The sequence below is a fragment of the Copadichromis virginalis genome, linkage group LG23 (genome assembly GCF_057382275.1).
Source record: "Copadichromis virginalis isolate Kocher_CV1m ecotype Utaka linkage group LG23, C_Virginalis_male_GT1.1, whole genome shotgun sequence".
NCBI lineage: Eukaryota > Metazoa > Chordata > Actinopteri > Cichliformes > Cichlidae > Copadichromis > Copadichromis virginalis.
This window is the reverse complement of record NC_140639.1, coordinates 42,035,173-42,107,261: the sequence shown is the minus strand read 5'-3', so window position 1 is coordinate 42,107,261 and position 72,089 is coordinate 42,035,173. Positions and strand designations below refer to the sequence as shown.

At 42.4% G+C, this 72,089-nt stretch overlaps 1 protein-coding gene and 1 long non-coding RNA gene across 2 annotated transcripts; both read left to right on the top strand.

Annotated features, from left to right (window-relative positions):
* The first annotated feature begins 10,037 nt into the window (after nt 1-10,037).
* LOC146681658 (uncharacterized) lies at nt 10,038-11,616 on the top strand. Its single transcript, XR_014918230.1, has 2 exons — nt 10,038-10,183; nt 10,688-11,616. It is a non-coding gene; the product is annotated as an uncharacterized LOC146681658 (long non-coding RNA).
* Nucleotides 11,617-14,105: 2,489 nt separating this feature from the next.
* Nucleotides 14,106-70,242, top strand: LOC146681657 (uncharacterized). Its single transcript, XM_085448791.1, has 4 exons — nt 14,106-15,156; nt 18,744-18,878; nt 18,959-19,098; nt 69,788-70,242. The coding sequence occupies exons 1-4, from the start codon at nt 14,246-14,248 to the stop codon at nt 70,240-70,242; spliced, it is 1,641 nt and encodes a 546-aa protein (XP_085304917.1). The 5' UTR covers nt 14,106-14,245.
* Nucleotides 70,243-72,089: the final 1,847 nt, after the last annotated feature.

Sequence of the window (72,089 nt, the reverse complement as noted above, 5' to 3'; positions counted from 1 at the left end):
ATATCTATCTCCAGCACACTCATGCATCCTGCCTTTTGCTTTTTCTCCTGAGAAGACCACTTTTTTGCTCTGATTGGTGTGCTGCAGCAGAAACTTGAAGCAGGGTGTCAGGTACTACGAGCTCTTCATTAGACACAGCACTTTCACAGCCATACCCAGCACCATGTAATAGAATTTATAGAGTGCTAGTTGAATTACGCTTTCCTCTCCAAAAGGTCCCAGCTGAATGAGAGGGGCGAGAGATACTGAGACTATCCAAAGCCATCAACTGTGTGCTGTAAATTGATTTCAGGTTTTTAAATTAGCAGACGCTGAGCCGAGGTGCTGCTATTTCGTTTGGAATCTCAAGTTGGGAAACTCATTGAGATTGTCATATGCTATTAGTGAATGCCTAGCTGAATGCACGAAAACCACTCTTGACAGGCAGTGTCTAAGCTGACATCATGTTCGAGCCGATTGGATTTAGGCAAATAATAGACCTATTTTTAATCTGCATAATCACATAATTTGCTAGCTTTGAGTAACGAAAAATACTTGAGTGAGATTTCTGCCCAAGGGGCAAAACTACTTTATATGTATACATATGTTTATATTAAAAAAATATAACTATATTCTACTCTATTAACTCTTTTCAGAATTCTTTATCATTCTTAAAGGTGCAACCTTTCAGAGGAAATGCGAGCATATTGCTAGTAGCACTAGCAGTGTTGGGTGTGTGGGTGGCTTGTCATGCTAATGCCATCATTGTTGAACACATTTAACCACATGTGGCAAAAGTCTACAGAAGAAGATGAATACACATACATATTTTTGATAACTGACTGTCCTTGAACTGATTCTGATATGACTATTAACTTAACCTTTTTAAGGTTAAGTTATCATCTTCAATGCTAGTGGGTAGTAGTAGTAGCAGTGCAACACTTCTCAGGCTTAAATACGGCCAAAAAGGCCAACAAGTCAGTGTTCTGGTGTTTCAACCATGTAGTCCCTTATGGCTACCAAACACTGCCTTCAGTGACGGATAGCTTCCAAAAGAGCTCATGGAAAAACAAATGTTTTACCTGAAGAAGTTTTGACTTAGATAGCCCTAGTCTGTACATTGTAGTTTGGTTCTGTTTCTCTACTATCACCTCTTTATTTTCCAATTGCTTGTACCTGAGAAATTGTTCAACTAAACTTTAGGCAATATCAGAAAATATTAACACAGGAATGTGAGCAGAATTGCACCTACTTGCAAAAACTACTTGGTAAATTCAATTGAAAGTATAATCTTTGATTGTTAAGGCAAATTTGTACGTGAGCCTTGGAGTGAGTACTATAGGGAGATTAGTAGAAAGTATTATTTGTATTAGGCAGCTGCTCTATGCCTATCTAACATTAACATGAATTTTATTATATACCCCTTCCTCTGTGAAGGTGGGACATCCCTGGCTGATGAAGATTTATCTTCACACATCTCTTAGAAATGTAAAAATCTAATAGATATTTATGGTTGGTCTCTTTTTAATCTAAGAGGAGTAGAAACATCTGCGACAAATTATGGTTGAATAAGAATTTCAATTTGTCATACACATGAGCACAGGCAGTAAAAAAGATCTGTTGCTTGGAATAAGGTAGGGTGTAAAGCCATTTGGCAGTGTTCACGTAGTACTCTATGGTATGTGACCATTGAAAGAATAACGATTGTATTTCATTACATATCACAAATTGGCTTCATTTATTAAAGGAGTAAATGCAACTTCTTATAAACACTGATAACTAAGACTCCAGCTAGCAGGATTTGGTTCATAGCCACTGCTTTTCATTTGACATCCTGAGCATATATCTTTCATGCTAATGGATGTGATGCTGCTAAGCAGCTACATCCAATCTTTCATCCCATGATCTGAGAAAAAGCTCATATGCAAGGTTGATGATAATTCTCAGTTAAAAAAATCATCTCACCACATTATACTATCATTAGTTCCACTATGATAGCTATTTCAGTGTAATAAGCATGTGGCTGCTTTCAAAACAAGACAAACAAACAGCAAGTGCTGCTTCAAATAATGCCTGAGAACACATCAAACCTTTTAATTCAACATGAAGTTACATAAGGTACATCCAACCTCTCAAGAATAGGAAGGCCAAGGTCTGTCAGCCCCATTATTAAAACACAGATTGCTTCCTTTCCATAATAGGAATCTCACACATTCACTAGCGAAGCATATAAATGTGTGTTAGGCTTGGCACTAGGTCAGAAAGAATTAGTTTCATTTGCATTATTCATCGACCTAGGAGTATGCATCTATCAAGGCTTGGGTGACTTGCTGTTTATAAATATTACCTGTTAAGATATACACACGGTATTTATTGAGGCAATTTGCTCTTGGAGCAGTTTGATTATTCACAACAGTGCATACACACCCCAGAATCTTGGCATACTGACAGCAACCAGATGAACTAATAATTGGTTGATTTCTGAACGGTTGGTGAAGTTTGTTGGAGGGAAAGAGCTGACTCAATTAAGAGACAGCCACCTCAGTCTTACTAGGACAACAACTAAACAGTGCTACGATGAATGGCACTCTGCCATTGAATAGACTGGTATGCTGTATCAAATGCAGCATACATGGTTAATCAATACAGTGCAGTTTACTTTCCAATAACCCCATCATTTAGGGTTGATTACTGTGATCAGGACTAATGAAGCAAACTAGAGTAACTCCATCCATATGAGGACAAAATGGATGGGTTATCAGCTGTGCGGTGCGACTCTTATTGTGGCTCTGAGGTTTACCGGTCTTTGTAGAGTTGGCCTAATGAATCAATACTACAGTATATAAAAAGATATTATATGGCTTCATCATTATTGGCATCATTACTGCAAAATGTACAGCACCAGAAAATCAGCCACTGCACGTGTTTAAACCATACAGTATTCTCCCACAGACTTTGAATATTTTTTTAAAATCAAGTGCATTTAGTCTATTTAAATGTTCCAGAGCGGTGTTCCAGATATAAAAAGGACACTCATGCAATTGATATCTCACTTTAAAAAGTTTCTAGACAAAGTAGCTGTAACTTTAATCTTTGCAGAGGCCAACCTCAAAACCTATGGTTTTATATTTAAAGACCTCCCCTCTACCCTTAATTACGTATAGGTGTCAGTATATAACAAGTGGTCTGACAGTGTTAGAATAGTTTTTGGATTTCTCCAATGGTAGCTGCATAGACAGAGAGCACCCTCACTAATTTCTGATAAACACACAGTCAATTTGTTCTATAAGCTGACCTGATATATGACTGCTCACTCAAGAAAATAGTTTAAGGGTTAATCCAAGCAGGCTTGGGTAAAGAGTTGTCGTATAATGTGATTTCTGCTGTAATCAACTGAAATGGAAAGGTACCTATATGTTGTTTTCCTTGTCTTACGGCCAACTCAAAGTGTTTCAGACAATAAGCAACAGCAATTTATTCTATGGATTATCAGTACACCTACTGACCAACTGAGTTCACATGCATGTGTTTGGACTGTGGGAAGAAAGCCACACAGGAACAACATCAACCTCCACACACAAATGAAGGCCCCAGCCAATGGGGATTCAAACTAGGAACATGATTGTTATGAGGAGACAGTACTAATCACTGCTCCACCATGCTGCTCAATTAATCTTTCCAAAGCCTTCAACCACCAAACAGTGTTTACATATTCAAATACGGTTGTATTAGATGTGGATTACCTACATTTCTACAATCTGTCCTCAAGTTTCTCTAAAATTAAGCAAAGCAAGAAAAATAAATACTGATGAACATCACTGAGGTGATAGCATGATGCCGACTAAGAGAGAATGCCATATAAACATATTTATTCATTAAATCTGCCATATTTTTGTAACCATGACAATAATAGAATAATGGAAGGAACATTATGTACTAATAATTTGAGAAATATCTATGGCCATCCACTACTTGTCTTACCTCATGTATTGCTGGGGATCCAAGTATATCCAGTGCCAACTGAGGTCATCTAGATATGCACTTATCATATTCTGGCTAAAAGTTATCTGTTAATTGTATTTCCCCTACAGTAAGTGCTGCCTGTGTACTCTGTGTGTAAGGCCTTGATTTTATAATAGAGAAGGACATGACCAGCTGGAGACACCATGGCTGACTGGTCATTCCTTTTATACTTTTAAAAAGTCTAGTTGAAGTCTGCCATGTGGACGCATGCAGAGTTGTGATTCGCGCCATGTTGCGTACTTGTGCAGTTAAAAAAAAACTGATAGGAATGCAGATGTCTGCAGGAATCATCAAGCTCACTTTCTGATGATGACATTTAGCAAACTTGCAAATGCATAGTTTAAGGGAGAGGGGTATGCACACACCATTTGATTGACTACTTTTGCTAAGACATTAACAGTATCACATTTGGAAGACTTATGCTTATGTTTCTTTTTAGTCACCATGTATTTATACACCACTTTGCAGTTAATAATAATTATTAATCTCTGGCTCGCTTCCACACCATGTCTTTTGCTATGTCTTCCTCCCCTCACCCCCAGCCAGTCATGGCAGATGGCTGTCTTTAGCCTGGCTCTGCCAGAGGTTTCTTCCTGTTAAAAGGGAGTTTTTCCTTCCCACTGTTGCCAAGCGCTTGTTCAAAGGGGGCTGCTTGATTGTTGGGGTTTCTCTCTGTACTCGTAGGGTTTTACCTTACAATATAAAGCACCCTGAATCTTTGATTTGGCGCTATATAAATAAAATTGTATTGAACTGAAATGAAATGAATTGGATGTTTAACTATGATCTAAATGCCAGCGCTTACTACGAACTAAGCCTAAGCCGTATTCTAACTTTAACCCTAAGACAATGTCTTAAAATCGGAACGTGTTTGTGAAGGGATGTTAAAAAAAGTGCTTTTTCAAGCTGAGATTCCTCTGTGTGGCTGGTAAATAACCAGAGAACCTTTTTCTATATAGCTGACTGAACACATCTATTATTATAGCAATTAAACACCTTTGTTTTGCTGTCTGAAATGGTGTATGAAATTCTGAACCAGCAGTACATGCCAGAAAAAGTTTGAGAACCTTTGGATTAAAGTGACTTCTCAGCTATAAAGTTTGGCTGTTGCCTCTTTCAAGGACATTACACTCAAAATCCAACTTCTCTGTGGGGCTTTTAATTGTTTCCTCCTCAAACAGGTCTCAGCATCTGGAATGTTTGTTTCTTTTATCCTTTCCAAAACAGTCAGCTCCATACTGTACCGCAAGACAGATTGCATCAGAGTCTCCATATTAGCAGGAAGAACAATAGTGTATAGGGGAAGGTGGGATGGTAATGAGTTCCGGATCACCAACCACATAAACAATACCCTTAACAGATGGGCGCCAACAAGTACCAGCTGCAGAGGCAGTGGAGTGAGGAAGAGACTTGTCGTTTGAGAGGACTAAATAAAACCCACTTCTGCTGGGTTTGGTCTTGCAAGGGACAGTTTCAGCAGTGACATCCTTTGAGGGAAGCCAACCTGTGGCCGCTGACGCAGAGAGCCAGGTGGAAAGAGAGCGACTGCAGACAGTGTTGTGCCCCCGCGAGGATGGCAGCTCCACTTTGATCCAATGCATGATTCATCACGGTCTGACTTGACCAAGGACGGCCAAGGAGCTTCCATAGAAAAACTTTTCATCACATTTCAAAAAGTACAGACTCGGTATATATATATATATATATATATATATATATATATATATATATATATATATATATATATATATGTATATACATATATATATATATATATATATAAATGCTAAAGCTGGAGGGCTTATCAGGGATTTCTTAGGGAGGTTTGGTTGAATATGTTAAAGAGGGTAATAAGGCATCACTGATACAGTTTTGTCAACATTATGAACCCCAGTATTGGCATCATTTTAAAAAGGAGTGGCACAGTATACAAGTGAGTGAGAAAAAAACAAAACATAATGCATTATTAAAGTGTGGTACCACAACCCCAAGTCTCTTTACTCTTTTGAAGGCATAGAACCTCATTATTCTTCAAATATTTTCCTTCGTTTCGTGTTTCCATAATGTCCGTTAGTGGAGTCTCTTGACCTCTTAAACAAGTTCTGAATGTCCTGTTTAGGGTGAGGTTCACATTTAGGGTTGTTACATATTTGGGAAAGCCTATAAAAAATTTTTTTAAGGCAAAGTCCATGTAGCCATAATTTGAAAGGCGACATAGTTCCTAGTTTCTCATAATATGACTATTTAGCATGTGGCTAAAATGCAACCTAACCCCAAGTTATGAATATACCTTAACTCTAACAGTAATGTTGGCCATCACACAGAAAGAAATTAGTTTTGGTTGCATCATAAGGGACTGTGGAATATCAGTGACTTACATACATATTTAGTGACTTACAGTGATGACAAGCAAAACAACCATTACTGAGGCAACTTGGTTGAGTACCAATTAAAATGCTACTGGATTATTGGATGTCCAGTATAATGGCCAACAGTCAGCCATAAAGGAATGAAAAATGAGGGAATAACTTGGAGGAGGCTTGACACATGAGCTCAGTATGTCTCATAGGTGTTAAGCCATGGATGGGTGGCATGTTTATCGTAGACAGAATCTCACTCACATCTCATCACATACTGAAACTTGTTCACAACCCCCTGCCGTCACTTTTTCAAGCTGTGGGTACAGACGAAGGAGAAGCAGGGTTCTGCAGTGGATGCCATGCCACTGTGGCAAAATATTTTTTGGTGGTCTTGTCGCTGTTATGGGAAAGAAAGTACAGGAGAAGAATTGCATGTTGACCTCTATGGGGCAGCTGACATTGTGAAAAACATGTTTTACCACAAAGTATATCTTTTATAAGCTTAACTAAGAAGTTCTGAAATGGAAAAGTGAAAAATAAAAATTCAAAAGGCAAGTTTTGCCATTTGGTTTAATGTCTGGAGACGTGTGCCTCTGCCACTCTTCCTGTTTCATTATGTGAAGAGTTCAAGTTGTTTTCTTTCTATTTGTCTCTAGTTGCCCATTATGCTGGAATCAGTAAATGTCTAGTGTCAACATTTTCAGCCAACAACAAACTCAAAGAGTTTTTGATTTATTTGACAATTTCAAGAGATAAACAACAAACACAGGGTGGAAAAAAAGTCTACAATCAGTGACGGAACTATGTATTTGTGTGCAAGCGTTTGTGAGTTACCCTAAAGATTACAAAATTGATTCACTTGTTTGCTCAAAGCAAAAGAAATGCCTTTTCAGATGAATCCAAGTGAAAAACCTGCTCTGTCAAACCTTTTGTCACCGCTATGAGTCATTTAGTATCATTGGATGTAGTCTCTGCTGTATCTGCTTCATTGTGTTCCATTATCTCAACCCTCCTGGTGACCTTCAGACAAGGTGAGTGCAACATTTGGACTTGATCGTGAGGCTTTACATAATTATTCCTATCCATTTTGTGAGTGATTGAAAATGCATTTGGCTGATATATACTTTTTAGGTATGACATAAACAGCCAGCAGCATAAACAGAAAAAAGTGCCAGACACACAGATTGCAAAAGTCCCTCTGATTAGGGTGGCAGATTAGTTTCAATAAACCATCATTAAAAATAATACCCACTGGCTTTCAAACGCTTCGAAGAAAAAGCCTGTGCAGCAAACATAAACGGCAGGGGTATAGCCTTGTGTTGATACGTTGCTCGTTTTTAATCTGTGCCTATGCCCACCTGCACGATGAAGCATTTGGACAGAGACAAACACACACTATGAAATACTTAAGTGTGTCTTTGCGTTATATTTGTGTTTTTGTGTGCATATGTGTTTGCTTGGAGCACTGTGGAGTATTGTTGCTAGGTGTGACTTGGCAGTTTTCAGCCTCAGCCCCCTGGATATGAAGCACACAACTCTTGTCACTTGGGTGAGGTTATTATATGCACAAACTGAGTTTGTAAGAAAAGCTTTTTATACATAAATAATGCCACAGTTGTGTATGGACATACTGTATTAGATATGACCCATTTGTCTACTCCTTGATCTGTTTGACGTCAGAGAGAAGATGCTGTTCCCAAAAAAACACGACATTTGATGCAGTGTTTAAAGAGGCGAACCACAAGTTCAAAGTAACACATCTGTTGTCGTGTCCTGATCATTGAACTTGAATGGCTCACCTATGATTTCAAAGGCAATGGGCGTATTTTCAATTTTAACAGTGACTTCTAAAACATGCAACTTTAGAAAACACCAGCAAATAGAAAAATGCTGCAAAAAGCACACAAAAGACAACAGAAACAGAGAAATCCTTATCGTCTCAGTTGTGTTTTATTCAACTTCCGTTGTGATAGTGTGCTTTTGCAGAGTTTTTCTAGTTCCTGGTATTTTCTTAATTTGCGGCGCATTTAACCTCTCAGGCACACCGTACATTTCAATCTGATAATTAAAAAAAAAAACATTAGGGGGTGTCTTCAGAAGCTTTGCACATTTAAAGGCAGTTCCAACTAGAACCAATTTCTGTTTGGAGAAGTAAAGACAATCAAATACAATCAAATGAAAGTTGGGTTAAAGGCCTTAAAGGGAAGAGAGCTAAAACAGCTTGTTTAGGACACAGAACTGACTGCTGGATAAAAGGTCCAGTAATTGGTTTTATTTTGTTTTTTTTTTTTTTGAAAAGAGACAAGCAAATCTTCTCTATTAGAGTTGAAGAATCACTGTATTATTACCGCTTTACTTGAATTCTAGTTTTAGAGTGGTACATTTTCCTTATATAAGCTGTAACAGACAAAACCAGCATTGGTGCTGCCATTAATATCTCAGCTATAAAAAAAATGTGTATTTACACATTTATATATATTTCACTTTTACATGCAATAAATTTTCCCTATAACATAAGCATATTCAGAAATGAAGAGCATAGCTTAATTTCAGAACAACGTTAGTTGTGCATACATTTAAAAAGAAGTACACTCCTACAACTGTTTACGGGGTGATTTTTTTGTTCCCCCATCACTGCACATTTTAATAACCATGGTTCTTTGGTAAAGATCAAGCTGAGCTGGGAAAATAAAAATAAATATGTAATTAGGATTGAATTAAGCCAAAACACATGCTTGTTCCCAGCAGGAAGCTACGGTGGCCCCTAGAGACAAAGCACGTACAAACTCCAAAACACTTACAAAATCCAAAACACGTGCAAAATCCAAAACACATGCAAGCTCCAAAACACTTACAAAATAAAAAACACATGCAAAAGACAAAACACGTACAAAATACAAAAAACATGCAAAATCCAAAACACGTACAAAATACAAAACACGTGCAAACTCCAAAACACTTACAAAATAAAAAACACATGCAAAAGACAAAACACGTACAAAATACAAAACACGTGCAAACTCCAAAGCACTTACAAAATACAAAACACGTGCAAACTCCAAAACACGTACAAAATACAAAACACATGCAAACTCCAAAACACGTACAAAATAAATAACACATGCAAAATACAAAACACGTACAAAATACAAAACACGTACAATATACAAAACACGTGCAAAATACAAAACACGTGCAAACTCCAAAACACTTACAAAATACAAAACACATGCAAAATACAAAACACGTACAAAATACAAAACACGTGCAAAATACAAAACGCGTGCAAAATACAAAACACGTACAAAATACAAAACACGTGCAAACTCCAAAACACATGCAAAATACAAAACACATGCAAAATACAAAACACGTGCAAAATACAAAACACATGCAAAATACAAAACACGTGCAAAATACAAAACACGTGCAAACCCCAAAACACGCGCAAACTCCAAAACACATGCAAAATCCAAAACACAACGGAAGTGCTCCAGGACGCTAGGGGCAGTGTTGAGCTTTTGTTACCTAGTAACTACACAAGCCAGGAAGTACCAATGACCGGATTTGGGGTCTGCAGCCTTAAAGGCCGCATTTTAAGGCCGATTATGTCACAGCGACACGACAAAGACTGTCCCAATTCAAAGGCTGCTCGAAATGCGGCCTTCAAATGCGTCCTTAATTTCCCTGAATTTTAAGGATGGGTCTGTGTAGCCTTCATGGCCCAACATATCCCAGACTTCATAGCGCGGCGGTGGTTTGGATAATTTTGCCGAAAAAAAACGGCGGAAGCGGAGCGGACGAAGAGTAAACTTCCAGAAGTAAGTACTGAATATTATGTCACTTATTTATGCGCAAATGTTTTTATAATGAAGAACATTAAAACATTACTCTTGGCAACATGTCGGGAAAGTTATGTGACATTAGCGACGTTTGTACTAACTTGGTTTTAAAGCCTTCACTTCAAAATATTCGCCGTTCAATAGCTGACTTTAATCTTACAGAGAATGTGATGATTTTATGCGTAATTAAAGTCAGTCATGTCAGTCAGCTGACGGTTCACTCCTTAAGCTGAAAGAAAGATGCTTTAATCACAGGAGTCACACATGTGTCCACTGTACCATCTGGGAACTCTTCTTGTTTAGCACTCGTAATGACACAAACACTAAATCCTCCTTCTCTGGTGCTGTTTTGTAGCAGTGTGTACACCTGAGACTGTCACCTGTCTGTCTGTCCTGCACTCTCTCTCTGTTTCTTTCTCTCTGATTGTGGAATAAAAGTATGAACATGTATTTATAAGTCACACTTGTGTTTGAATCCTGCAGCTTATCACACATTTGATTTCTATGTGTGACACCTGCAAGTGTCCAGAGTGAGGACAGACTGAGGGACCCACTGCATTACATCATCTGTGAGGCTTTGCACCCCTGATGATCCACCAGGACAATCTCAGCAGTATGTGAGGAAGAGGAGGAGGAAGAGCCAGCAGCAGCTGACAGATGGAGAGAATAGACAGACTGTTCCCTGTTTGTGAAGGACTGCTAGAAAAGTTTAACATAACTAATTGTCTGTCCTGAATCAGTCTTATTAGGTAATGTTCAAATAATTTTATCATTCCAGTGTTTCCAGTGTGGGAGAAAGTACTCAGGGCCTTCAAGTTACGTACTATGAAAGGCAGCAACAAGTTTAATGTTCAGAAACCTAAAGTCTGTATCAGCAGCAGAATGGAACTAAAAATAAATGTTTGTTTCAGTTCTATGAAGCTTTGAGTATTTTGGATCAGTAGCACTGCTGTGTTTGTTGCATCATATTGCTGTAATTGTTTATATGCTTTATATATTCTGAGGTAAGTTGATCTATAGTGTTACATCATATTCTATAAGGATGTTATGTGTTTGTATACTTTCTGCCCAGTTTGACCCATTTAGCAGACGTCAGCCTGTTTAAAGCTCTGATATCTATTCTGTATGACTTAAAGCAGTTATGACATGGTCTGATTTTCTCACCCAATAAAGGAATATTTAATACATCAGTCTACTCTTCATTTTATCAGAAACATATATATACTATTATATATTGTACATATATTTATTAGTTTCAGATGTAGCCATTCTTGTATTTTGCTTGTTTACATTATTGTATTTTGCACAACTCTGTTGCTTGTGAAGCTCGCACACAAGAATTTCACTCACATGTGCTGTACCAATGTACCTGCACATGTGATGTGACAATAAAAGTGATTTGATTTGAAACAGCTCACAGCTTGTACATTTTCTTTTTACACATGTATGTAAGCATTTGAGCCAAATTTAGTAATGCCAACATACTGAAGGAACAACATTTGTCTCTTATATATGATACACCTATATATGCACTGTCAATATACATTTTGAACCAGCTGCAGATGTCAGAGTAACAACTGACTGACCCCCACATAAAGTGCGTTACAGTAGTCCACAGGGGAAGAAATAAAAGCATGGATCACGGTTTCAAAGTGCTGCCTAGAAAGAAACGATTTCACTCTTGCCAGTCGCCTTAAATGATAAAAATGGACTGGTCCAACTTAAAACCAAGGGCAGTAACAACAGGTTTAAAATAAACCTCCAGGGGTTCCAAATGAAAAGAAGAGGACTCACAGGGGCCACTGGGTCCAAACACCAACAAATCTGTTTTCTTTTCATTCAAATTTAAAAAGTTTAGAGCCAACCAAGCTTTAATGTCATCTAGGCATGTCAAGAGAGGTTTTATTCAGATGCCATCCTTCGGCTTCAGTGGCAAATAAATTTGGCAGTCATTCCTATATACTTGTCTTTGAGTGAAGATTTAAGGTGGTAAGACATGTAAATAACTGCAACTTGAATCTGTACTGAAGCTCAGTATTTGACAAAGAGTTCATGTTCACTGCTGTAATACCTAATAATGACTAATATAATAACCATAATATTGGCCATATTATATTTACATTACCAAAGTGATATGACTTTAGTCTCATGAACAACATTAGCTAATTGTTATTTACTAGCTAATCTTAAATGACTGTTCAGTACAGAAATGAAGCCCAAAAATCATGTTTTACTGTCCTGTGGTCTCAGCCTCAGATACTTATCAAATCACACAAAGCTCTTGTAGAAACAAACAAACAAATGAAAAAAAATATGTTCTCCTTCATTTCTGTCAAAAAAAGTTGTATGACACGTTTCCAGCTGTTAGTATCATAGTTGCTAGGCAACCTGGGAAGCGCAACGGAGACTAGAGCCCATGTGTTTGCAACAAACTTGCCGTTTATTTTACAAATCGAGCTCAACACTGCCCCTAGCGTCCTGGAGCACTTCCGTTGTGATTTGGAGTTTGCATGTGTTTTGAATTTTGTACGTGTTTTGGATTTTGCACGTGTTTTGGATTTTGCATGTGTTTTGAATTTTGTACGTGTTTTGGATTTTGCACGTGTTTTGGAGTTTGCACGTGTTTTGAATTTTGTATGTGTTTTTGATTTTGCATGTGTTTTGGATTTTGTATGTGTTTTGGAGTTTGCATGTGTTTTGAATTTTGTACATGTTTTGGATTTTGCACGTGTTTTGGATTTTGCACGTGTTTTGGATTTTGTACGTGTTTTGGATTTTGTACGTGTTTTGGATTTTGCATGTGTTTTGAATTTTGTACGTGTTTTGGATTTTGCACGTGTTTTGGAGTTTGCACGTGTTTTGAATTTTGTATGTGTTTTGGATTTTGCATGTGTTTTGGATTTTGTATGTGTTTTGGAGTTTGCATGTGTTTTGAATTTTGTACATGTTTTGGATTTTGCACGTGTTTTGGATTTTGTATGTGTTTTGGAGTTTGCACGTGTTTTGAATTTTGTACGTGTTTTGGATTTTGCACGTGTTTTGAATTTTGTACGTGTTTTGGATTTTGCACGTGTTTTGGATTTTGTACGTGTTTTGGATTTTGCATGTGTTTTGGATTTTGTACGTGTTTTGGATTTTGTATGTGTTTTGAATTTTGTACGTGTTTTGAATTTTGTACGTGTTTTGGAGTTTGCACGTGTTTTGGAGTTTGCACGTGTTTTGGATTTTGCACGTGTTTTGGATTTTGTACGTGTTTTGGATTTTGTATGTGTTTTGGAGCTTGTACGTGTCTTGGATTTTGTACGTGTTTTGGATTTTGCATGTGTTTTGGAGTTTGCATGTGTTTTGGATTTTGTATGTGTTGAGGAGTGTCATGGTCCGCGGCCCGGCGTCCGGGGTGCTGCTGGGATGTCCACGCCCACGAGCGTGGCTGCTAACCCCACACCTGCATCCCATCCCAGGCGATCACCAGGTGGACTATTTAATCCTGCCCTACCTGCTGCTCCACGCCAGTCCGTAGTCGCCTCTCAGCGGTAACGTACGCCTGCGGAAAAGAACTCGTATGACAAACTCTCCATCGGACCTAACACTGTTTTTCTTTCCCTGTGTACCCAGATCACAACTCGGCGTGTTTTTTGAGCCACCTGCCTGTCCACCTGTCCGCCTGAGATTCGGTTCACATTCAGCTTCGCCGTCTCGACCCCTTTTGGAGCTCCACCCCCCTCTGGTTCTCTCGGCCCGGCTATCACCGTGAGACGCACACTCCACCTTCCCTCGTATGCTGCCTTTTTTCCCCACCCCAGTAATCTGTCTCTCTTTTTGTTTTACAGCCTCTCACAGCCCCGCTCTCGGCGTTCCCTGTGCGGTCCCTCGGTTTCATCTGGTTTCACCCGTTGTTTTTCTGGCTACCCTCACGGGACACCTTTAGTTTCAATAAAAAAAATTACTTTCTTTATTCGCTCATTCCCTAGTGTGTGTGTTCTGCTACTGGGTCCTGCCTGCGCTCGGAACTTCGGTTCATGACAGTACGGACTGGCCAGTATGGACCCAGCAGATCCACTCCGCTCCGCTATTAATAAACAGGGCGCTATCCTCGGTCGCCACGATCAGCAGCTCCAGTCTCTCCAAGACCGTTGTCAAGAGCTCAGTGACACTCAGAATAAATTACAAACTAGGCCGTCCGACCCCGTGCACCGCGGCGTGTCGCCTCCGCCGCTGGAACCCTTCCACGGGGAGCTAGACCTGTGTGGGGGGTTCCTTTTCCAGTGCTCCTTGTTTTTCAGTCGCACGCCTGATGCGTTCCCCACGGATACTGCTAAGATCTCCCACTTCGTGGGATTGTTACGGGGGCGTGCTCTAGCATGGGCTGAAGCCTACTTAAGTTCTCACCCCATTCGTGATTGCGAGTACGATGACTTCCTGGAGGAGTTCCAGGCTACGTTTTCCCCTCCGGTATCGGAGGACGATGCCGCGCAGAAGTTGCTGGGGCTCCGTCAAGGGCGGCGCAGTATTGCGGAGTACCTAGTTGAATTCCGTACTCGAGCGGTCGCCGTGGGTTGGCCCGATTCGGCTCTTCGTGGGGTTTTTTTACGGTCGTTAAATGACCAGATGAAGGACCAACTGGCTTTTCACGAGGAGACCAGATCCTTTGATGAATTGGCCTCCCTCTCCCGTAGGATTGACAGACGCTTGCGGGAGAGGGATGCCGAGCGGCGGTCTAAGCCTATGGGCTCCGTATTGCGCCCCGGGTTTCGCGTTTCTCCGCCCCCGCCCCCAGCTGCGTGTGCGCGCTCTCCGTCGCCGCCCCCGCCTGAACCCATGCAGATCGGACGCTCTCGGCTTTCTCCGGAGGAGAGGGAACGCCGATTTCGGGCTGGAGAATGTCTGTACTGTGGGAGGCCCGGTCACCGCATCGCTGTTTGCCCGGTCCGCCCAAACGACCCGGCCCACCGGTGAGTCCGGGGATACGGGTGGGCAGCACTCTAAGCACTACTAGACCCCGATTGTTACTGTCCGTTACTATCGTGACTTCTAATCAGACTTTTACATGCCCCGCGTTAGTGGACTCCGGGGCGGAACAGAACCTTATGGATGAGAAGCTGGCTAAGAGGCTAGCTGTGTCTCTTACTCCACTCGAACCGCCCATCCCTGCGTCTACATTAAACAACCAAGTGTTTGCATACATAACTCACCAAACCGCGCCTGTACGGTTAATCACATCAGGTAACCACCAAGAGCAGCTGTCCTTTTTCACTTTTCCTGCTCCTGACACCCCGCTTATCCTAGGCTACCCCTGGTTACAGAGACATAACCCACACATAGATTGGGCCGGAAAAAGTATCGCGAGCTGGAGTGTGTTTTGTCTGGCGAACTGCCTGAGGTCAGCCGTTCCCTCCGCCTCAACGGAACGGAGGCCCGCCCCGCCACCCGCGCCGGACCTCTCTTCCGTGCCCCCCGATTATCACGATCTCCAGCAGGTGTTCAGTAAAGATGAGGCGCTCTCACTCCCGCCTCACCGTCCATATGACTGTGCTATCGATCTGCTCCCGGGAGCTTCGCTGCCCTCTAGCAGATTATACAACCTGTCTCGCCCCGAAAGAGAAACCATGGAGAATTACATCCAGGAGTCGCTAACTGCAGGACGTATTAGGCCGTCATCCTCTCCCGTGGCTGCAGGTTTTTTCTTCGTGGGAAAGAAAGACGGGACGCTCCGCCCGTGCATCGATTACAGGGGGCTGAATGACGTCACCGTCAAAAACAAATATCCCCTCCCACTCATTAGTTCTATTTTTAGCTCACTCCAGGGAGCTACGGTCTTCACCAAACTAGATCTGCGGAACGCCTACCACCTGGTACGGATACGTGAAGGCGACGAGTGGAAGACCGCCTTCAATACCCCACTAGGGCATTTTGAATATCTAGTGATGCCGTTCGGGTTAACGAACGCCCCGGCGGTTTTTCAAGCCCTAGTCAACGACGTGTTACGGGATTTCCTGAACGTGTTTGTTTTTGTTTACCTGGATGATATTTTGATTTTCTCCAAGACGCTCGAGGACCATCGCATCCATGTGAGGAGCGTGCTACAACGGCTGCTCGAAAATAGACTGTACGTAAAAGCGGAAAAGTGTGAGTTCCACGCCTCATCCATCTCCTTCTTGGGCTACATCCTCGCTGGTGGGCAGGTGAAGACCGACCCGGTGAAGATCAAAGCCATATTGGAATGGCCGGTTCCGGAGACACGAAAGAAGCTTCAGAGCTTCTTGGGGTTTGCGAATTTTTATCGCCGTTTCATTCGAAACTACAGCCAGGTGGCCGCGCCTCTCACCCAACTCACCTCACCCAAGGCGTCTTTCACATGGTCCCCTGAGGCCCACGCAGCCTTCGCTAAATTGAAGCGATTATTCACATCCACACCCATTCTAACCCATCCTGACTCTTCTAAACAGTTTGTTGTTGAGGTCGACGCATCTGACGCGGGAGTCGGGGCGGTTCTTTCCCAGCGGTCTGGGCCCCTGAACAAACTCCGGCCGTGCGCCTTTTTCTCACGCCGACTCACCCCCGCAGAAAGGAATTACGACATCGGCGACAGGGAACTCCTAGCGGTAAAACTCGCATTGGAGGAATGGCGTCACTGGCTGGAGGGGACCGAACAGCCCTTCGTTATATGGACGGATCATAAAAATCTACTGTACCTTAGAACCGCCAAGAGGTTAAATCCCCGTCAAGCTCGCTGGTCCCTATTCTTCGCCCGTTTCAACTTCACACTCTCCTATCGTCCCGGGTCACGAAACATCAAACCCGATGCGCTCTCCCGTCTGTATTCCCCCGACAGCGAGGCGCCCCCCCCCGCCACCATCCTGCCTGCCTCCTGCGTGGTGGGTGCTCTCACCTGGGAGATTGAGGAGACCATTCGTCAAGCGCTCCCAGGGGACCCTGACCCAGGGACCGGACCGCCGGGACGGCGCTTCGTTCCCGCCGCCGCCCGGGGAGCGGTCATCCACTGGATCCACACAGCACGATTCGCGTGCCACCCGGGCGTGAGCAGAACGGCGCGCCTCCTCAGCAGACACTTCTGGTGGAAATCGCTACTACGGGACGTGAAGGACTACGTGTCTGCCTGTGCCGTCTGCGCTCGTAATAAACCATCCACGAAACATCCCATGGGCCAGCTCCACCCACTCACTACTCCCCACCGGCCCTGGTCTCACATCTCGCTCGACTTTGTTACCGGTCTCCCCACCTCTTCTGGAAAATGTGTCATCCTCACCGTTGTGGATCGGTTTTCTAAGGCCGCCCACTTCGTCCCGCTAGCCAAGCTGCCCTCGGCTGCTGAGACTGCCCAAGCGTTAGTCACGGAAGTCTTCAGGCTCCACGGAATTCCCCTGGACATTGTCTCCGATCGCGGTCCCCAGTTCACCTCACAAGTGTGGAGGACCTTCTGCTCCATTCTCGGCGCCAAGGTCAGTTTGAGTTCCGGTTTCCACCCGCAATCCAATGGGCAAACTGAACGCCTTAATCAGGAGCTGGAGACTATGCTGAGATGCGTAGCCAGTCAAAACCCCTCCTCCTGGGTTACTTACCTGCCCTGGGTGGAGTACGCCCACAATACTCACACCTCGTCCTCCACCGGCTTCTCTCCTTTCGAAGCGTCCCTCGGGTATCAGCCTCCGCTCTTCCCGGAAGAGGACCTGTCCCTCTCCGTCCCGTCGGCCCCTCATCACCTCCGGCGCTGCCAACGTGTGTGGCGCTGCGCTCGCCGCGCCCTCCTGCGCGCAAAGGAACGACAGGCGCACTACGCCGATCGTCGCCGCACCCCAGCCCCTGACTACCAGCCGGGACAGAAGGTTTGGTTGGCTGCTGGGAACATCCCGCTCCGGGGCACGTCCCGCAAACTGGCTCCCCGTTTCATCGGGCCGTACGAAGTGGACCGAGTCATCAACCCGGTGGCAGTCAGGCTCCGGCTTCCGGCCTCTCGGCGTGTGCATCCCACGTTCCATGTATCTCAACTTAAGCCGGTCCGCCTCAGCCCCCTGTGCCCTCCTTCCGAGCCCCCTCCTCCCGCCCGGCTCGTCGGCGGCCATCCGGCCTATGCGGTCTGGCGGATCCTGGATGCGCGCCGGCGCGGGCGCGGCTGGCAGTATCTTGTGGATTGGGAGGGATACGGCCCCGAGGACCGCCTCTGGGTCCCGCGTTCCTTCATTCTGGACCCTCGTCTCATCTCTGCTTTCCGTGCTTCTCTCCGCAGGCGGGGTCCCGGCCGGCCGCCTGGGGGCGACCCTTGAGGGGGGGGTACTGTCATGGTCCGCGGCCCGGCGTCCGGGGTGCTGCTGGGATGTCCACGCCCACGAGCGTGGCTGCTAACCCCACACCTGCATCCCATCCCAGGCGATCACCAGGTGGACTATTTAATCCTGCCCTACCTGCTGCTCCACGCCAGTCCGTAGTCGCCTCTCAGCGGTAACGTACGCCTGCGGAAAAGAACTCGTATGACAAACTCTCCATCGGACCTAACACTGTTTTTCTTTCCCTGTGTACCCAGATCACAACTCGGCGTGTTTTTTGAGCCACCTGCCTGTCCACCTGTCCGCCTGAGATTCGGTTCACATTCAGCTTCGCCGTCTCGACCCCTTTTGGAGCTCCACCCCCCTCTGGTTCTCTCGGCCCGGCTATCACCGTGAGACGCACACTCCACCTTCCCTCGTATGCTGCCTTTTTTCCGCACCCCAGTAATCTGTCTCTCTTTTTGTTTTACAGCCTCTCACAGCCCCGCTCTCGGCGTTCCCTGTGCGGTCCCTCGGTTTCATCTGGTTTCACCCGTTGTTTTTCTGGCTACCCTCACGGGACACCTTTAGTTTCAATAAAAAAAATTACTTTCTTTATTCGCTCATTCCCTAGTGTGTGTGTTCTGCTACTGGGTCCTGCCTGCGCTCGGAACTTCGGTTCATGACAAGGAGTTTGTGCGTGCTATTTGGAATTTGTAAGTGTTTTGGAGTTTATACATGCTTTGTCTCTAGGGGCCACCGTAGGAAGCGAATGCTGGACACATTCACAATCTCGCACCTGCAAGTCAAAGAACACCTACGGACTTTGGCTGGTGTATAGCATAAATGTAGAAGTAGGTGTGCATTTGTGTGCGAGGATGTGAGAGCGTGTTGTTAGTGCCAGCATGGATTCAAACTGCCACAGCTCCAACATGCTGGAACAGATCACTGCCTAATGTTAATAATTCAAAGTAGAATTTAATTAAAGTTAATTATTTAAGGTGGTAAGAAATGTGTACCAGCATACGTTGTAGATCCTATATTTAAGTCATCTGTCAGTGCTTTGCTTTTTCTATAAAAACCTAGTATAGATCAAGCGGAAATACACTCAACAAAAATATAAACGCAACACCTTTGTTACTGCTCCCATTCCCCATGGGATGGACGTAGAGACCTAAAATTCATTCCAGATACACAATATAACCATCCCTCCCAAACAGTGGTCACAAATCAGTCCAAATGTGTGGTAGTGGGCACATCTGCTATATTGAGATAATCCATCCCACCTCACAGGTGTGCCACATCAGGATGCTGATCTGACATCATGAGTAGTGCACAGGTGTACCTCAGACTGCCCACAACAAAAGGCCACCCTGGAATGTGCAGTTTTGTCTCACAGCAAAATGCCACAGATGCCACAAGCAATGAGGGAGCGTGCAATTGGCATGCTGACAGCAGGAATGTCAACCAGATCTGTCGCCCGTGCATTGAATGTTCATTTCTCAACCATAAGCCGTCTCCACAGGCGTTTCAGAGAATATGGCAGCACATCCAACCGGCCTCACAACCGCAGACCTCGTGTAACCACACCAGCCCAGGACCTCCACATCCAGCAGGTTCACCTCCAAGATCGTCTGAGACCAGCCACCCAGACAGCTGCTGGAACAATTGGTTTGCACAACCAAACAATTTCTGCACAAACTGTCAGAAACCGTCTCAGGGACGCTCAACTGCATGCCCGTCGTCCTCATCGGGGTCTTGACCTGACTCCAGCTCGTCGCCGTAACAGACTTGTGTGGGCAAATGCTCACATTCGATGGCGTCTGGCACGTTGGAGAGGTGTGCGCTTCACGGATGAATCATGGTTCACATTGTTCAGGGCAGATGGCAGCTGAGAATGTCCCAGTTCTTGCATGGCCAGCATACTCACCGGACATGTCACCCATTGAGCAGGTTCGGGATGTGCTTGACCGGCGTATACGACAGCGTGTACCAGTTCCCACGAATATCCAACAACCTCGCACAGCCATTGAAGTGGAGCGGACCAACATTCCACAGGCCACAATTGACAATCTGATAGACTCCATGCGACGATGTGTTGCACTGCATGAGGCAAATGGTGGTCACACCAGATACTGACCGGTTCTGGGTCCCCAGACCTCCAATAGCGCAAAAAACTGCACATTCCAGGGTGGCCTTTTGTTGTGGGCAGTCTGAGGTACACCTGTGCACTACTCATGATGTCAGATCAGCATCCTGATGTGGCACACCTGTGAGGTGGGATGGATTATCTCAATATAGCAGATGTGCCCACTACCACACATTTGGACTGATTTGTGACCACTGTTTGGGAGGGATGGTTATATTGTGTATCTGGAATGAATTTTAGGTCTCTACGTCCATCCCATGGGGAATGGGAGCAGTAACAAAGGTGTTGCGTTTATATTTTTGTTGAGTGTAGAATGCTCAGTTTTCCCGTGAAGCATCATACATAGGCACACAGGGGGTGAAATACCAATGTAAGCTTGAAAGTGAATGTGTTGCCGTTATGCATTACAGCCGTCTTGTGCTGATGGCCACAGAGCTCCTACATACTCTCTAAATGGAATCCTGCCAACTACCTCTCAATGTCAAACTCGCTTTACAGCTACAACATGGTATGAATATTTTAAGATTAGCGATGAATATTTTTTCCAGGGAAAAATATATGCCAATTTTGACATAGTTCAACATTTCTGTCACCTCGCCATTGCTGTTCCAATATGAACTCTGTCTGTGGAGATTTGCGCCACACACAAGTGTGGGCTTACCTTTGATTTAGCGGTCAGGGCAGCCCGGTCATTTCACCTGAGCCGAGGTTATAATCCGGCTTTGAGTGAATTAAGGTGTGGACAAGACGCACAAATTGAGCTTACCTGTGTACGCTTGGTGTGCTTGGTAAAGAGTTTCTGCCAATCTCTGTGATGCAATGCTGTCGGAGTACAACAAACTGGTGACTGGTGGGTGATGGTTCAGTGTTACGAACATGAAATTCTTTTACCCGAATAATAAGCACAAAAGTAGGACATCCAGAGTTTTCAAAGTGAGATCTGTAGGCACAGCTGCTCAAGAAAGTTAAAGCAGCCATATTTCATTTCTTACAATATAAAACAGGACAGAACAAGACCAGAGAAGCACTTCTCCTCAGTTATAATTCTTCTGCTTTACTTTCCCAACAACAAGTACAGCCACTGTCAAGAAATTCCACCTTTAAAACTGCTGTAAGCTTCTTTACCACTCTGTGAAAAGACACAATGTACGCACTAACAAAAAGTGTGCACATTTTTGTTGTGTGGACCTCAGACACCCAGGCCTAAATTGGCACTCAAAAACTTGACAGCCCGTGATATAAATGTTCCTCACATTAAGAAACCTGCAAACATCGGAAGAAATGGTAAATTATGTATTAGTGGCAACTTGTGTCCGGAGTGCTTGTTAGCTTCAGATGACACTTGATTTTTAAATCGCTGGAAGCTTGTGTCCAAGCAGATTATTTTCCAAACCCAGAACAGTGAATAATGCCCTCGCCAGAGTCTACATGAAACTCACTACATTATCCATGTGTCTCCTAGAGAGCAGTTATGTTAAATTATTACCATTTAATTGACTATTTTCTCAATACACTTCTACATCCAATTTCAGCTTCAATAACAGTAATTTACTTTGTCATTCTCTATTTTGTTACTGTGTTTTTAAAGCGCAAAAAGAAACTGTTAATGTAAAAAGTTGTAACAACCTATATAAAGTTTATTTTTTGTTTTACTTTGAAAGGGGCTTGCTAGAAGAACACTTATCAACCCTTATATGAATACAGACTTAAAACCTGTTATCTATCTATCTATCTATCTACCCCCCCCTCTCTCTCTCTCGCTTATGGACAATAAGACTGAGGTGATTTCAATTAGAAAATAACTAGGGTGGGAAAAGAACAAAGGCAACTGACGTGTGTGAGGGCTTGTTAACCTAAACTGACACTTGATTTGGCTTAGCTTCATGGTTAACCTTCTAGGAGCTATGACTTGTCTTCTGATGCATTATAGCCTATTTTCCACATTTCTATATCTTTACAACAGCAATTAAATGCCACTCTGTAGTATGTGTTTACAGCACCCCTGCACAGCCATTTAAAATGGACTATGTATTGATTTTTATTTTTGTTTTTTACCCAGCTATTGTGTATCATGGAACAATCAGCTTTATTTAACCGAGGGGAAAAATGGGTAAATTGTTGGCAAAGCAATAAAGGAAGCCTAAAGAAAGGGATCGTAATGCACTGCATTGTGTGAGACATGGGCAGACTGTTCTAAAAGTGATTATTATGCTTCTTGCCTTAGATGAGTGCTATTCACTTCAAACCCATGGCGCTGTTTTAAAATGCTCCTACTGTTACTTACTTTCAGCTGAGCTCTGAATGTTCCCACACCTCTGAATACACAAGTCTTGTCATCCCAAAGGGACCACTGAATAGCTTTTGAATAGCTGCAGCTATTCCATTTTTTTAAATCCTCAGCTCATCATTGGGGGATATTTATAGACAGACCAAATTGTATGTGTTAGAGTACAAGGCATTCACAAGCAGGGCTTAATTTCAGCAGTAGTTGCATTCAAATGATCAAATCTCTGACGTCCTGGTAATGCTACATTTATAGTACATAGACATATAAATATATAATAATATAAACAAACAGATGCAACTAGTTCATTTCACTGATGAGCAGCATTTACCAAGACTGGTGAAATTTTTTTCAGGGAGGCTGAAAAAGAGTGAATATGTTTGTGATATAAGGGTAAATGCCTCTTTTTGGAACTGTGTGTGGTCCTGAGGACTGAGACTCAGGTGGAGTGAAGGGTATATCCAAAGTAGCTTTATTGTGAACTGTTCTTCCATATAAACCTGCAATCTGTGTATAACCGCTGACATCCGTGTTGTGCAGAAGTACAGAACATGTTATTGACTGTCAGATAATAAACTGTATTAATGAAGATACTGTTAGTGTGTCATGCGCTGACATGCCCACATCACTCGTGTTCTTCCTGCAGTGTATGAAAGTGAACTGGAGATATGCACCTGGTGTTTCTGAATTTATGGACATATGGACTAAAATTTTGTTTATTTTAATTTTGCCAAAGTGTGCCAAAACTTTTGGCACTGTACTGTATACTGTAGCTTTGAGCTATCCAACTGTGTCAGTTATGTGCTTGTTTTGCTAACAACTAACCTCTCATTCCTTTCCAATAAACACAATCTAGTAGAGATGGAGAGACTAGCTAACAATAATTTGCAGTAAATTGCCTGCCCCATACCTTCTGTGCATTATCATTTGATGGAGCAGACCGCTTGCACCCATTGCCACAGACTCACTTAGACTTATTGCAACATATTGGCAATCTGTCTGCCGTTTATAAAGTAGATAGTGATTAACTGAAGAGATTTGCCAACCTGTTTGAGAGTGACTGCAGTCGATCTGAATCAGACTTAGATTAACTCCCACCAGCTGACCTGGCCAGTATTGTTATTAAGGCAGCTTTATTTATCCTTGAAGCCAGATGACACACAGCAATTAGAGGTCATCCAGGTAGTTCGGTCTTTAAGACATTCTTCTAATTATCTAACTACCTGCTTATAACTTCAAACAAAACTGGGGTTATTTTATTTAGCCCTAAAAATCTTAAATTATGTCTAACTAGATACTAACTCTGGATGGCACTACCTTGTCCTCCATTAATACTGTAGGCCTTCCTGGAAAGACTTGTTTCCAAATCCTGCATCGAGAGCATTTTTTTTTTTTATCCAAGATGGCGCCGAGTATGGCAGCCTCGTCGCAAGCTCCCCCAAGCAACAGCTTTTTTCTGTGTTTAATTTTACTTTTCCTTCATTTTTTCGCGAGTAGCACATGTCTCCTTGTGTACGACCGACAAACCTTACTGGACATAAAAGACGGTCTTTCTTATAACTTTCCGGAGTTCAAGTTTTGCAACACGGACGCTCCGTTTGCAGACCCCCCATTCATCTCACCTGAGACGCCTTTGTTCTCTGGCCCTGGAGGCCGCAAACGCCGACGCAGAGGGAGAAGATCTGGCGTTCTGGTTCGACTGAGACGGCGCACTAACAGACCACCGTTACCCAGTTTATTACTGGCTAATGTGCAGTCTCTGGAGAACAAGCTGTGCGAGCTTCGGGCACGGATCTCATTCCAGCGAGAGATGCGGGACTGCTGCGTGATCTGCCTCACAGAAACCTGGCTATCGGACAAGGTACCGGACTCCGCAATACAACTACCGGGGTTCTCCGTGCATCGCGCGGACAGGTCACAGGATCTTACTGGGAAAAGCAGAGGCGGTGGTGTGTGTTTCATGATCAACAACAGCTGGTGTGATTATGCGAACGTGCACCCGGTCAAATCCTTCTGCTCACTGGACCTGGAGTACCTGATGATTAAGTGCCGGCCATTCTGGCTACTGAGGGAATTTACAGCAGTGATTATTACGGCTGTTTATATTCCCCCACAAGCCGACACTGACCGAGCACTCAGGGAACTGTACAGCGCGATCAGCAGCGAGGAAACCGCACACCCAGAGGCAGCGTTTATCACAGCCGGAGACTTTAATAAGGGAAACCTGAAGAAAGTCTCACCCAAACTCCACCAACACATCCATTTTAACACCCGTGGAGATCGGCTACTCGACCACTGCTACACCTCTTTCCGGGATGCGTACAAAGCCCTCCCCCGCGCCCCATTCGGCCAATCAGATTACCGCTCCATCCTGCTCCTGCCCGCCTACAGGCAGAAGCTGAAACAGGAAGCTCCAACCCGGAGGGCGGTGCACTGTTGGACGGACCAATCGGAGTCTGCGCTGCGGGACTGTTTTGATCACGCGGACTGGGAAATGTTTCACGTGGCTGCTAGGGACATTGACGAGTACACAGACTCAGTCTGCGGATTTATCAGGAAATGCGTGGAAGATGTCGTCCCATCCAGAACAGTTAAATCCTTCCCAAATCAAAAACCCTGGATTAACGGAGATGTTCGCGCGGCACGGAGCACCGCCTTTGCCTCCGCGAACACATCGGACTACAAACACGCACATTACCAACTCCGGAAGACGATCAAAGCAGCCAAACGTGAGTACAGGGACAGGGTGGAGCAACAGTTTGACAACCCTCGGAGTATGTGGCAGGGACTAAACACGATCGCAGACTTTAGAGGGAAAACCAGCACACCGCAGACCACGGCCTCTCTGTGTGAGGATCTAAACCTATTCTACGCTAGATTCGACACAGCGAACACCATGAGACCGGACAGTGTGCGCACCGCGGATGATGTCAGTGCGCACACTGTGTCTCAGGAGGATGTGTGGAGGTGCTTCGGGAAGGTGAACGCACGCAAAGCTACTGGTCCGGACGGGATTCCCGGCCGCGTCCTCAAGTCATGTGCGGCTCAGCTGGCTGGAGTGTTCACGCACATCTTCAACCTTTCCCTCTCTCTGTCTGTAGTCCCAGCCTGCTTCAAAATGGCCACCATCGTCCCTGTACCCAAATCCTCCACCATCTCCTCATTGAACGACTGGCGACCTGTAGCCCTGACCCCCATCGTAAGCAAATGCTTCGAGAAGCTGGTCAGGGACTTCATCTGCTCTGCACTACCGGACTCACTGGACCCTCTACAGTTCGCATACCGCCACAACAGGTCCACTGATGATGCCATAGCCCTGACACTACACACTGCCCTGTCACACCTGGAGAAGAGAGACACGTATGTGAGAATGCTGTTTGTAGATTACAGCTCAGCATTCAATACCATCGTTCCCTCGAAGCTGGACAGGAAACTGCAGGATCTAGGACTGAGCAGCTCCCTCTGCAGCTGGATCCTTAGCTTCCTGTCTGACAGACGCCAAGTGGTCAGACTGGGCAGCATCACCTCATCCCCCATCACACTGAACACTGGTGCTCCACAGGGGTGTGTACTGAGCCCTCTCCTGTACTCACTCTACACCTATGACTGCACAGCCACTAACAACTCCAACATCATTGTGAAGTTTGCGGACGACACTACAGTGGTGGGTCTTATCACCAATGGTGATGAGACGGCTTACAGGGAGGAGGTCAGCGCCCTGACCCACTGGTGTCAAGACAACCATCTCACCCTCAACGTCGCAAAGACAAAGGAGTTGATAGTGGACTTCCGGAGGTGCAGAGAAGTACACACCCCCATCACCATCAACGGCGCTGCTGTGGAGAGAGTGAGCAGCTTCCGGTTCCTTGGCGTACACCTGGCTGAGGATCTTACGTGGTCAGTACACACAAACAAAACAGTGAAGAAGGCGCAGCAGTGCCTCTTCTTTCTCAGGAGACTGAAAAGATTCGGCATGAGCCCCCGCATCCTCAGGACCTTCTATCACTGTGCCATTGAGAGCATCCTCACTGGATGCATCACCACCTGGTATGGCAACAGCACCGCCTACAACCGCAAAGCTCTCCAGCGAGTAGTGCGGTGCTCTGAACGGATAATTGGAGGTGAGCTTCCCTCCCTCCAAGACATCTACAGGAAGCGGTGCCTGAGGAAAGCGGGGAGGATCATCAAGGACTCCAGTCACCCCAGCCATAAACTGTTCAGACTACTTCCATCAGGAAGGAGGTTCTGCAGCATCCGGTCCCGTACCAGCAGACTGAGAGACAGCTTCTTCCACCAGGCCATCAGACTGCTGAACACTTCATAGACACCTCAGCTTCACTACTGGAACTTTAACATTATGCACTCCATACTGTACAGTAACGCCACTGTTTTGCACATGTCTCAACTCTGTATATTTTTATATATTTTATTTATTGTTTACTCTATTTAATTTGTAAAATATGTGTACACACACACAGACACACACACACACACACACGTAGAAAAATATTTAGTATACACATCCAGAAATGCATATACTATTATATATTGTACATATATTTATTAGTTTCAGATGTAGCCATTCTTGTATTTTGCTTGTTTACGTTATTGTATTTTGCACAACTCTGTTGCTTGTGAAGCTCGCACACAAGAATTTCACTCACATGTGCTGTACCAATGTACCTGCACATGTGATGTGACAATAAAAGTGATTTGATTTGATTTGATTTGAGTACTGACATGGAATAGAAAGAGAATGTGTAGTTCTCCCATATTGGCTCCTCTTTACTGTCTCCCTGTTAAATCTAGAATCTAATTTAAAATCCTTCTCTTCACATACAAGGTCTTGAATAATCAGCCCCCATGTTATCTTACACAGACATAACAGTACCATATCATTCCAATAGAGCACTTTGCTCTCAGACTGATGGTTTATTTGTGGTTCCTTGGATATTAAGAGTAGAATGGGAGGCAGAGCTTTCAGCTTTTAGGCCCTTCTTCTGTGGAACCACTTAGGGTGTCTGTCTCCTTTGAGATTAAGCTTAAAACCTTCCTTCGGTAAAGGTTATAGTTAGGGCTGGATCAGGTGACCCTGAACCCATCCCTTAGTTATGCTACAATTGGCCTAGGCTGCTGGGAGTGTCCAATTAATGGACTAAGTGTTTCTTTTACACTTATCTTTTTTTCATCCTCTATGTAATGATACACCACTTTGCATTTAATCATTAGTAATGCCATCCATCATCCATCAATCCATTTTCTTCCGCTTATCCAGGGCGGCAGCACCAGCCTAAGCAGAGAAGCCCAGACCTCCCTTTCCCCGGCCACCTCCTCCAACTTGTGAACAACAGCCGAGAGCCTCCTCTCAGTGGGACATACCCGGAACACCTCACACAGGAGGCATCCTGGTCAGATGTGAAGGAGTGGTGGGTCTACTCTGAGCCCCCTCCTAAACGCCTCACCCAATCTCTAAGCGAGAGGCCACTGACCTTTTGGATAAAGCTCATCAGTAATCTTTTTACCGATATTAGTAATCTCTGACTCTCTTCCATAGTGTGTCTTTTGTCCCGTTGTCCTCCTTTCATCCCCAACTGGTTGCAACAGATGGGTGCCCCTTCCTGAGCCTGATTCTGCCAGAGATTTCTTCCAGTTAAAAGTGAGTTTTTCCTTCATACTTTAGCTAAGTGCTTACTCATGATTGTTGGGGTTTTCTTTGCATTATTGTAGGCTGTTTACCTTACGATATAACTTAAGGTCACCGTTGTTGTGATTTGGTGGTATATATATATATAAACAAAAATGAATTGAATTGAACTCTGTAGTTGCTTTGCAGCCAATAGTGGTAACCCATGTTCAACCTCTGAGTGACCAGATGTTTACTGCAATGACTTGCAATTGGTCCGAGACTGCAAAAGTTCCGTAAAATCATTTATTAACCAGCACTTTTTCTTTTTTCCTGGTTGCACGGAGGTTGCTGTGTACACCTTGAAGGAGGTTACCTTTTGGTCCTCTAGTAGTGTGCCTGAAGTTGGAGCTCTTTCTAATAACTGCTTAGCTGAACCACCAACATGAAGGACAGGATCTTTGATTGTTTATAACACTTTTGCTAGTCTTCATCAGTTGTCAGTGTTGGGGTCAGATAACGTCACTTGTCTCCTTTTAAGGAAAGGACAGTGTTCACTTCAGGGAGTGATACTTGCAGTGGTGTGAAATTGGTACGCAGTATCAAAACCATTCAGGGATTTTCCCCGGACAATTTGATGAATACTAATTTGGACAACATACTGTAGATGATACTACAGTGATGGCATGCTTGAATTGTAGCTGCAGGCAATGCCACTTCTTATTTATTTTTCAATTAAAAATGACATTCAGAATGACGTCCTCGCTTGTACTCTGATATACTTTGGCTTCGTGACAGATTCAACAAGGTACGGTACCCCTGACAATAACAACAACCTTCCCCCTGTGTCTCCTCAATTCCAAATTTGGGAAAGCTGCCAAAGCACAACAGCCACAACCCTAGTAGATCAGATAATTCTGGGCTCTCTCGCTTAAGTCCTGCCATCAAAAGTGCATCACTATCACCTTTACACATCAACTCATGATACAATGCAATGCTTACACACGTTGTCTGACATCTAGTTAAGTCATGAAAGATGCATATCAACTCAATTTGGTATAGACTCTTCTCGTAATTAGGCATAATTTAATTGTGCCCACAATCCCCACTTCCCTTGCTTCCTCTGTACTCTCATTTTTTCAAAACCCAGTGGAAATCAAGTGGGCGTCGCCTGCGGAATGTGTAATTTCTCTGAATATGTATTCCCCAGATGAGCTTCATTTTTTGGGAGGATTGCAGAGAAGACATAAAGCGTCATAAATGAGGAGCGCATGCTGTGAGTGAGAGCGTGTTGCAAGTTTGTTGGCTGCAGGCGTGTGTCTGACCTGCAAATGAACTTGTACAACAACTTGGCAATATCATGCCATCAATTTGATACCTTGACTAATTGCTGCATCTAGCTGCTATATTAAGTAATCTCCATTTTACCTTAAATTAAATTGAACAAAAAGTTGTATTATAAAAAATTCAAATAGCTTAAAGGAATGTGAGATTTCCGCAGAGCAGGTTTGCCTTTAACTCAGCTCCTGCAAAATTTCTACTTTTAAATGCTATGTGTTAAGATTTTCATGCAATAAAATCTTTTTAGGGGGGGCTTTTTAAAAGCTTTATATGCTATAAAGTTGAAAAGATAAACTATGATAGTCATCATTAACAGTGACAATAATAAAAAATAACAATAATATTAATAATAATAACACAATTGGGGTTCTTGTCTCTTCTTTTCACATTCCACACATATCTGTACCCTGCAAAACCCATTGTCTACAGTACTGTGCAGACGTTTTGAGCCACCCCTTTCTTTATATTTTGCTTCTAAAGAACCAGTGGTCTGAACAATAGTTCTCAAATCTCTCTGAATGTCTTTCAAAGTTTTTCTTTGGACATTGGCTGTGTTTCCCTCCCAGTCTTTGTACCTAATCATTTGATGTGTTTTTTTCCTCCAAAATATGCAAGCAGTGTTGTGTCTACATGTTATATATGTCTTGACTGTAGTTAAGGAGGTAGAGAGCATCTACTCATTGGAGGGTTGAAGGTTTGTTTCCTGGTTGCTCCATTCTACAGCCCCCAAGTTGCTCTGTGATGCAACCGTCTGAGTGTTGGGTAGAAAGCACTCAGGTAGGAAAAGCATAGAAAAAAGTGCTTGTATAACTGGGTGTAAATTGGCGAATGAGGTTATATAAGTACCACTCTATATCTATAAAACAACTTGGCAAAGAACCTAAGCACTTTGTCAAACTTGGCAGTTTTTCTGTAGATTTAACTAAAGAAATGAGAAATTAAGTGTTTTGTAACAGACTCCTAGTAATAAATATGAAATAGTACCTTTTGCACCAACAAGGGGACTCACCAAAGACCTACAGCCAACACAGAGGTTACTTACACTAGACAATGTTACAGAGAAAAAAAGGCAAGGGGTACTTGGTTTAACACATGAGGAAAATAGCCTTCAAAATAAAACAGGAAGTAACAAACTCAAACAGATAAATACAGTTTGTATATATGGAAAATCCTGATATGGGAGCATCCAGTTTTAAATACATGCTGAATAAGCACCTTTATTTCCTGCTGCAGTATTGAAATTTTCCAAGGCAATATATCCTCCCATGAGATCCACATATAGCAATTATCAAATGCCCCATTATTTAGCTTTCATCCCTTAAAAATCCCATGGATTTATGTGCAAACAGCAGTTCTATTTTAAGTGGCCATGGCCTGCAAAACATTTGTGAAACATATTGTGAGTGGGAGGACTGGTCTGAGATCAGTGCCCAGTTCCTCAACACCATATGAGAAAATTCCACACCACACAACTATCAATCATCTTGTGGGATTGAGACTTTAGTGTTTTCATCTCTCTTTTTTTCCTGGATTGTGCAGATTTTAAAAATGACTTCAGAAAAGCAGCCACGGCAAAATAAACAAGCAAAATCCGGGGATTTACATTTACCAAAATGCCTCAGAGCTCTCTCTCTGCTTTGTTAGCTTTTATACATCAGCTCAAACTGATAACAATGTCTGCATCATGACTGGAAGAAAGAATGATGCAAATAAGGAACAACATTTGCATACCCTTTCAATCTAATTTTCAAGCACACAATATCAGTCTGGATCTCTGACAGAGACCCAAATGTTGTCAGTATGTGGTGTATTCATAAAGTTCTCAGTGTTCAGGCTTTCCTTCTTCTCTACCCAGACTTTTTGAAACACATTTTCAGTTGCTCCCGGTGGTTGTTTCAAAACTGATGAGCTTCATACTGTTGTGCTTTTGTTTAGGTGAGGTAACCCTTCTTCAGAAAGGATTGTTGTTGTAAAAGAAGATGATCAAAATGCAGAGAGTTTCAGAGACATTTAGTAATATCAGGAAAGCAACATGAATGCTTTGTCAATGAATACTTTCTCCATATTTTTTCCCTCAAAGTAGCAAGTTCAAGCACATAAAGTGGACCATATGCTTGCCCTGTGATAGACTGGCAAACTGTCTAAGGTGATTCTCCCATCCAGCCCTAAATAGGATAAATTGAAAAAGATAGATGGATAATTCGTCATTATTGGTATGAATCACAGTTTAATAAAGCTTGTGCCAAATGGGAGGCGTTGTCTCAGGAAAGGTGTCCTGTCTAAAATCATTCCAAATCCTCAAACTCTTTCCAAATCTAGTGCTGTTGCAGGTTGTGCGGCAGTAAGAACTTTTACGATGTATGGTTTGGAGAAGGTGGCACTCACAAAAAGATGGGAGGTTGAGCTGGAGGTGGCAGAGCTGAAGATGCTTAAATGTTAATTGGAAGTGACCAGAATGGATATCAGTAGAAATGAGTTTGTCACAGGGACAGCTGAGGTTAAACGGAGAGATAAGGTTGAGATGGTTTGAACACGTGTAAAGCAGGGACAGTTGATATATTGGGCAAAGGTTGTTGAGATTGATGGATGTAGTGAACGGCAACATAGAGAATCTTGGTATGATCCATTGTGGCAACCCCTTAAGAGAGCAGCAGAAAAAAGAAGACAAATATGTGGCCCCTTAGTTCCTTAGCTGTGTGAGACTAGTCATTTTGGCTCCCTTCTCTGTTTAAGCCAGTTTTCTTCCCATTGACTGGGACCAGTGTTGGGAAGGTTACTTTTAAAGTGTATTCCACTACAGATTAAGAAATACATGCTCCAAAATGTATTTTGTAACGTATTCCGTTATGTTACTCAATGACAGTAACATATTCTGAAAATTTTGGATTACTTAATATATTATCATGCTTTTTACAACTACATGAATGTACTATTGCTGTGTGATTTATTACTATTACTGAAGGCTACTCGCCATACCAATACCAACTAGATTTTTAAATCTTAATATAAAATGAGTAACAGTGGGGTGGACATTAGTTAAGGCTGCACTTTTTGCAGCGATCTCATATAGAAAACTATTCTGCACGTATATAAAAAAGGTCCGCGGCTCCTAACCATAGTAAAGTTGGGTTCCGTGTCGGGTTCGTAGCCGAAAACTAGCTTTACTTTGTTGTCTGGGTCAACTTTGCTAGTGAGAGACAGAGAGAAGCGTTGAAAGGCTGCTCCAACGGAACTTATTGTTTAGGAGGAAAACACGAACACAGCGTACAGTCGAGTCTTAATAGCTTACTTACAACTGGGCTCATCAGGCACTCTTCTTGGTTATTATTATATTTACATGCTTCCATATCCCGTTTCTGCTCGGTGACAACTCATACTTTTCTATTCTCCTTTTTCTCCCTCCCTCGCGATCACAGACACATAACGGGTATGGCAGTCCATTCTCTCTGCAGCACGGACTGCACTGGCCATGAGGCTACATTCTTTAGGGCTATGCCTGTAACACTCTGCCTATTGCCTTCATATTAAATCATTTTATGAATAATAATTTAAAAAAAAATTCTTCATGTCATTATGGCCACAAGTTCAAATTCAAATTCAAATTTTATTTGTCACGTACACAGTCATACACAGTACGATATGTAGTGAAATGCTTGGACAACTGCTCGTGACCTAAAGAGAACAAAAAAGGAAAAGGCTATGAATAAGATAGGAAATAAATATGAAAAATTAAAAAGGGTAAATTTAACTAGGAAGGAATAAAATATAAATTAAGGTTAAAAATGAAATAACTGTACAACACAAATTAGAATGAAGGGTAAATTTAACTGGGAAGAATAAGATAAAGATAAATATATAAATTAAAGTTGAAAATAAAATAACTGTACAACAAAATACACAATACACAATATAGAACTATATAAGAATGTATGAAGGAATCTAAATATAAATAAATATATACACAATAACAGCAGCTGTACAAGTATTAACCGGAAATGAAGAATATAGTGACCAGTGTTGTGCAAAACCAAAGTCCAGAAAGTCCAGTGTGTGTGTAAGAACCATATGTGTGGGTCAGTACTGTGTGGTGGTGTGATTGAGAGACCGTATCGCCTGCGGGAAGAAGCTCCTCCTCAGTCTCTCTGTGTTGGCCTTCAGGGAGCGGAATCGCTTTCCTGACCTCAACAGAGAGAACAGTCTGTTGTTGGGATGGCTGAGGTCCTTCACGATCTTCCTGGCCTTGGTCCAGCACCGCCTGCTGTAGATTGAGTGCAGGTCAGGGAGCTCGGAGCGGATGGTGCGCTCAGCTGACCGCACAACCCTCTGTAGAGCTCGTCTGTCCTGCATGGTGCTGTTCCCGAACCAGGTTAAGATGTTTCCCGCCAGGATGCTCTCTATGGTGCACGAGTAAAAGTTCCTGAGCACCTTGGAGGGCAGTTGGAAGTCTCTCAAGCGTCTGAGGTGGTAGAGACGCTGTCGGGCCTTTTTCACCACGGTGTTGATGTGACAGGACCATGACAGGTCCTGCGTGATGTGAACTCCGAGGTATTTGAAGCTGTCCACTCTCTCCACTGGGCACTCGTTGATGACGGGGGTCTGGTAGTTCCTCTCCTGCTTAGTGCTGAAGTCCACTATCAGCTCCTTTGTCTTACTGACGTTTAGAAGGAGGTTGTTCCTCTGGCACCAGTTCTCCAGATTCCTAATCTCCTTCAGGTAGGCCGTCTCGTTGTTATCAGAGATCAGGCCCACCACGACGGTGTCGTCAGCAAACTTGATGATGGTGGTGGAGCTGGTAGTGGCCACACAGTCATATGTGTACAAAGAGTACAGCAGGGGGCTCAGAACACACCCCTGGGGGGCTCCAGTGCTGAGAGTGGTGGAGGCTGAGACATGTCCGCCCATCCTTACTGCCTGTGGTCTGCCAGTTAGGAAGTTGGAGATCCACTGACACATAGATGAGCTGAGTCCCAGAGTGTGGAGGGAATTATGGTGTTAAATGGTGTTAAATGCAGAACTGTAGTCTATGAAGAGCATTTTAACATAATTCCCCCTTCTAGTGTCCAAGTGAGTGAGTGATGTGTGGAGGAGATGAGAGATGGCATCGTCTGTGGAACGATTTGGACGGTAAGCGAACTGTAGTGGGTCCAGTATGTCTGGTAGTGAAGAAATGATGAAGTCTCTGACCAGGCGTTCAAAGCACTTCATCACTACTGAGGTGAGGGCTACAGGGCGATAGTCATTGAGAGAAGCAGGGTGGGGTTTCTTCGGGACAGGAACAATGATGGACTCTTTGAAGCATGTGGGGATCACCGACTGAGATAAAGAGATGTTGAATATCTCAGTGAACACAGGAGCTAGCTGGTATGCGCAGTCTCTTAGGATACGACCTGGGATGCCGTCTGGTCCTGCTGCTTTCCTGGTGTTCACTCTCTTGAAGGCTCTCCTTACTTCATGCTCGGAGATGACGAGCACGTTTCCGGTGCTGGCAGTATCTTCCTGTCTGCAGCCGTTAGCGCCGCTAACACTAGCATTGTTGGAGACCTTAGCTGCAGCCTCGAAGCGAGCATAGAAAGTGTTCAGCTCGTCTGCCAGAGTCACGGCCGCGTTCGTCATACCGGTTGTTGGTGCTTTATAGTCCGTTATTGTCCTTAGTCCCCGCCACAGGCTCCTAGAGTCACTCTGTTGGAGTTGTGACTCTAGTTTCCTCCCGTAGTGCTGCTTCGCCTCTTTCACCGCCCTCCGCACGTTATATGACGCGGCTTTGTACGGGTCCATGTCCCCCGTCATGAGTCCCGTGTTGTAGGCAGCGGTGCGGGATCTCAGAGCGTCGCGGATGGTTTTATCCACCCACGGCTTCTGGTTGGGAAACGTTGTGATAGTCTTTGTCTCCACGGTATCATCCGCTAGTTTCCCGATGAATCCCACAACTGCTTCCGTAAACACGTTGACGTCATCGTCGGAGCTGTTTCTGAACATGCCCCAGTCTGCGTCATCGAGTGCGTCCTGTAACGCGGCCACCGATTGATCCGTCCAGCGCGCGACCTTCCTCTGAACCGGAACTTCCTGTTTCAGCCTTTGTTTGTATTTTGGCATGAGGAAGATGGCGGCGTGATCAGATTTGCCAAACGGGGGGCGGGATTGTGCCTTGTAGCCGTCCTTGACCGTAGTGTAGCAGTGGTCCAGTGTCCTTTCACCCCTGGTGGGGCAGGTGATGTGTTGATAAAAGTTCGGCGCTACGCGTTTGAGGTTGGCGCTATTAAAGTCCCCCGTCACAATAAGCGCAGCGTCCCGGTGTTGTGTCTGGTGCTGTGTGAGTGCCTCATGCAGCTCGCATAAGGCGGTGACCGTGTCCGCTTGTGGTGGAATATAAACGGCACTTACAATGACCGATGTAAATTCCCGAGGTAGATAAAAAGGACGACACATGATGGACAGTAGTTCCAGATTTGGTGTGCAGGAGCGTGTGAGAGGAACAACGTTCGCACTGTTGCACCAGTTGTTGTTCACCATTAAACACATGCCGCCTCCCCTTGACTTCCCCGAGTCCCGTGTCCTGTCCATGCGGTGAACCGAGAAGAACTCGGCCGGCTGGATGGCGTGGTCCGGCACCGCTGGGTTCAGCCATGTCTCGGTGAAGCAGAGGAGATTGCAGTCCCGAATGTCTCTCTGGAACTTTATCCTGGCCCTGAGGTCGTCAAGCTTGTTCTCCAGTGACTGGACGTTGGCGAGCAGGATGCTAGGCAGAGGTGTGCGGTGTGCACGAGCTCTCAGCCTGTTCCTGACACCGGCTCGCTTCCCTCTAGGCCGCCGCCGCTTCCCTTTGTTCTCCCTCGAGATCTCACTCGGCCAGCTCGGATCCGGAGTTAAAAATTTCGAATTGTGAGTACATTGTATACCAATAGAAACAAGAGTGTCACTGTCATACCTAATGTACCCAATGGTGATGATTTTGCCGATTTAGAAACGCTGAAAACTAACTTAAAAAACAAAGACAAAGAAAAAGTGGTCGGAGCAGTCGTGACGGCAGCCGACCTCACCGGCGCCATCTTAAAGAGGTAGAGGTGTAGAAGTAGAGGTGACATGGGCCACGAGATTGACACACAGGCATTAAAGCATCTTAATGTGTGTTTTGTTTGGGTTTCCAACGGTGTGGAATTACCAACAATAGAGAGACCACAGCCTAACATATGAAACAGGAAAAGACCGCCATCTAATCCATTTATTTCAACAAAGCAACTGTATTCTGAATATCACCTTTTGAAATGGAAACTAACGGAATACAGTTACTCATATTTTGTATTTTAAATACGTAACGGCGGTACATGTATTCCGTTACTCCCCAACACTGTTATGTGAGCGTTGAAATAGTCCCAGTCAGTCGACATCTGCTCTCAATCACATCATAAAGAGGCAAGAGGAAAAAAACACTGTCTAAAACCAAACATTTAGAGCAGCCTGAACCACAAAGCATTATAAGGCTCCTCTAGGTTGCTATGTCTGGAAGGAAATAGTAGGTTTAGAAGATCTCGAAAATAATAAATATGCAAAAATTTAGCAAAATTAATTTCACAGTAGTGGCAATTAGACTACAACTTGTCATATTTGCTCAATCAGGCATGACATTTGGACATTAATGGCATTGTCTTCAGTTTCATGACTAAGAATTTCAATATTCTATGTTTTATTATACAGGGTGGGCCATTTATATTGATAAGTATATATTGTTTTTCATGTGACATTACCAGTATGTTTGATGTGTCACATGGCCCTCTTCCTATTGAAAAAACAAAAGTTGTATCCAAGATGGCCGACTTCTAAATGGCCACCATGGTCACCACCCATCTTCAGGAGTTTGCCCCCTCACATATACTAATGTGCCACAAACAGGACTTTAATATCACCAACCATTCCCATGTTATCACGGTGTATCCAAATAAATGGCCCACCCTGTAGATTATTGTGAAAATTCAACTGTGGAGCATTCTGAAATTATCACTAACTGTGAAACATTTTTAATAGGGTGTGTGTCAGTTAAAATATTTTTTTGAAAATCTCACAACTACTTAATGCTCTGAGGTTTTATTGTTTTGTCTTTTTTTTTTGTCTTTTGTAATGTATCTCTTGTTTGATATTCTAGATCATGGACCATGATTAATTGAGATAGAAATAACCAATAGTTTATATATGATGTAAAATAAGGAAAATCATAACTGCTCAACTGTCAAACTAGGCCCAAAAATGTATAGCAACAACCATTTTAATTTTTTTTTCATGTTGCGAGCATTGCCACATTTCAGGAATGCATCATTTGCAGTATTTCAACAATTTTACTCACTTATTTTAATCCTATGCACAAAATGCATTATTATAAAGTATCTAAAAATATTTTTCAGTACTTCAGCTATGTTTTGGTGTCCTTTTTTCTTAAGCAGATAACCACAAATGACACTCAGACCAAAGACAGATGAATCCAGTAATTCAAAATTACTCAAATGACAAAATGAGTCAACTTAAAAAAGGAGCCACAGTGAAAATGTCTTTCCTTGCCCAGCAGAATGACGATACAGTAATTTGTCATGCTTGCATCAGATATGCAACTGCCTTTCTTTCCTTAAGCGCAGCCCGAAGCCAATTTTCGTCACAACCTTCATGTTCTGGCAGCCATTGTTTTCTGCTCTGTTCTTACCACATTGCTGACATTTTTGAATATGTGAGTCAAGAAGCCTGTAGTCAGCTCTCACAGTCAGAAGTCATGAAAATAATGTCAAGCCTGAATCAGATATAATGTACAAGTCAATCCAGGCTCAGCTGGCAAGGATGAATCCCAGAGTGGCTTTGAACCATTGGATGCTGAGGAAATTGTGTTAAACCTCAAAAAGTTTACAGCGACATTCACATTCAGAGCTCAGAGTTGTAAGGAGGGCAAGAACAGTGGCTGCGGTTATACGAGCCAATTATTACCTTTTTCTCACTCCAACTAGTATCAGTCTGCTTCTCAATTCTGACTGAAGTTTTGCATGAGCACCAAATAAAAAAAAACTTCATTCTTGATCTTAGGATAAGGGTTCCATAGTTTTCGCTTTTTGTAACTTTTTCTTGTAACTTAAAGCGCAATGTCACTAAATTTGCCCACCCATAGTTAACCTTAGAGACAATTCTTCTTCACTGATATATTAGAGGAATTAATAATAATCTTTTTTTTTTGAGTGTCTAGGAAAATCACTTGGAAATGGAAAATGCTACAACAAATTTAAGAATTTAAGTTGCATAGATATTAATTTACACCAGTTTCTTATGCAAGCAGCAAAACAGTGCTATTTTTGTCTCGCATGTCCATTGTCAGAGGTTTGTGGTTATTGAAACATATTTTGTTTGTATCAGTTTAAGCTGCTGGTCACACTATTTGTTGAACTGGCCACCTGTTCCGATCATCTTTAACAATCTGTCTTATATTCTTAAAAGCCATTGTGTTCAACCTGATGAGTCAGTTACCCAAGTGTGCAAATCTTGTCCTTTAGCCAAAGCCTTTGCAAAAGATGCCCCCTGGCTACAGTTTATAAAAGGACACAATACAAAGAATAGTTTAATGTAGCTGTGTAATCTAGTTGGATTAATCCTCGATGTGAAGACTGAGAGGACATTTCAGTATATTCCTGTTTTGTTTTCTCTGCAATGTCTGTTAAGTAACAGTGACATTTTAGGACATGTAATCCATACTCACCATGGTCTCATTTGGTTCATTCTTTTATCTACTCGGTTTAATTATGCAAGACTACTAAGACTGTAGAAGTCTTTGGGTATACAAAATTCTCTGAACCTCTTTTAGAAGATTTGGTTATTTTTGTAGAATAATTTTGTTTGTTTGTTTTTTGTCTTTTTTATATACCAGGTCCTTCAGCGGTTGTGAGAGTTCGCCCATTCCATCGTTACTGACAATTTAGGAGCCAAATGCCTAAAAGCGCAATACTGAGTATTTAGTAATGCAGGCTTATGAAGATTTGAACCTTGATATGACTTGTTATGACTTTCATAGACAGGCAACAATACAACAATACATGGCTCTTTATTATCTAGTTGCAGTTTAGCTGTCGAATGGTGTTTTAAAAGATGACACCCAAGTGTTGAGTGTTGTTTTATATTCTCTGTGTGTTTGAAATGATTCCTTTTAAAGCAAACATTCATTGTTATTATCATTACACATCACTAATACATCATGATTTGTTTATTATTTATGCAATAAATATCTATATTCTTTCATTGTTTATCCCTCACAGATGCATGCAGAACTGGAGCAGATAATAACTGTACCACTCCAAGCTAAGCTTGAAGAGAACTTGACAAGTGCACATCTAACTTGATGAAGGACTTCAGCAATAGAGAAGCTGTCAAGTTCATTGTATCTTAGTCTGTTTCTCTGTGTTGTTACTTCCTCTTTTATTTTGATAGTCTCTTGTCCTGTGTGTCTTGTGTTCTGTTTTGCTTCCTCTTTTCCTTTAGTCTGTATTAGTTCCAGCTGTGTTCCCACCTGTTACCTATCCTCTCATTATCCTGTGTGAATTTAAGCCCTCAGTCCCTCTCTGCTGTTTGTTGCATCACCCCAGTTTGCTGTGTGTTTCTTTGTGTTCCATGCTTCTTTGTTAATTCCTAGCTGTAAAGTCATAGTTGCTAAGTCTTTTGAGGTTTTTTTCTTTTGAGTTCAAGTACTGAGACCAATGAAGCTGCCTCTTTTAGTTGATTCCTTGGTTTCCGAGTCCTGCATTTTGGTCCTACCTCTGCATGCCACACTACATTGAATTTATAGCAAATATTTGACGTATACTTTTAAAAACCAGCATATTTTTGAAGATAAAACCAGTGGGTGTCATCCAATCAAAAGGTGTGTGTAGTGAGCATCACATCACACATATGAGACTTTCAGATGGTATGGTCAGAAGTTGGTGTAAAGAACATGAAAGCATCTATCCATCCTGCCTTGTATCAGTTGTTCAGGCTGCTGGAGGTGATGCAGTAGTGTGGGTGATTTTTTTCTTGGCACCATCTTAATACCAGTGGAGCATCATTTAAATGCCAGACCCTACTCGAGTTTGTTGCTACCCATTAATAACTACAGTGTAATAATGGCTGCACAATGTCAGATGTTCTCAGACTGGTTTCTTGAACATGAAAATGTGTTCACTGTACTGAAATGTCCCCCACAGTCAACAAATCTTAATCCAACAGAACACCTTTGGGGTGTGATGGAGTAGAAGATTAGCATGGATGGGCAGCTAACAAATGTGCTTTTTAGCAATGCCTTATTGTTATTATTATTATTATTATTATTATTATTATTATTATTATTATTATTATTATTATTAAATTATTATTACTTACATCAAATGTGCAAGAGCAGTTTGCAGTAAAAAGGAAAAGTTAAAGCTTTTTTTTTTATCTACACATTTATAGATTGTAAACAAAAGCAAAAGACTTTTTGAAGGTCACTGGGGTTTTTGAACAAAGGTGCACATGAATCTTATATGAATGATGACAATATTGCAGCATCAAGGTGTTTGGTTACTTCTGGTTGATGCAGCACACGTTGTGCCAGTTAAAATTTGTGAGTAAAGAAAAAAAAACAAGAGATGTGGTTGAAAGTCAAGAAAAGTCTATTCAATGAAACTTGGATTTTGCACAGTATACAGTGTCCATAATGGCCACCAGTCTGCTCCGAACACAATGAGTTCTTCATTTTCACTTGTAGGAGCATCGATAAATGACACAAAAGGAGAGAGAGAGAACAAAAGTACTGACATTATTTCAGCTCTCAGCACCTTCAGAGAAATACTTGTTTGAAATCCCACTCTGTAGTATATTCAGCAGTCAGTACATGTGTGCTGTGAAGCAATGTGGCAGTCACTGACCTCCTGTCATTCCTGCCCTCCCTCCCTCCCTTTATTCCTTGATAGTACTCTACGTTTTCCTGCAGGAGTACAACTCGGAGAGATGATTGCCTTGGCATCACCAGCCCCTCACTGCCACTTTAGCCCATAAGCCTTCAAAGAGCAGCTAGCCATGGAAAGAGGCCTTCTAAGTGTACAAAGCACTCTAAACCCTGCTTTTCCTAGCACTTAACCACATCGTTATTAGCATGGCTGTATCTGTGAGACCCACTCATGCCATGTCAGACTTCCTTAACAGGGACAGGGAGGAATGCCAGTGATGTGTGACTGGCCTTGTGGAGACCTGCCAGAATACGGAAGTGGAGAAAATCAGAAGTTGTGCTTTTTCTTATCTGTTTTTGTCAGCCTTTGTTTAACTCATACAGTATGAGTGTAATGATGTACATGTTAAATTGTAACTTGTGCAGTCAGACTGTGCATCAGATCTCGTGGTCTCGCGGAATTTTTGCCAATACACAACTTCAGTTAAAGCTGTATAAGAAATGTCTAGCTTTTTGTTCATATAAAGGAGCTTTGTATATAAAAAAAAACAAAACATATTTCTGTGATATAAAGTATAGCCCCCCCCCCCACCCACACCCAAAAGAAAAAAGAGTGTGTTGTTAGTGATTAAGATCTACTGATATGTTCAAAGAGTTTCATCTCTCTGAACTCCTGAGCAATACTGAGCTTACATTATACAGCTAGTTTGACGTGACAGACTTTTCCCCTCCTCCTTTGCCAGCTTTGATGTTGATGGCAGTTAATTACTGTGACATCTTGGGGGAAAGAAACGTTATTAGACAAGAAGCTCCTGAATTGCTTCGTTTTGTTGTTTTTTAAAAGTATTTTGGAAAAAAATATTTGTCTTAATGCTGGCCATTTATTTTTTGTCTACAATGTGAAATATAGATCTCATTAGTTCTTGCCTTTCAGCATCTTTTGAAACATTGTATTGTATTTATCTTATATATACATCTCTATATATCTATCTATATCTATCAATATAAATCTATATCTATCTATATCTATATCTATCTATATCTATATCGATATATAGATATATATCTATATAGATATATATATTCCATCTGTTTGCATTTGTGGTCATTCATTTTTCATTCACAGACAGTAATGATTTTAACAAGAACAACAGACACGAGTGGAGCCAAAAAGACTATTTCATTTTACAAGCTGCAAGTGTGAAAAACAGAAACAATTCAGAACTGGGCCTATCAATACAAGATCATGTTCCACAAAAGTAAATGCCAGCTCTTTCACACTGTACTGGTAAATACATGTCCCAATATATTTAATCTTTCTTCTTTTTTTTTGATCAAAGGACATCTACTAAAAATCTAAAGACATGTATCTGTTCTAGCTGTGTTACAATCACTTACAGATGTAGTGCAGAAGCATTAACAGAAATATGTAAGTTACTGCTAGGACAGAAACGAATCTTATTGTTGGAGTCCTCATTCCTAAAACATTTCCTAAGCTCATATTTATTTTATTACCATTTCAAAGCCAGCAATGTTTACATCATGGCTCATTGTAGCTGCAAATATCCTTCTGGTCTTTGTTGGCACATTGCACTTTTTGCTACCATGTTACAACCACAACCTGTAAATGTACTACAGAAGCAATGATGCAAATCTGTATTATATGCATTGCTCTATATACTGTACACTGAAAATAAGAAATCATTCATCAAGCGCAGGATATAAAATCATTATTGAATAATACTGTGCAAAATTCTCAAACTACCCTTCATTTCTTTACATTTTGGAAGGTCTTTCAACGTTTTTCTTTAGCAGCATTTTTACTCATTTTCAGTTCTTGTACTTGACCATTTTCAGACATTCAACTTTTTTTGTTTGTTTGTTTGTCAAGGCACTGGCCATTCAAAAATAAAGGGGCACCTAACTCAACCATTGTTACGGCTACACAAAACTTGGCGTATCTTGTGATGGTGAGCAGCATGTCCTTGAAAAAGGGGAAACTGGACAAGTGGACAACTCTGACAAGTGTCAGACCTAAAAAGAAATGTCTACAGCAGGTACCTGGACCTCAAGATTACTGAAGCAGTGTGGGATCATCTTGACAGTGAACAGAACAAAAGGCAGCCAACATTAATAGAAGAGCTTTGCATGTCCTTGAAGATGCCTGGAGACTACTGAAAGACATGACAAGTAAGCTGACTAAGAGAGTACATGCTGTGTTGAAGAATAAAAGTGGTCATACCAAATACTGACTTTGAAGGTTGTGCACAAAACCATTCTTACCTTGTAGATTGTACTGTATTTCCAGACATATTTGCACATTTCATTGAATTGCACATTTTTGCCATTTTCCTAGCAAAATATAAAGAATTGAGGGTTAGCTCAATACTTTGCACAGAACTGTACATTTAAAGACAAAGTGTTTGAAAGCATTAGCTATGCCAACAACAATCACCACAAAGTACAAGTGGCAAACCCTTCACATCATCTAAACTTATTTAGCAGTGTTACGCTTTGGGCAGAAGTCCACAAAGGTACACTGCACCTCCATGCTGATGGTAGTAACTCATTACACGCTTACCAGAGAGAGTGAGCGATATATCATTGAGGATTTCTCACCACTTCCCCACAATTTGGAAATCTTATTGAGTTTGTTCTTATTAACTACAGACAGTGAAAAATACCAGGCAACAAAGCACAAAGTTAAACTGGTTCTTTTCTATTGTTCATTTGAAGAGTTTTCTAAGGCCTGTGACATTGTCTGACGTGGTTATAATTAGTAATCAAATTAAATAGATATCACAGTCAAAATCATCCTTTGCTATACTTATTTTATTTACTCAACTTAATCAGTGATTTTTGTAATTAAAGGTGAGCAGTGTCAACATTAAATGCAATACTTAATTTGTGCACAGAGTATGTACACATACTGCCTGATGGTATCCTAACAGGGAAGCTAATGTTAGCTAAATGCTTGGAAAGCAGAGAAAATGGAAAGCGAAGTAGCTAGAGAAGACAAAAAAACTAAAGAAATTTGTAATTAAAATAAGAATTGTCCTTAACAGTCTCACAAAGTAACTCAAGGTAACAACAGCTTTATTAGCAGTACTCAACTGACTTTAGTCATCTATACTGTGTGTAGTCAAGTGTAATAATACATACAAACAGAGGCATTATATTTTAAAAAGCATAAGAATAAATAAGTTGCTATCTCTGCATTTAAGTGGTTATTACTTGAGTTTTCACATTGTGTAGACACCTACAACATTAAACAGAAAACTCTGACAGTTTCAAAGTAGCAATAAATAACAGAGGAGTGTGCTCTAAAGCCTGCCATAGATCATGTTACTGCATATTCTGCTCTCATAAACAATATGGATGCATTTACTGGCCTGCCACATGTCCAATCTCCCACATCAGTGTATCAACACTAATCCAGTTACCGCTGCTCATTATCCCCCGTCTGCCGATACACGTTGATTGAAATATGATAGTCATCTGAGATTGAATTAGAAGCAAGGTCACAGCGGTAACCTTCCAACAAATTAGTACAGGAATGCTTTAAATATCACAGGCACAGCTTAGAAGTAAGCCCGGTTAGTCGTGTAATTGCACGTGTGTCATTTGGAAATGAACTGTGCCCAAAGGCCCTTGTGTTTGTTTCCAGCTTTAAATATTGATCTATAGATGAATCACATGTATTTATGGGTAATTGGATAGGTTGATTTGAAATCCTAGACACGGACAATGTTATCAAGTGTTTCTGGTATGTGTGTTTGCGTCCTTTTTTCACCCGGTTAAAGTGTATTCAACCACTGTATGTATAGAGCAGTGTAAGTTTGATCAGCCCCTAAACTATCCGGTTGTTCAGTCTGACGTCACTCCATGTCTGGACCTAAACTCCGCTGCAGGTCCATATATCATAGCCTGTCCTGACTGCGGGGTTTTGGAAACAAATTAAAACGTACAGCTCTGTTATCACTTCCAACATAAATGAAGACAGAAAACTAAACAGCAGTGACGTTTGTAGGGTTACTGAAGTTCGGCTAGCTGGTATATAATGATGTGCTACGTGACTGCTAGCGACACAGCTATGTTAGCATAATATAAACAAGCTAACTTTTTTTCCACTCGATAAAAGTTAACGTGAGTGTTCTCGGTGGTCAGGAACAAATGTAATCGCATGGCAGGATGCTGTAAAAGGACCAAACTTCAGCCAGGAGAACAACTGAGATAATCCATCCACAATACGAGGTTAGTCATTCATATACTGCTGCATGGGCTGGGCTGTAGTTACATCCTAAGGTTTTAAAAACTGAGCTTAAATAAATGATTAGCGGTAATAAAAGCCGAGGGAGGTCAACAGTGATCACTGACTGTTTTAGGAGCTTTTTGAGACCAAATAGAAGAAAATACATAACATTAAACATGTTAACAACACAAAAACCATAATAAACGCAGACTACTTTAGACCCGGAAGTAGGATTCGTCGCGTCATCACTGAACAACCGGATAGAGGGCAATGAGCAAAGTTTGCAGTGACAGTTGGATACCTGACCTCCCTAAGGGGCCCTACTTCACCCCACTTACTCCCATTTCAAGTGGTTTTTATGATTCTGTTTAAGCAAACCTGAAGAATAAAGGAGAAGATGAAAAAAAGCAAGCCAATGGTGAGGGGAGCAGATAAAACAGTTAAATGTAATGCTAAATAAGTAAAATGCTGTTTGTTTCCAATGTAACTTATTAGCTTATTATTTATTTTGAAATAACGTGACACTGGATTTCAAAGAACATAGAATTTAGTAAATACATTAGTAACACTTTATAACCAGTCACCTTTGCCTTGGGCATTGTTACAGAGATGAACACGTTTTCTGCCATTTCTACAGTAATGTTTTACCTGTTTTTTTTGTAGGACACCGGTAATCAATATCCTGGACAACACTTTTTTTTGGAGTAAATTGATGAAAGCTATGTCTGAGAGAGCTAAGTGTCAAGATTTGAATGCTGAGTTATGAAATAACGATGCAAACAAACATGGATGTGTAAATTGCCATATGTGCACTGTGTTGCACATATTCTGTTATTATATGCAACACTTTGATCCAGGGCGTACTAGCAAATCCACAATGGAACGGCTGAAAAAGAAAAGAATCAATGTACAAAGTGCAGACCTGAACCCAGCTGAGTGCTGGCAGAACATAAAAAGTTAAATGCCCTCCAACGTCAACGAAATTAAGCAATGCTGTAAAGATGATTGGGCAAATTTCTCAACAGCTAATTTTACCCACTTATCTTTGGAGAGTTGTTGAAGTTTGTTGAGGTTTGTGGATGGCCTGCTCTTAAAGATGGACACACGGTCAGGATCCTAACGTTGGCACTCCTCTCTTGTCTGCTACTGACAGGCTCAGTTTTTTGGGGGTGTGACAGCTAATAAAGATATTAATTGGAAACAGATTCATTAGTAGTAGTCCGTTCCCTCTAAGCATATATCTCTAGTTCTTATTGTTATTGTCCATGTGAGCACTGAAGTCTTCCAGTTGAACAAAAGAGGTACAGTGGGACACCCTCTAGGTTACTGGTTGCTGGGTACTCTGGACTGTTATTTGATGCATAAGCACAAACAACAGTCAGGACCTGATTCCAAAGGCACAGGGAAGCAACCCTTTTGTCCCCCTGGAAAAAAAACCCACTTTACAAGCTGTGAGCCTGTGAGAAGACTACCCACCTCTGCCAGGCACCTTTTGCAAAGAACAACTCCAGACTGAAAAAGAGTCCAACCCCTCTCCACGAGACTGGTTCTCTAGACTGAACATATCATATCTGAACCTTGAACTAGCTACTCTCAATAACAGGGGATTGGACCACCAGGGGCTCAACCCTTGACCACACACATTGCCCCTAACCCCCACGGTACCTCCTATGGGTGTTGACCCCACAGGAAGCCAGGTCAGTCCTATGGGTTAAGACTCTTGCCATTGATACGGTGTCCCAAGACAAATGGTCCAAAGCCCTCAGCAACATAGGCCGTGGGATCACTAAGACATACTACCCTCTCCACTACGATCATGTGATGAGTAATATAGAGGGCCATAGCTGTCTTTTGAAGAAAATTATATCTGAAAAGTTGGCTTATATCAAGTTTTGGGACAACAAAATGACAAGAAGTACTACATTTGAAAGGAGAAAACACACGGCCCCAGTTATCCCTGCGACACACTGGCTGTCCAGGGTGTACCCTGCCCCTTGCCCTATGATAGCAGGGATAGGCTCTGATAAGGTTAAGTGGAAGACAATGGATGGATGGACAGATGGATGGACGGCATTTTTGATTGCTAGTAAACAATCCCCTATTGACTGAAAACCTTTAAGATATAACAGAGTCGGGCTGTCAGTCAGCTTAACAATTACAACCTCCACAGAAAGTCTGTCTGCAAAATGCTCTCTGCCAAAGATAATTATTCCAACTACTTAGATTCCCAAACCTAAAGACACCAAGAGAATAAAATCTACATTTAGAATTCTTTTAACCCCCATTGCTTTCGATAAAGTGACACTGTGCTGCGACATTTTTTTTGGTCTCTAATAAGCTGGCTAATGTTTTTCTTTTTTCCTCCTCTCTCTTGGTAAGAGAGAAGCCGAGGTCTAGTCTATAATGTAACATTATACAGAGTGCAGTAAAACAGAGGAGCGTCTTTGGTGCTGTCTTGGCAGCAGAACAACAAAAGGCAAATTAAAGCTAATTAACATCTGTTTCAGGCTCTTCAGTGTGATTTAGGCTGTCAGGTTTCCTTCAGACCAACCACACTTGCAGACACCCAGAGGAGGCAGGAAGGAAGCTGTCGTAAATGCATTACACACACACACACACATGCACGCATCTAAATCAACATTCCATGCTTGTGCATACGCAGGCCGAGCCACACAAAACCAATTCCTATTAGAACAGGCGCAAAGACGCACACAAGAAGTGCCACATGAACAGGCACACATACTAATAAAGGAGGTATTCATTTCCCCATGTTTGACTGTTACGGTGTGTGCTGTGTGCATGCATAAAGACAGCAGCTCCTGCTCTCACATCAGTACATCTTTTTCAGCCAAAAAGAAAGGCTTGCAAAAGTCAAAATCTAAATTTAAACTTATAAGGACACACATAAGGACTGTTCTATGGATGTTTGCGAATTGTAAATGGACTGAAAGAAATTATTCAACTATAGAAACAAAGACGTGAACCAAGGGGAGGAAACGTAATCAGAGTACAAAGAAATTATTAAGGTTCAAAAACTTCATTACATAAAGGTTATTCCTATACTATGTGTAAATCCCCTGTCTAAGGCTCCAACTCATGATCTGGCTCTTTAATACTCCTGTCGTATTCCTCCTTGAGTGTTTACATCAAATGTCTTGTCTGTTAACCTTTCTTAGTTCTTCCAGGGGAAAAAAATGGTGGCAGGTTATATTTCCATGGCGATGTGTCAATGTAAGGTAATACAGGATGCATCTGTTAGGAGACAGATGGGGACGGTGTATAAGATTAAGAAATCCAAAAATACCCCCAAATTTTAAGAAACGAAAGCATTTTCTTTTCTTTTTTTAACCTTTATTTGTGCAAAAAAATACGTGCAAAAAAGAAAAGCTAAACATGTACCACATTTGCATGCACTGTTGACTTAAGCGGATATTTTAGTAAATTCCTCTTGAGTCATGATCCTCTTAAAGAAACATCCAACATTTTTTTGTTTAGAAATTCAGACCCAGGTCTCCATGTGGAGTGACTCACCTCCTGAATAACATCAAACCCTCTTAGAGAAGCGTGCAGCACAAAACAAGGAGGCACACTTTGGGGTTTCAAGCAGGTGGGTGGGGGAGGTTAGGGGTAGGGGAGGAAGAGAGATTTCATGCTTGCATTCGCATGCAAAAACACACACTGATGCTAATGCAACTGCACAAGCCTGCGTAAACACACATGCACACACACACCCACATTCATTGTGCACAAACGTACTCCAACTCTACTACCTTATCAGCGAGTAAGACAATATCGTCCCACATGTAGTGCGATCTATCATTGTGGGCCAGGGACTGCATTACAAGGCCTTAGATTGTGGAGTAGATGGGCTTCTCAAGGGGAAGAAGTGGAGTTTGCCAGAACTGTGGAAGCAAGGCAAAGCTGCATAGCCAAACAGCGGAAATGAAAGATGACTGGGCCTCTTGGATGTTTTTTTTTTCTGTGCACCGCTCTCTTTCTCCATCTGCCATATAGGGACAATCATGCTTGACTGAAGAGACAGTGTTGGATGGGAAAGTGGATGGACAGTGCGGATTGAATAATTGGAGGGTTCTGATAACAATAAAGAGATGTGAGAAATAGAATAGAAGCCAGTGTGTACAGCCCTCTAAGAAACCCTTTGTGCCTTCAGTGATACAACAGCTTCTCAACTGGGAGGTACCCTCCAAGGTATTGCTGCTGTACCCCTGTGATTTGTACCTTATTAAGACTAATCTTGAACCTCTAACAGATGAATATCTTAATGTGTTAAAAAATACATGTAACCCAGGTCCTAAAATCAACTCAAACAAAAGAGAAGAAAAAGTAGAACATTTCATGTTCATTGTTTCGGTTCTTACTGTCCTTGTTTAACAAAAAGTGAAACGAGATTAAAATATCTATTTAAACAAAAAAGGGACACAGATTTATATATTTGTTTTGGTTGAACAAGGGTTAAGTTCGTCAAGGGTTGATGAGCTCTGATGAGAGCCTATTGTTTTACTCCACTCCTTGCGTCAGCCAATCGGTGAAGCTCTAGGCAGCTCTTGTCCCTCCTTAGTACCAGCTCCCAAGTTTTCAGTCTCTTGCTTCTGCAGCCGAAAAGAGTAGGCGGGCTAAAACTTTGTTATCGGTAAGCTGGAGAAATTAATCTCTAAAGAGTTAAAAGGCCATCTAAACTGATATTGTATGGTTTTTCACTTGTTGTCGTAGAGGACAGATTGAAAACGGAGAGTTTACCAAGCTGTGGCGTCATGTAAACGCTGAGCATACACTCGACAGCGGTAAGCTAAATGTGGCTAATTAGACACGTGATGTGCGAAGTGTGATTACAGGGGCCTGTTCTTCGTACCTCGCTAAGTAAGTTAGCTGGATTAGATTGTTGACGATTTTGCGTGATCCTGGATCGTTCGGTTCCCCGAAGCTCATCCGGGACTTGCTGTCATAGCAACAGAGCCGTAAGCGTAAACCTGCTCGGGAGCAGGTTTACTTTATGTAAACAGGATTAGATCGCGGCCACGCAGGTATGTCCGCTTCATTTATACGAAAGCAACAGCGATATTCCACCACTGTTTCACCATAAATAAATAACATCAATGTAACTAAAGATAATGCAGCACTTGATCCTTTTATTGATGTCACACAGATACATACAGGTCATTTCCTAAAAAAGGGAAATGTACTATTAACATTCTATTACATGTATGTGATTATTACAGATGTAATTCATATTTCAGAGTAGTAATTGTAAATTACTTCGTGTAATCAAGATGAGAGACCACGGCTATAAAAGCGAAGGTGGATTTGGGAAGCCTGTCGCAGCCATGTCCTGTCCGTATACGCGACCAACCCATTGCGGAAGGTGCAAGATTGATAAGGAGAGTCCTCAGAATTCAGCGTATATTGCGGGATAGACAGGATCCTTTAGCTCAGCGCGACAGTGTGCTCATTGAGAGATATCGATATTCCCGTGAGGGTATTATTTACTTAACCAACTTGTTGACGAGGGGGTGCAGGACCACCACCTGTCTTTTTTTCCTCTGCCCTTTTCTTGGTTGCTGTTATGAACAAACTAACAGAGTATTACAGGCCAGTATTACCTTGCCAAGAGACGAAAAGCAATCTAAGAGATAAATATTACCATTCTGTAGAATACTCCTGTATTCCACTTTTACTTGTTCCCATGTTCTTGTGGGTCCTGTTGTGGCTCTAATGTGAAAGGGGATATAATATAACATATTATAATATAATATAATGCCATATGATATTGGACAATATAGTGTCATATGATAGATCTACCCTACCGCCTACTGGTGTTGGCCAGAGGGGCCGATGGCGCGATATGGCAGCCTGGCTACAACCGTAGCTGCCTCCACCAGTGTGTGAATGTGGGAGTGAATGAATAGTGGTATCGTAAAGCGCTTTGGGTGCCTTGGAAAGCGCTATATGAACCCAATCCATTATTATTAGTATTATTATTAAATTACCTACGAGTTTGATTTGTCAGCAACTTTCTGCCAGCCCTCTCTCCTTGCTTCTGCAGCCTTTGCAGTGTTCTCTTGCGTTTTAATTAAACTCTGAAACTCCTGAAATCCCTCACTCATGAGTTCTTGCTCTGCTGCCGGAAAATACCGAGCACGCCCCTTCGACATTTTCGCCGACCAATCAGCGGGTTGCCGATCAATGTTTCTACTATCGATGCGTAGCCCCTTTTACGACACCCAGTGATGTCACATTACTGCGTCCAGCTGTACAAATCGTCAACAGCAGGTGTGTTCGGGGAACCGGATTAGCGAGCTCACGGTTAGCGCGATGGTTTGGTCTTGGATGTGTCATTTGATCTTGGATGTAGTAAGCGACGTACGAAGAACAGGCCCCAGGTGCTGGGTGTCTCTGAAACGCACTGTTGTTATGCTAGTTATATTGTTAACCAAGGCATTAACTTGTGAAAAGCTGTAAATGTTTAAAGCGGCTGAAAATAAGTTAATGAGAGATAATTGTAAGCAGACTTTATGCTCTTTCTGCTGAATTTTTTTGATGTCAATCGGTTATTTTACAATGCTCAGTATTGAATACTTGGAGGTAATTTTTAGTGTATTTCCACTTGTACTAGTAGGCCTATGGTACAAGCGGGATTAAGCACATCCATTTTAATACTCCTATTCGTGGTCCTTTTGTTTACGTGTTATTGAACCTGATTGTTTACACTTTGTTCAGTTTCTGATAAGCATTTGCATATTATTCCATTTCTTAGAAGGGAATGATCCACTTATTTATTTGTCATTATATATATATGCACAGTGAGTTTATTTTGATGGATGTAATTAATGTTTACCATGAAAGTGAATTATATGGTAACTATAATTCCTGAATGTTTGAAGCCTTGTAGATAATCTTTAACATGCAGGTTACAGCTGTGAATTTTGAACACTGATACTTTGAACTCTGAACCTTGATATTTTAATGTTGTGCAAAATCACTGAACTGATGATGACTGAGTTGATGACAGCTGATCTGAATAATAGTTACTGCAGTGTGACACTACTTTAGTTTAATTCGTGAGAGTTATTCTTAAATTGTTCGTGACATATATTTGGCCATTGTTTATAGGTCAGGTTTTTATATGGGACGAATCCAAACGCCAGGTCAGCGATTCCAGAACCCAGAGTGTTCCAGTGTTCACTGGATGGCGAGCCAACCCAAGATCCTAGGAGACGATATACATACACACGCACACTCATTTGCACATTGATGGACCACAATCATCTACTGTATAAGTAGTGCGGTAGGACAGACAATCACACACACACACTCCTCATTGGACAGACTCTATTGCAATACACCCATTTGTCATGGGCCCCACCGGTACCATTTGGACTTAAAGAAGACTAATTCTTTTACTTGTGCACAATTTTATTTTATTCTATTTTTTTGCCACTTTGGTGGAAATTTTTATACTTTAACTTCTGTTAAAACCTGTTGTAATCCTGTATTGTTTACAAAATTCTTTTAAAAGGCTTAACATCACTCAAGTACTTTTAAGCCACACAATGGTGTTTTGTCTGATTTCTCTGTACCAGAGCTCTAAGAGTAGTTCTTAATCTTCTGATACTAGCCCAAATTACTCATTGCCTTGGTAATTATGCATTGGTACTATATAAGACTCCACGTAAGTGCTACATACACATTTTCTATAGTGCTTTTCTTGTATTCTAAGTAAGGTTTGGAGTAGAACCTATTTTTGACTTGAACTTTAGTGGTTCCTGGGTTGTGCCTGGAAATCCTAACCCAGGGGTCGGCAACCTGCAGCTCCGGAGCCGCATGCGGCTCTTTAGTCCTTATAGTGCGGCTCCGTGTGGTTTGGGGAAATAAATCTTGAACCTCTAACAGAGGTTTATCTGAAGTGTATTTTATTTATGTTAGTTCTTTTTTTTAAACTTGTACTTCTAAATTGGAAGATTATTGTGATATTGAAATATAAAAATAAAATTATATTTTATTATTTTCTCAAAATAAGCGTCACACTCGTGGAAGCCAGTGTACCCGCCGAAAAGCCGTGCATTTATCAAGACTTTCAACCCCAGGTAGGCCAATTATGGATATTCGGATCCACATTATATCAGCAGCCATTCTCCACCGTGAACTATGTTAAAAACAAACACCGCTCACGCCTCACAGATGACAGCTTACAGTCTTGCGTAAAGATGAAAGTGACTTCGTACAATCCCGATTTTCAGACGCTGTGCGCAGATTTTCAGGAGCAGAAGTCCCATTGTAAACATATCACGACAGACCCGATGAACATGCTTTTCAGCATCTCTTTATTGACCACTTTTCACACACGGTTGCTGTTTGCACACAGCCGGCTGTAGCTTTTCAGTTCACAGCCCGACACACACCAACAACAGCATAGATGGCAAAGACATTAAGGCGGCGAGGCGTGATTGCAGGTGCCATTCAGGTGCATCCGCCTCCCCTGCAGCGGCACTGTCAACAACGCCCCGCCACACACATTAACCTGGTAAAATTCATATTTAGGCAGAATTTTGCAAATATCTATTTTTCATTTTTTAGCAGCATAGTGCTTTTTTTCCCCAATTATTTTTTAAAAGTCAGGTCAAGGCTCCAAAAACACAAAGGCGATATGAGGGTGGCGGCTCACAACAGTTTTTTGTTTGCTACATGGATCATTTTAGTTCAGCTGGGTGTCTTTCCTTTTGTTATATTTCTTTAAGAGTTCAAAATGTGTTAATTACATAAATAAAATGTAGCTTTCTCTGTAGCACTTCATGGATTTCATAAGAAACACACCTTAGTTGTTCACACAAAGCATAAAGGTAAAAAACAATATATACAGTGTTATCTTCATTTTAGATGTCAAAAAGTATTTGTGGCTCCCAGTGTTTTCTTTTGCATGGAAACCAGGTCCAAATGGCTCTTTGGGTCTTAAAGGTTGCTGACCCCTGCCCTAACCAATTTCCTCTTATCTGATGGTGACAGTCTGGGTCTTCTTCCTGACCTTGGCAAAGTGGTAACATATCTAAATAACTTGTACCTATCTATAGTTGTTTGAATGGATGATGTTGAAATTTGCAGTTGTTTGGATATGAGTCCAGGATAAATTCCCAACTTCCACAACTAAATACTCATCAATCACCAAAATGCAGATAACAAGTTCCTGTTTTCTCCACAGAAAGGAGCAGAATTTGAGCCTTGGGGTTGAATAATTTATGTACATTGTTCCAGTAAAGACAGACAGACTGTCGCTATATCCTTCTTTTTTTTTAAGTAGACACAAGCCCATCAACAACACCATTAAAAGGCAAAAGTTAAACTTCAAAATCTGCTAAAATTAGGTTTTAAAGGATAGCATCTGAAGCACTGCACCATGGACAAAAAAAGAGTAGAACGCTGCTATAGTTTAGATGAAGCAGTGTGTGCTCTGTGCTGCAATATAGATAGATATGTTAAAGGGACTCAACTCTACAGATGATTAAATGCTCCAAAAAAGTGCAATTCCATCTTTTAATTAAATGTATAAGAGAAAATGTGTAGACACTGTTGGGCAACTAGGAAAAATCTGACAGCAATTTTCACCAAAATTATGATACTCACTGACTTTGGCAGCCCCCATTCAGAGAGCTGAAACATATTTGCATCGAATTCTTCCAATGGCCTTTTTCTTATAACTTTAACCCTTAAATGTTTCATCCAACACATACTGATAACTTTAATGTGAAATAACAGTGAGACTCTGTACGTTACCACCGTTTTCTCTTTGGCAACCAAAGATCATCCAGAAGTCTAATTTAAAAGGGAACACATCTATTTATTTCACAAGGAGTATACTTTGATGGTTTAATTGAAAAAAACAAAACAAAACAAAGATCTGTATATCTTTTTACGCTTACCAACTTCCAGATGCTGAGTAATGCAGCAAAGCTTCAGCTTTAAAGCTTCAGAGCTTTAATGACATGAATAAGCAATATCTGCTTGTGAATAATTGAAGATTGCCTGACAGTTGAAACAATATTACCCCACTTAGGAGGCAAGCTTACCTGGTATTATTACAGAAAACATATTGGATCAGGGCAGGAAAAAGGCCTATACGGAATCGATCGGCTCTGCTCTTTGTGGTAAGGCAGTGTAGTGATGGAAAATTGACTGAGTGGCTCAGAGTGAAGGGATAAGAGCAGGTAGAAAGTTTGTATGACTGTGATTTTGAGTGTTTGATCTACTTAAGGCGACAGCTTGAGCTCTTAGAACATCCAATTAGTCCTTGAGATTGATGATGTAATGAAAATAATTGCACATTTCATTTACAATATCGTTCTCTAATCCATATGTATTGGCTGAAGGTTTGTTATGTTTATACTCAAAAACTTAACTTCATGAAAGTTTGACATCAAAAATTGGGACACTTCGTGACAGCTTGGGCAAACAAGAACTTTTACCTTTAGTATTTATATTTAGCCTGCCAATACAGATACTAAAGTCTGGGGACACCTCAGGCCCTCCAAGGTTTGGAGGCCTATCTCCACCCACCACCACTTCCCCTGCCGGTGGCGGACTCCCTCAGGTGTCGGTGTGTTGGTGGTTCTTTGTGTCTGGGGGTGGGCGTCCGGGTACACACCGGCTCACTCCTTGGCGGCCGCTTGTCGGGGCCTGGGGCCTGGGGCTCGCTCGGGCCCCTTTGGAGGTGGGGTGCCCCCGGCCTCTCGGCCTGGGGCTCGGTCACTCAGGCACAGCTGGGGGCCGGCAGAGCTCACGGGCGCGTCACTGCAGCTCCCCCTGACTTCTGCTCCGCGGCTGCTGGGCGAGCCCTCATCTGGGACTCTCCTCAGCTCTTACTGGAACAGTGGCGCGGCTGCCCCTCTGTTGGTCTTCCATGGTCTCTTGTGTTCTGGGGGCCTCTGGATGTCTGGAGTTTTGATCTCCTCCATACCCGCTTCACACCCTGGAGGACGGGGCTGTGGCCCCCCCACACTCCCTAGCAGATCATTACATGGAGAAACCTTTGGAATGCAAGCATGCTGATCCACACAGGTATGCACACATGGGTATTCACAGACGCGGACTAAAGCTTTCTTGGCTGCTGCCTCAAAGCACACTGTGCGCTGTCTATCTTGCGTGCTGCACAATATCGTTTATTATTTAGTAAATATTGATATCTATGACTAGCTAGTTTATTGTGATGGTGCTTTGTTTTCTCTATTATTATGTTGCTCTTTGTTGTTTGCTGTCTCCTCTGTTTGTTTTTTTTGTTTGTTTTTTTTTTCTCCAAACAGGTGACCCAGGAGTTCTTTTTTTTTTTCTCTCTCTTCCCCCCCCTTCTCACCGTCTCTTCTCCCCTCTGGTTTTCTTTCCTTCTCTCCCCCTCTTTCTCTCATTCATTCCCCCTGTCCTATTTATTAAAAAAAAAAAAAAAATGACAAAGGATGAACTGAAGCTCTGCCATCACGTAATGTCGCATACTGCTGTTTCTGATGTCATTTAGGAAAAAAAAAAAAAAAAAAAACTAAAGTAAAGCCAACTTATAATAACTTGCCTTTACTTGATAAACTATGCAAAGCCATTGCAAAACTTGAGATGGTGAGGCAGAATAAAATGTTTATTTTCGGTGTAATACCGAAATTATTTAGTTTAGAAAAAAGGGCAAGAAAGCAGGTCAAAAGGCTTGGTGTCTGGCTACACAGATTTGGGCAGGTGTTATACATACACTGCAGGGAGTGCAGAATTATTAGGCAAATGAGTATTTTGTCCACATCATCCTCTTCATGCATGTTGTCTTATTCCAAGCTGTATAGGCTCGAAAGCCTACTACCAATTAAGCATATTAGGTGATGTGCAACTCTGTAATGAGAAGGGGTGTGGTCTAATGACATCAACACCCTATATCAGGTGTGCATAATTATTAGGCAACGTCCTTTTCTTTGGCAAAATGCGGAGCATGACGTCCGAGCGGCACTGAGGAGAGTGAACACAAGGAAAGCGGCGGGGCCAGACGGTATCACCGGCCGTCTGCTGCGCTGCTGTGCTGACCAGCTAGCAGGTGTGTTCACTTACATCTTCAACGAGTCCCTGGCGAAGTCTGTGGTCCCCACATGCTTCAAAAGATCCACCATCATCCCTGTGCCCAAGAACAGCAAACCCTCATCCCTGAACGATTACCGGCCAGTTGCACTGACCTCAGTAGTAATGAAGGTGTTTGAGAGGCTGCTGAAGAACATCATCTCCTCCTCCATCCCAGACACCACAGATCCGCTGCCGTTTGCCTACAGATCCAACAGATCCACAGAGGATGCCATCGCCCACGTCCTACACACCACTCTCAGCCATGTGGACAAGAAACAGGGTAACTATGTGCGAATGCTGTTTGTTGATTACAGTTCAGCGTTTAACACAATAGTGCCCTGCAGACTGTTCACAAAGCTGAGGGAACTGGGACTTAACAGCCGTCTGTGTGCATGGGTGTTGGACTTCCTCACTGGCAGAACTCAGGTGGTGAGGGTGGGCAGGTGCTTCTCCAACAGCATCACCATCAACAGCATCACCATCAACACAGGAGCACCTCAGGGATGTGTCCTCTCGCCACTGCTCTACTCCCTCTACATTTCAGACTGTGTGGCCACCCATGGCTCCAACACCATTGTGAAGTTTGCTGACGACACAGTGGTGTTGGGTGCCATCTCCAACAACGATGAGGCGGCCTACATGGATGAAGTGAAGAATCTGGCATCGTGGTGCCAGGGCAACCACCTCCAGCTGAACGTCAGCAAGACCAAGGAGCTGGTGGTGGACTTCAGAAGGGGTCAGCACAGAGACTACAAGCCCATTATCATCAATGGAGCTCCAGTGGAGAGGGTGCAGTCCTTCAAGTATCTTGGTGTCCACATCTCCTCAGACCTGACATGGGCTGCCCACATTCAGGTCCAGACCAAAAAGGTTAGGCAGTGCCTGTATCACCTACGACAACTGAGGAAGTTCAGGGTCTCTCCAAAGATCCTCAGGATTTTCTATACAGGCGCTGTGGAGAGCATCCTCACACAGAACATGACATCGTGGTTTGGGAACAGCTGTGTGAAGGACCAAAAAGCTCTCCAGAGAGTGATCCGTACAGCAGAATGCTGCTGCAGGATTGCTCTCCCCCCGCTTCAGGACACCTACACCAGGAGATGCCGGACTAGAGCAGCGCAGATACTGAAGGACCCGTCCCATCCTGGCAACAAACTGTTCCAACTTCTGCAATCTGGTAGAAGGTTCCGCATCTTCCGGGCAAGGACAGAGAGACTCAAGAGGAGCTTCTATCCCCAAGCCATCCGTGCCCTAAACACACACACCCGCCCTCTCACATCATCTATAATTGACTGAGACAGAACTCTCTTCCAAACACTCTAAACCAAGGCACAATGTACATTTCAAATTCCTTTAATTTTAAATATGTTTATATTGTCTATCCTGTAAAATAGTCAGATGTCTATTCATATTAATGTACATAATTCACCTGCTTGCTGCTACTACTGCACATTCACCCAGTGTTCTTCCTCTACACCCCCCCCCCCCCCCCCCCCAATTTTTGCACATGTCGAGGAGCGTGTCAGGCTACATTTCACTGTGTGTTATACTTGTATAACTATGCATGTGACAAATAAAGAACCTTGAACCTTGAACTTGAAATGGGTCAAAAGAAGGTCTTGACAGGCTCAGAAAAGTCAAAAATAGTGAGATATCTTGCAGAGGGATGCAGCAGTCTCAAAATTGCAAAGCTTCTGAAGCGTGATCATCGAACAATCAAGCGTTTCATTCAAAATAGTCAACAGGGTCGCAAGAAACGTGTGGAAAAACCAAGGCGCCAAATAACTGCCCATGAACTGAGAAAAGTCAAGCGTGCAGCTGCCAAGATGCCACTTGCCACCAGTTTGGCCATATTTCAGAGCTGCAACATCACTGGAGTGCCCAAAAGCACAAGGTGTGCAATACTCAGAGACATGGCCAAGGTAAGAAAGACCACCACTGAACAAGACACACAAGCTGAAACGTCAAGACTGGGCCAAGAAATATCTCAAGACTGGTTTTTCTAAGGTTTTATGGACTGATGAAATGAGAGAGAGTCTTGATGGCTTGGTGGCTGGATTGGTAAAGGGCAGAGAGCTCCAGTCCGACTCAGACGCCAGCAAGGTGGAGGTGGAGTACTGGTTTGGGCTGGTATCATCAAAGATGAGCTTGTGGGGCCTTTTTGGGTTGAGGATGGAGTCAAGCTCAACTCCCAGTCCTACTGCCAGTTTCTGGAAGACACCTTCTTCAAGCAGTGGTACAGGAAGAAGTCTGCATCCTTTAAGAAAAACAGATGTCACTGGATCAAATGTCCCCACATGTGATCCGCTACGAACTAAACAAACATGGCTGACTTCCTGTCACTTCCCGAAACTGGTTTTCAAAATAAAATGAATTTCAAAATAAAATTAGCTCACTGCAAAGAGCGCCTATAGAGATTGAAAATGTGACGTCACTCAGGGGTAAAACCGCAAAGAATTCTGGGAACTCGTGGCAAGAGGTACTAGCGCACGCAGGCTTTCAATTGAAATCAGTTATACAGCGATAAAAAGAAACACAAAAAAATGGCAAGAAGCTGTTGTATTATTAACTGCAATAGCCGGTCGCATGACAGCCACGGAAAGCCGACGGGTAAAGAGATCGGTTGTTATCGGATTACGTCGTTGAAGAGAAATTGTTCAAGCCATGTTTCCGAAGTAACAAAGAGGCGATGGGTGGCCTGGATTGCAGCCATTCAAAGACCAAATATGACGTCCCAGAACACTCCAGCTCACAGGTTAGTCTGCTCCAAGCATTTCCACAAAGGTCAGTCTGCTGTTGTAGTTAATGCGTCATTTTTCTTAACATAATTGGTGATATAGGTTACAAGCAAGTCTGGCGCTGAACAGAAATTGTCGTGCTATGCTCCTTTATTTATTGTGCATAAATAGTAAATTGTCCTGACACAATATTGTGTTTCGCTTCTGTTATTACCATGGTACACTGACAAAAACATATACTTTTATTCACAGGATAAAACTGTTGTTTTGTATCACTAATTGCCCAGTGCGATTACAGCATACAATATTATTGTCACTGCTACATTTCTGTGATGGGTACCAGAAATTATTTCTACTACTAATTAATTACCATTGAGCTCAAAGGTCCTATTAATAAACGGTTAACGAATGTGTATTTATGAAGACGATTTGTGAGACTGGTAAACTTATGATATGTACGATGGTCTTTACTTTCTACACGGTGCATTTCAAGGTCCTGCACCCATCCGTCGGTAAACTGTACCTGGGCTTGTTGCAGTGACCTGAAGTTACTAAACTTCACAAGTGTATGCACTCACTCCAAGAACCGTATAATTATAAATATAAGCGTGGTGAAAGTTGGGCAGCATGCTAACGTATTTTGTCCCTCTGTGTGCTCGTAAGGATCTAACACTTTCACTGGTTTGATTTTTTTCCTCGTATCTTTTTTCTTTGACTTTTCATTAAGTCTGTCTTTGTACGGACCGGCATTGTTCTCCTTCGTTTTGTACATACCTTTTTGGGGGGCAAAGAAAAAGCAAGAATTTATTGGAACCGAAGAATGAACGTTTTGCGGTGCTGCAAATGCTTGCATTTGATGCAGGTACTTGGATTGTTTTGCCATGAGTTACCGGCATGCAATGCGCGAAAGTCACGTGGTCTGTCAATCTCTATATTGCAATAAAATTAAGAGCGGAACAGTCAAAGACGGAAAGTAACAAGAACGCAATAAGAAGAAGAAGCCCAAACAATGACATTAAGCCATACGTGAGCTCAGCTTTATTTCCAGTAAAATGTTAAAAGCCCTGTGATATATTAGTCAGCTGTACAGGGTGTAACCTGCATCTTGTTCTATGACAGCTGGCATAGGCTTCAGTGACCCTGGATAAGAAAGAGATGATGGATAATCCACTATTAGGTACTACATTTTTTATTGTAATAACCCTTTTAGAGAAAATAAGAGCTTCATAGGTTTGGTCACATTTCCCTGCATAGCCAAGGAGTACATGTATTACTGAAAGTTCTTAAATTATTGAAAGAACAAAATATTAAAACAGCATAGAGATGATCATATATCGTGCATATACGGAATAGAAGTCATACTGAGGTCAGAGAGTGCGTTGAGAGAGGATGCCTTAACACAGACACATAATCTACACCCAAAGGTTCAAACACTTGTAACTAGATTTTCTAAAAGTAAAGAAAACTGAAATGTTTTGTTTTGAGCTAACCCCACACAAACAGCTCCAGGCCTGATGGTGAAATTAAACTCAGGACCTTCTTGTGGTGAAGCAACAGTACTAACCACTGCCCCGCTGTGCCACATATTCTATGAACTATTAAGCAACATCCACAACTTTTGCTTTTTTAATTATAATACTTATAGGCAAGGAGCCAGACAGACAGTATGGCTATGTAAAATAACACCACCTGCCAATTAAAAGTGTCGTAAACAATGTCTGTTAAAGAGTTTGGCAGACTGGAAGAAAGAGCACCTGTAATAGGCATCAACAGATATTTTGTGTTATTCATGTAAACATACAAGAGTTTAAAAAATTTTAATTCAAAGAAGAATTTACAGATAGTACGTTTTTTAATTGCAGAATTCTATTTTTTTTTCCTACTAACTTTTCAAACAGGTCACAGATTTTAAAAAAATGGATCTAGGATTGTTAACAGGTGCTCTGGAGGAGTGATGTTCTATTCCGTCCAATGTAAGTATATCAATGTGCGTACTTTTTCTCGGTTTAAGCTCTCTCTTTGAAGATGTTACACTCCTTTTTTTTCCTCGACTGTACTGCAGCCTGCCCTTTTGCCCTTCCCATGTTACAGTTCCTACTGTCAAGTCTTAAAATAGAAAAGAAGGAAGTCTTCAAATAACTGTGGCTCACTGGGGGTTTTCAAACCCACATCTTCCTGTTCTCACAAGTACAGACTGATTTATCAAAGTCCTATGCTAATTAATACAGTAATTTGAGGCTTGCATTATAAAACTGTATTTAATCTTAATCTTAAAAAAATTCTAATCTGAGGACAGCACGGGTGTGAGTAAGAGAAAATAAGAAAGAGAGGAAAGAAATGTGCATTTCACACATGAATGTTATTTCAGAGAAGTCACATTACATTTGTAGTATTGTTTTTATTATTCTTGTAATTTGAAATAACTGCAGCTGTTGTAGAAATGGCTCACTGCAGATGAAAATGGCATGTTTCTTTTAAAACTCATTTAATGAATTTAAAACTAAAACTGCTGATAAGCTCAGTCAGGCAGAATCCTTAACACATTTTGTTAAATCCTGTTAAGCATTTTTGTATGTTGTAATACATGAAAAAGGAAAATAATCCATCCATCAGTCTCTTCTATTCCCTCCCTGGAAAATAATTCCATCACCCCTGCAGGGATGGGGTGATGGAATTTATCGCAGTTGACATCGGGCTGCAGACAGGGCCCACGAGGGGTGCTAACACAATGAGATGGACAGGTATTTACACGTACACCTACAGCCAATTTAGAATGGACAGTTCTCCTACTATGGATGTCTTTGGACGCTGGGTGGAAACCAGAACAGCTGAAGGGAACTCAAGCATGTAAGGCAAAAGCAATATTGTATTTGTATGCTTTGTACCTCTAATTAGCTGGTATCTGTATTTGTGCCATGCAGTGATACTTGAACTGTACATAGGTAGTCCACTATTTGATCATTCCTTCAGCGGGTAGGTATTCGACTTTCAATTTTGCGATTCTTGAGATTTTCCTGAACCATCTCAGCATGAATGCCTGATATCCTTTTTAATCCCAGCAGTGATTATCAAGGAACCGGTCACTCTTGCTAACTTTGCCATTTGCTTAAGCTACTTTTTTGTATTTATTTTCAATGGACTTGCAAAAAAACTATGAAAAGAACTCTGAAAAGAAAGGCAGAATGATTTATGGATGAGCTGATCCTAGCTATTTGCCAATTTATCAGAATACACATTTAGAAGAGGCAACATGAAAAAATTAAAGAAAAAACAGAACAACATAATTTAGCCATGTTGTTAGTGTTAATGCAGTGTTGGGAAGGTTACTTTTAAAATGTATTCCAATACAGAATACAGAATACATGCCCCAAAATGTATTCTGTAACGTATTCCGTTACGTTACTCAATGACAGTAACGTATTCTGAATACTTTGGATTACTTACTATATTATCATGCTTTTTACAACAACGTGAATGTACTATTGCTGTGATTTATTACTATTACTGAAGGTCCGCGACTCCGAACTGTAGTAAAGGGACCTCTGACTAATACTGGGTCCCTGTCGGCTCGTAGCCGAAAAATAGCTTTACTTTGTTGTGTGGGTCAACTTTTCTTGCGAGAGACAGAGAGAGGCGTTGAAAGGCTGCTCCAACGGAACTTATTGTTTTCGGAGGAAAACACGAACACGGTGTACAGTCGAGTCTTAATAGCTTACTTACAACTGGGCTCGTCAGGCACTCTTCTTGGCTGAAGTGGTTATTATTATATTTACATGCTTCCAGCTCCCGTTTTTCCTCGATGACAACTCGTACCTTATTCCATTCGCCTTTTTCTCCCTCCTCGCGCTCACAGACCCATAACGTGTATGGCAGTCCATTCTCCCTGCAACACGGACTACACTCCCCACGATGCTACATTCTTTAGAGCTATGCTTGTAGCATTCTGCCTGTTAGCTTAGCACAAAAACAACAACAACAACGAAAAGGCGCTCTCTCACCCAGGAAGCACACAGTCGCAGAGAGAGAGAGCGTCGCCCTGTAACCATGGCAACCGTAATGCTGCCGCCTGGAACAACAGAACGTAGTTGTTAAACAAAACCCAAACAGTCCTGACCCGCGACAAAATGAAACAGGAAAGTACCGCAGTGTAATCCATTTATTTCAACAAAGTAACTGTATTCTAAATACCACCTTTTTAAACGGTAACTGTAACGGAATACAGTTACTCATATTTTGTATTTTAAATACGTAACGGCGGTACATGTATTCCGTTACTCCCCAACACTGGTTAATGTTACACATTTCGTCCACCAGAGGGCATTTTTCAACTTCCCCGGTGGCAACACGTGTTTCTTGTGTCTGAAGCAGAAAATAATATTGGCCAATACATAGTAATATAAATGGGTTTTTTTAATCATCAAATATTGGCATCAACATCAGTCTTAAAAATCTTATATCTGTCAGTCTCTAATAAGTACTGACAAACTCAAAGCAACAGAGGAAAACTGAACATGAATTACAGGTATATGAAAAGAGAAAATTCGATTTTGCATGTGCTGTTAGAAGTGATTTGAAGGATGTCATTTATTCTGGGTGCTTTATCTTCTGTGGGAGGTTCTTACAAAGCTGAGGTTAGGCCACCTTTGTCTTTGAGCTTCAACTTTGAAATATCCTGAAGTGCCCCACCTGATGAATTGAGAATGCAGGCTAGCTCACATGGGGCTACCATTTCTGATATGTATGATCAGTAAAGTCCATCCATCCAGCCATCTTCTTCTGCTTATCTGGGGCTGGATTGCGAGGGCAGCAGCCTAAGCAAAGAGGCCCGGACCTCCCTCTCCCCAGCCACCTTCTCCAGCTTTTCTGGGGGAACATCAAGGCGTTCCCAGGCCATTGGGGAGATCTAATCTCTCCAGCATGTCCTAGGTCTGCCCCGGGCCTCCTCCAAATGGGACATGCCCAGAACAAGTCACCCAGGGGGCATCCTTGTCTGATGCCCGAACCATCTCAACTGGCTACTTTCGATGTGGAGAAGCAGCGGCTCTACTCTGAGTCCCTCCCAGATAGCCGAATTCCTTACCCTATCTCTAAGGGAGAGGCCAGCTACCCTTAGGAGAAAGCTCATTTCCACTGCTTGTATCAGTGATCTCATTCTTTCTGTCTCTACCCACAGCTCGTGACCATAGTTGAGGGTAGGGATGTAGATCAATTGGTAAACTGAGAGCTTCACTTTTACACTCAAATTCATTACGATGGACTGGTACAGATTGATTCTCAATCCCATCGCTTCACACTTGGTTGTTGAACCATTCCATTGTGAGTTGGAGGCCATCACCCAATGTAGCCAATAGAACTACATCATCTGCAAAAAGCAGAGATGACATTCCGAGACGAACCAAGTAAAAGCCTTTACTTAAGACCTTAAAAAATTTACTTTATTAAAGTCTTATGTAAAGTCAGTCAAATCTTAATTTTTTTTTAAATTGCACATCAAAGGATTATCAGTGATTATCAGTGCTGATTAGAAATGACGTTCCAAATCCAGCGAAAACTGGTATTCTGGACAGCCCTACACAGGCAATCAATCAAGCTATCTCTTGTTAGCTGATTTCTTCATGTGGTGCTAACAAAAACCCCAGAAAAACAAGATGGCGGCAAATGCAATTTTAAAAGTAGGAGTCATCACACTAGTGGATGATGTTACAGTGCATACATCCACATTCTGTTATAACTCAGGAGGCACAAAGGGAAAAAGAAAATTCAAACTCAGAACATTACTGCTGTAAGAATCACTCATAAAAAATAAATAAAAATCTGTCATAACAGAGCAGCCTTGGGGTTATTTATATATATATATATATATATATATATATATTTTTTTTTTTTTTTTTTTTTTTTTAAAGCAGTCAAATTTAACGTTATCTCTGTAATATTAGTCTGACTAGTCATACTGAATATAAGCAGCAAGAATGCCACACATCCACAATGCTAATGTTACAGTCATGATTCATGTTTAACTCAGTCACACACAGAACTGCACACACACCCTCTATGAGTCATTTCTAAGTGTGGGTGACAAAGACGACAGAAAAAGACATTCATTTTAGTGGTATTGATTTCAGCACCAACCAGCTTGTCGTGCTGCAGAGCACCATTTAAAAGCGGTGGTGCAAATGTTTGTTCCCACTCCTCCACAAAATGAGGATGACTACATCTTAAAAATGGCTCTTTAGTGGCAGATGAGGGAATTTCCAAACTGTAAGCACTTTTTTTTAGCTTTAATGAGGTGGAATGGCAAGCAGGTAATTCACTGTTTTTCTGCTTGTCTTTTAATGCTGTAGCAACAGGGTTACCACCCCCCTACATCCATGACTTTAAACTGGACCCTGCTGATTATCATCACATGTTCTTAAAGCAGAATTTGCTACCGCCCACCGTGGCAGCCTGTCACCACACACTTAGAACTGTGAGGCTTTGAATTAAGCCATCTGGTACAAGCTCTGGTGGCAAGTTTATGTTATCTACCATGGAAGTCAGCATACACATAAAACTGTCAAAGTTTTGTGTCACAGTGAGCTGACTTTGAAATTCTGGTCCTTTGGTTCAATATTTAATAGCTAAAGTCTACTTACCATTCAGTTTAAAAATAACAAAGTCATCTCTTTCAAATTGAGTCAAAATTATTTTTACTGAGCAGCTGAACATAGGCTTTCACATGAGATAAATACAATGGTAAACAGACCACAAATGTGTACTGGTTTGGTACTATCATGCAAATTCAGTAAGAAATTGCATGGTGGCACCAAGATTTGATTCTGCATGTCACACTAGCTTAATAATTATTTGTTAAGTATACAGCTTGATGCAAATACTATGTATACGTCAATATTGTTAGATATATCAACTAGATTTCTATGTAGGACATTAACTTCAGACCTCTGATTCACTGTACGTGAATCAGTATATGTAGCCTCTCTTTGCAGGTTAGGTGAATGGCTTATAACTAGGGATGGGTATCGTTTAGATTTTATCCGATACCGGTGCCAAATCGGTACTTTTGAAACGGTGCCGGTGCTCAAACGGTGCTCAAACCGGTGCTTAAAGAATGGAGAACACAAAATTGGTCCAAAAACCTTTCATGTTCAGCTGGTTTTTGTAAAAAAGATAACAATGTTAGCCTTTTCTGCAGCTATGGGGCATATATGGTATCACTCTTGGCTGGAAGCAGTGCTTAAACAATGGAAAAAACACAAACTTTATCCAAAAACCTCTCATGTTTAGCTGTTTCCCTCTTTTTCTTTGGTCATTTTAGCCTTTTTGGCCAGGGTGAAGGGAGTATCTGCCATCAAAGAAGAAGACAGCCGCATGTAGCTATGATGATGTTTGCTAGTTCACCTTACCTGCATTAATGTAATAACGTGGTTAGCCTACTCAACGTAAATTACACACGAACAACATTAAGCTACTCACGCAGAGAAGAACGGCTGCTGCTGCATCATCATCCGTCATCATTTCTGCTACACTGGCAGGGCTAGGGGCCAGGACTCTCCTCTTCGTGTTTTTGGGGATGTTGCTAACTCCGGGTCTGATAACAGGCACCACACCCGCAGTAGATGTGCTCGGTGTGAGGTCTCGCAGCAAGCTATCAAATACAGCGCATTTCTTGGCTTTTAAGAAAAAACGCTATGCGTCGCCAGGTGTTTCATTGGATTCGAGGTGTTACCTCCTTTGACAGTATCACAGTATCAGCTTAAAGCACTTGTTGCAGGCTGCTGAGTTTGCATCTTTTGCTGTGAAGTACAGCCAGACTTTTGACCGCTTCGCCTTGAGCATTTTTAATCTGTAGCTCTGCTCTGAAAGAACGTACATACCTGGACCTGCCTACTATCCTCGGAAACGTAAAATGATTGGCTAGAAGTGTATCACAGCTCAGGAAAAAAAAGCACCGAAATAAAGCACCGAAATGTGCGCTGCTTTTCGGTCTGGTTACTACTGTTTATGTCAGAACCGGTGCCATCATGGAACCGGACACCGGACACCCATCCCTACTTATAACCTACACTGAGCACTGAGCACTGCAGAGCTGGCTGCTCAGGTCAAATTGTGTGTCCTATGCCTGCCTGAGCCTGTAAAGCAGGGGTCCCCAATCCCAGTCCACAAGGGCCGGTGTCCCTGCAGGTTTTAGATCTCACCCTGGGTCAGCACACCTGAATCACACGATTAGTTCATTACCAGGCCTCTGGAGAACTTCAAAACATGTTGAGAAGGTAATTTATCCATTTAAATCAGCTGTGTTGGATCAAGGACACATCTAAAACCTGCAGGGACACCGGCCCTCGTGGACTGGGATTGGGGACCCCTGCTGTAAAGCATGAGACTGTAAATGCTTCTGGAGTATTTTGAGACTGTCAGCCATGTTGCTTCCCAGGCAGCATCATCTAAGACTGAGTTTTTTGTTGATCCACCTCAGGACTGTATAGCTCTGTGTGGCATTGCCACTGATGAAGGTGTGTCTGAGTCAGCCAGTGATCTGGAACCTGGTATCCTCCAGCTAGCAACTAGTAAAGTTCCCGTTTGCACTGCTAATACTGTTAATGCCCTCCATATTTCTTCTGTGCCTACAAATGTAAAGGATCTCTGTTTTACCCCTGAGCTAGCAAGACATTAAGTTTCTGTTATAAAGCCAGTAAAACAAGGAGCCCAGGTCGATGTTTGCCAGTTTGTTATGGGGAAGGTCACAGGAGCAGGAACAGTCTTATACACAGTTTCAAAAATGTCAAAGGTCTGGACTACTCTCCTGTTGCCGAGAAGGCTTTGCATGTCCCACAGTCTAGGTGTTTAGAGACTCTTTAATCTGCTGCTCCAGAGACTGCCTCTGAGGTCATCTCTCCTCGACCTGTTTCTGCTCACTGGACGGTTCAGGCCCAGCATATTCCTGCGCCCGTACCTTTCCCTGGACCAAGCCAGTCCCTGTTCCAGTTCTCATTACGGCAAGGGCTCCACTGCTCCCTGTATCCATATCTGTTCCTCGGGTGGGGACGGCTGGTGTCGAGTCAGTCCCGGCACCCGTACCTGCTACCCGGAGGAGAGCAATAGAGCACCTGCCGCAGTCACCAGTGGAGCCTGCTGCGAGCCCTGCGCAGCTCCAACTAAAGTGTCCTGTCTCTGCTGAGGGCTCTGGAGAGCTGCTCCAGCCATCTGTTACAGTTGGGGGCTCTGGAAAGCTGCTCCAGCACACCGCGGCTTCTACTCCACCATCTGTTTTTGCTGGCAACTCTGGACAGTCCGCCCAGCTATCTACGGTTTCTGAGCAGTCTACCATCTATGCTGGGGGCTCTGGAGAGTCTGTCCAGCCGTCGGCTGCAACTACAGCTTAACTACCAGATCATCCCCCTGCGGACCATCTGGTCCAACTCCTGCGGCTGCCAAACCGCTGTCTGGTCCTGCCTCTTCTGGTCTCGCCAGGCCATGCCGGACGAGCAGGCCATGCAGGACAGCATGGCTTGCTTGTCCGCGGCCACCTGCCAACCCTCCATCAGCACACCAAGCCAGCCCAAGGGTCTTTCATCTACGTCCGCTCTGTCGTTGCCGCTTTCCATGCGGTTGGCCCCAGGACCTGCTCTGTCGCCACCACCTGGCACGCGGTCGTCCTCTGGATCTGCTTTGTCGCCACCACTGACCCCAGAACCGACTCGTCCGTGCCAGTGGTCAGTTGTCCGGCCACCTGTTAGGGTACCTGGGCCGTTGACCCATTGTTTTGTGTCTTTTGGTTCTTTGAGTGTTGTTTGTTTATTAGGTTCTCTGTGTATTTTATATTTCCTAGTCCAGTATGCTTATATTATTGAGTTTATTCTGTATTTCTAAGACAGGCCTATGGTCTGACCATACAATATCACAAACCTCTAAGTTAGAGACAGATAAATTGTGAGTTAAAACAAGATCCAACGTGTGCCCATATTTTTGTGTAGGCACAGACACAGGTTGCACAAGATCAAACGAGTCAATAAGATTTAAAAAGTCCTTTGCCATTTTTAATTGTAAAACTAGTACAACATCCAGGTAGTGAAAGTACACTTCATGTAGTTGTACTCGCTGGTGTTAATACTTAGTGAGTGTAATAACAGAATTTCGCAATTAGAGATAGAGGAAAATCTAATTTTAATAAAAGGAGAAGGAGTGTATCCAGTTTGCTCAGAGTGGTGTTGAATAGAAGCATATTGAGGTCTTAAAATCATAGTTTACTGTGGCGTTTCCCCACATAGTGTGCGTTTATCTTAATCAATTTAGAATTTGCCCATTCACATAGTCACACCTACCACAGCACACCACTGCTATCATCAGTAGAAAACAGACGTTATGTTTGCCATCTTCTTTAACACTGACAGGGGAAGCTGGGCTCAAATCGCCTACCCTCCAATTGTGGTTTAACTCCTGATGTTTACTCATATATAAATTCTAACTGTCATGGTGTGGTTACATCTTAACTTAAACAAAAGTTATTGATTTAAATATTCTTCCTTAAACATTTGAATTCTATTGTCTACCACCTTTCGGTTGCAAAGCTGTCTTTACAAACTCTCCTTGTTCTTAACCACTCTGTGAATGACATTTAATTCTCATCTTTTTTCATGAAGCTAGACGAGATCTGGGAGATGGGGGGGTTCTGTTCCCTATTTTTTGACATTGAGAGTGATGGGTCTAAAATTCCTTTTTTTAAAGGTTATTTTTATGGCCTTTCCACCACTGCACAGCAAATAGACTCGTGACATGACTTATGTGTTTATCTGCTGAACCATGCCCTGACTTCCAGTGGGCTATGTGAGACCCATGCACTGAATCCCAATATCCTCTGCCATCCTCCTGCTATAATCCACCAATACAGCTCAGTTAAGGCTGAATTAAACGATAGACATGCTTCTTTGATTGATGAAAATGATTAAACCCCAATCAACATTTACTTGACTGTGATTTTAGCCAACTTCATTTACCAATAAAATAATACTTCTAATAAAACAATTATGGCACACAAGATATTCAGCGCTCATCTGCAGAATTTTTCCCCCTCTTTTTGGAAAGGAGAAAAAGAACACTTCAGTATTACATTTAGGCATCTGGTTGACACTTTTATCCAGATTGACTCAATAACTACAAGAGTAGAAAAGATTTGAGGACATTTAATCCCTCCACAATTTTAGAGGATATGAAATACAGTGTTGATGAAGTG

Coding starts and splice junctions, on each gene's coding strand:
- LOC146681657 (XM_085448791.1), top strand. CDS start 14,246: ATGGACCCAGCAGATCCACTCCGCTCCGCTATTAATAAACAGGGCGCT. Junction 15,157..18,743: donor CCAAACGACCCGGCCCACCG/GTGAGTCCGGGG, acceptor CTGTGTACCCAG/ATCACAACTCGGCGTGTTTT. Junction 18,879..18,958: donor CTCTCGGCCCGGCTATCACC/GTGAGACGCACA, acceptor TTTGTTTTACAG/CCTCTCACAGCCCCGCTCTC.